This window comes from Microchirus variegatus (genome assembly GCF_963457635.1).
Source record: "Microchirus variegatus genome assembly, chromosome: 9".
NCBI lineage: Eukaryota > Metazoa > Chordata > Actinopteri > Pleuronectiformes > Soleidae > Microchirus > Microchirus variegatus.
In genome coordinates, this window is record NC_139810.1 from 5,178,260 (window position 1) to 5,239,416 (window position 61,157).

Here is a 61,157-nt window from a genome sequence, read left to right on the forward strand (position 1 = left end):
TCGCTGGTTTCTGGTTAATAAAGTCACCATTATTTTCTGGAAATGCTTTGTCACTTTTACATGAAGAGAAACCTTCCTCGGCACACCTCTTAGGTGATGAATTGAATTGTTTTTATTTGTGATGATTGTCAGCAGTGAGGAATGTGCTGCTTTGAACGTGCCGCACACTCACAAAACCACCATGACCTCGTAAAAGAACGCTACTGTTCACTCTGATCATAACAAAGTGCTGCTGCAGTGTTTCAGCCACCACTCCCACAAAGACACTGCGCTCTCTCTCTGCTGTTTTTAATGAGACGTTACGCAACCACAAATGGACGAATGACGATCTAAATTGAATGGACTTTGACGTTTTCCTCGTTTCCTTTTTATTCTGCTTATTCATGTAGCAGAGATGATGTTGAAAATTGCTGAGTTCTCAGTCTCAAATAGAGCAAGATTTCCATTTCTAACAGTCATGAAAGTAAGGAATGAATTTGTCAAAATATCGATATTTGCCCTGGCAAAAAGATTATTGTACTACACGAAGAAGGACAATAATATTTTCACCCAACCTTAGCATACGCTAGGGCTGCAGCTATCGAATATTTTGTAATCGAGTATTCTACCAATTATTCTTTGATTAATTGAGGACACAAAATTATTATTATTTTGTTTTTAATTTTGAATATTTTTATCCGATTAATCAAGGAATAAAACATTCGATAGCTGCAGCCTTAGTAAGCTACATTAAATCAGCTAACGTCAATGTTAGCACATTAGCATGTGCCTGAAGTGTTAGCAACTGGATGCTTTGGGCTCAAATGCTGAACCATTGAAGATGTGCTGTTGTGGTACGCCAGTTTTAGTTTGCAGCGGTTACACTGCACCTTGAAATCCAGATGTGTGGTGTGCGTCTGCCAAAATAGTCCGTGTGGAACAATAATCCCTTTTTATAATCGAGTTACTCTAATTTTTCGAGTAGTCGTTACAGCCCTAGTGTACACTATGCATTTATCAGAGCACAATCCTGCTAAATAATGACGTTTTGTTATACAACCTCTAGTTCAGTGGGACGTTTGACAGTTTAATACGCTCCGTCACAGCTGTGTAAAGGAAATGGTTGTACCCCCTCTGCTCTGCAGGGAGGTCAGAGATCACGGTCTGCCAGGTGTTCAGTGTCAACAGTGTGAATGTGAATATGCAGAATATAGAGGCAAGGGACCAGATTTGGGGACCACAAGTCTTCTGATTTGCATCTCTACTTTGTAATCTCTAGTTTCAATAGAGATTACTTTATTAAATACTTGCAAGTTGTGGAATAATGAGTCGTCGATGTCGCTTCTGCTCGCCAGACTGCAAATGCTCAAAGGAACATTTAAGTTTACACAGGAAGATCCCATAATATAGGGCTGTTACCCTCAGAGTTTAGTAGTTGATTGGTTCTGAGATTGACAGGTCTGGCATTTGAATCCATATTTGTTAAAAAAACATCCAGTGGCTAACGCTTCCGGCACACACTAACGTAAACATTGATGTTAGCTGATTTAATGTAGCTTACTATGGCTGCAGCTATCAGACCTTTTTGTCATCGAGTATTCAAGCGATTATTCCTCGATTAATCAGATTCAAAAAAAGAAATAATAATAATTTTGTGTTTCGCATCCTCGATTAATCGAAAAATAATTGGTTGAGTACTCGATTGGTAAGACTTGTCATTTGCATCCATTTAAGTTTGAAAGTAAAAACAAAGTTCTCTGTGTAGCTGGCAGTGTGTGTCGTAAAAAGTTGTATAACCTATCCACGTTTGTGTGTACATACTGAGGAATGAGAGGCATGTTTGTAAAGCGTGTGCCTCAGGTCAGAAAGTTCAGAACGTGTACACACACACACACATGCAGGTACGACAAGCTGCTCCCTTTAAAAAGCTGCAGATGACAAACAGAAAGTCACACATTCGAGTTACGAAAGAGTTTGAGTTTTGCACCCACGGGGCTCAAGCTGGGGCCTCGAAACACAGTGAAATCAAATATTTAGATAAAGGAAAACATGGTCCATGTCTTCTGGTCCAAAGCTCAACCTTTAACAACCTCTGTCAACCCCTGAACCTGAAAACAGGGTCAGCTCTTTACTGGACACTTGTATGTATATATAATCTATATATATATAGGAGTGGTGGTGATGTAAACCCTCTCCATGTCTCAGCACACCATGAGGACAAAACACCAGTCTATTTATGCACACACTTTACCCTATGGTAAGCTGATGGGACAGAAACTGAGCCAGTCCATGTTGTATACACTGAGAAACAGCCACTGCCTCTGTCCACTAACGGATATTTACTTTACTCTTGCAGAAAAGCAAAGACACCAGAGTATATTCTCAAGCTGAAATCTTTCGGTGTGATGCGGAAATACACTCTATAAATTGTAAATGTGGTAAACGTCAACCTCAGTCGAGGTACAGGAGTTTCCTCCTGATGTTGACTTCCGCACTCATTGCTACGTCACAATGAGACATTCCTGGAATTGTTGTCTCGCGGAGCTCCGCTTTGTCCCTAAAAAAACATGAGAGTGCAGGTGAGGGCAATAGTATCCTGAAGAGTGGAAGTCAGTGAAGTGTTCTCTTCTTGTCTGCACAGTGCAGCACAGAGTTCTACACAAACTTCCAGCCTCAGAGGATTTACATTATATATATGACGGCAATGTGCCGGCTCGAGTCGGCCAATGATGGCTTTTCCAAATGCTAACTGCTGTTAGCTGCCGTTAGCCTCAGTGACGCTGACGTTTAAATTTGCATTTAAAGAGGCAGGCACTCAAAAGAGAGCGTTCTGAACAGCTGTTCTGGGTGATTGAACTGCTGTGGTGCTTCATCCTTAAGGTATTTGTACTAAAGCATGTTCATTAGGACACCAGGGAACTAGGTTAACTTGGAGAAATAGGCTATAATATGTCTACTTGACTAAATGTGTACACACACACGATTCCATTAATGTGCTTTCACAGCAACTTTGGCACTGTGTGGGATGATGATTTTAGAGTTTGAATCACGGCTCACTCAGCATCTCCAGTGTGCGTGCCTGGTGCCTCCCACTGCTAAGCCGACCCATTTGTGTCTGTCCCGTGTGCCGTGAGGTTACGCAACCCATGAAGAGACTGAACAAACTGCTGCCAGCACAAGCTGTGGCATGTCAGGCTATTATTAGAGCACATCTGCACACAGTGAAGTTCACGGAGGCGTCCGGGGGTCCTGGTGTCGTTTTACTGCAGGAAGCGGAGAAATGTTGTTACGCTGTGACTCAGCCACCCTCTGCACTGTTTTATTTTGATGCGTGACATGCGTCCTCGCTCACAGCCGGGTCAAATTAAAGTTCTGTGGATGCTGATGTTCAGCTGTGAGGACATTGATATGTGATATTTCGACTAGCTGTCTACCTTGCGGCAGTAATCACAGATCTGGTTCTGCGAGTTCAGTTCCCAGTAGTTATTCTCTACATTAACCAGGGTTCCCACCCATGCCTGAAATAAACATGGGTTTAGTCATGTTTAGTGCTTGAATTTTGTGCAAGTTATGTTTATTTAGGTAAATGTCTCCCTTGTTTGTTATGACACCGCCAGCATTGAGTCCTAATGACTAGCGGCGTTGTGGATGCTGTCCACAGTACCACAGTAAAATTGGATGCCAGGGTTGCCCTCCCGTCTTAAGCTGTGTCGGTACATTCGGTCCTTGAATTTGAGGTTATTGGTCCTGGAAAGTCCTTGAAAAGTCCTATTTAATTTGATGTCAATCAATGTGTGGGAACCCTGATTGACGTTTCAAAGAATCCTTACAAAAAGACTATGAAAGCCTGGAACCGGGTTCAAGCAGCAATGAAATGAATGACCGAACTTTATTATTTTAGTGTATATACTCAAAAGTTTGGGGTCACTTAGAAATGTCCTTATTTTTAGAAAGAAAAGCCCTTTTTTTCAATGAATATAGCATTAAATGAATCATAAATGCACAGCTAAAAAATCATTATTTCTAATCTTGTCAATGTCTTAACTATATTTTCTATTCATTTTGCAACTCTTTCGATGAATAAAAGTGTGAATTTTAATGGAAAACACAAACAAAATTGTATTGGTGACCCCAAACTTTTGAACGGTAGTGTATATTTGAACATAATGTGCAGTTAAGCACCAATGAAGAAGAGGATGCAAGGCATAAGAAGGGGGCAGTAATGCGACAGTAACTGCTGTAAAAGACCAAATTCACATTGAATCGTATATAAAAGGTAGTTTTTGTTGTCGTTTCCTTGCTGACATGTTCTTACTCTGTGTCTCTGCAGCTTTGTTTACTACATGGACCTGGACTCTGATGGAAAAAGGGCCTCTAACAACAAACTGAACTGTGAACGATCCACAGTGTTTTTTGGGGGGAATTGACATGTGGACTGATGTGTGAGTGTGAACCCAGCACCGTCCACCTCTGATCACCGTGGAGCTTCAACTGGAGGAGAATTTCAGCGTTTGTGAGACTTTGATTAATATTTTTATTTTTTTAGAAGAGACCTGCTCTTACCGGACACTCTTACTGGCACAGGGTCACACGACTGGATTGTGTCAGTGTTTCTGAAGTCAAAGCGTGAGCTCACCAACACTTTAGCGGTGATGGTGGGAACAGCAGACGACACTTCACTGCTCCATCACAACCTTGTGCCTTAAAACATGACTCGCACACCAGTGCGAATGGAAGCACAGATAATAAGACGCCCCTGAAGAGTTTGAAACTGCTTTTCCTGCAGGTTTGTGTTAGCAGAGACAAGCAATTGACCAACAGACTCTTTGGTTTTTCAGTGATGTCACACTTTTTAAGTAATACCCCCCGCAGTGATGCAATCGTGTCAGGTTAGAATGTGACTTTCCATGTCAAGAAAATGTTACGAGGACGTTTCACGACACCAGGCAGAGGCAGAACTAATGTGAATCATGTTTATTTAGCGTGTAAGCATCACGATACACCCAGTTTTATTGTTTCTGTTGAATCCAAAGAGAGTATCTGATGGGTCTGTCTGTCTGTCATCACATTACTTTTTTGACTTGAGTTCATGCGACGTGATTTTTATTAGGATGCCAAAAAGTGTTGCAACTTGCGACCGATCGCCCCGATCGTCGCTAACTCTCTCTCACTCTAAATATTTAAAAACGTGACCCGCGAAGAGACACCGACACCGCTGTCTTTGTAAGCGCGCTGGAAAAGGCATCATTCCCTAACCGTGTTACTTTGACTCACGTGTAAATCACAGCGACTGCAAAGAGTCCTGAACGCAAGAAAGTATGTCACGTGATGTGGAACACACAGAATTTCTTCATGCGTGGTGATGATACAGTTTTGCAATGAATGTTTTATTTTTTTTATTAGTTACTCTAAGGGATTGGATGATTGTGGCATATGAGAACTACCTATAGAAAGAGTTGTAAGCTTTCTGTTTGTTGTGATATTATGAATAACGGGGTGTCCTTGTGGGAACAGTGTGACACCGGAGCAGTACTGAGCCGCCTTTGCCTGTATCTTTGCTGAGTATCTGGTTCAAGGACGCTCGCAGGAAATTTGAAGATTTACCAGCTGGAAATAATCCCTGAAAGCAGTCACGGGAAACCCATCCTTACTGCCCACCCTCCTCCCTCCTTCCTCCCCGTCTTTACGGAAGTGCTTCAGACTCTTTGCATTGGCATGTTCCTGGAACACATTGGAACAGTGATATTGAAGCAACGACGGCAAGAAGATGACGCTTAAATGCACAGAATAATAAAGGGTCAAGCGGTAACGGGTTGTGACTATCCACCTTGCTACTGGACAATACCAGCTGTCAGTCACACGGCTGCGTCGGTTTTACTTTAAATGGAAAACACAATTTTCCAAAATCCACAGTTTCTTCTATTGAAGGAGACATGAAACTTGCAATCGAGGCCATTAACTCCTCAGGGAAATGTTTCCCATAGTTCTTGAGTTCTTCTCGCAAAACCAGGTGAGTCGCCCCCTGGCGGCCGCTCAATATACTAATTCCTTGTTGGCTTCGGGAGGAAACAGGAAGTCATTGTTTCAGTTGGTAGTTAAAAGAGGCGGGCCCTGAAATGAGACACAGCTACACATGTACACATACAGTACACACTTACATATATAGATATATATACAGTATATATATATATATATATATAGTGTTCAGTCCCCAGCACAGATGAGGGGAATGACCAAACCTTTAGGTTTCACAGTCTTGTGTAGCATCTGGGTCATGGTAGTAGTAGAACTTGAGGCGTTGAATAGTGTGGTCCTACCTCATCCTCAGCACCGTGACAGTCTCAGTGTAACTTTGTCTTACTTTGACTTGAGTAGGATAGACATTTTTGTTGATATTTTATTTCATTTATGTACCTCAGACTCTTCAAACCTGAACCAGCCTCTGACTTACTTGACTCTGTATGTGTGCTTATGCTAACCTAGCGACGTGGGAAACATCCAGATTTTTACCCCTTTTTACGCGCAGCGCCTGTTAACATTTGTTTCGCGCTCTTCCCGCTCTGTCGCTGACGGTATTACACAGCTGTTTACGACCCGGCGAACAAACTACAATTATGCTGTGTGTGTTCAACAGCTGCAGCTTCCATTTTGGTTGTGATACGGTCGTTGCTGGAGGGCAAATTTCAGTCTGCTTCAGACAAATTAGTGACATAGATCTAATGATCATGTATTATTACACGACCGTTCAAAAGTTTGGGGTTACTTAGAAATGTCAATTTTTGAAGGAACATTAATATAACATTAAATGAATCAGAAATACACTCTATACATTGTTAATGTGGTAAACGACTATTCTAGCTGAAAACGTCTGGTTTTTAATGGAATATGTACATAGGTGTATAGAGGCCCATTTCCAGTGTTCTAATGGTACATTGTGTTTGCTAATCATGTTAGAAGGCTATTGGATGATTAGAAAACCCTTGTGCAATTATGCTAGCACAGCTGAAAACTTTTTTTTGTCAATGTTTTGACTATATTTTCTATTCATTTTGCAACTCTTTTGATGAATAAAAGTGTGACTTTTAATGGAAAACACAAAAGAATTGCATAGGTGACCCCAAACTTTTGAACGGTAGTGTATATACACGAAGCAGTGCAAGAAAACCATATGTAGCTTCCTCGTAAGTTACCGCTCACTCCCTTGCAGGTTTTAATAGTGTGGGTTTTTAGTGTGGAATAGTCGGTGTATGGGAGCTGCAGTTTTTGAAATCTAAAACGGTCGCTACTGTTTTGTGTGTCACCTCCGTGACCTCATTTTCGTGGTCTCTTTAAGCCTCGACGCTAACGTGGCTAGATGACTGTACATCTCCATAGTCATCACTTCTTCTCACTTGTTGTCCACTCACTGTACTTTTTCACGTGAGCCGCTCATTTTGCTCGTCACTCGTACTTATTCCACTTGAAAAAACACTTTTACACTATGCAAACTGTTTCACTGCAAGCAAGCACTGTAAAGAGCCAAGCCCCTCTGCGACAGTCCTGTGATGACCTTTTTCTAGTGTACATTTTCCAGTGTTCCGTTTCTTCTGAAATGTTGTTGTGCTGCTTTTTTTTTGATAAGACGCCGACAGCAGCCGGTAGGTGTTCTGGAGAGGCATTAAACAATCATGTTTTTGTTCTTGTAAATATGTTTGACAAAATTTTCTTGGAATAAACGATCAAAAATATTAACAGTCTCTGTTACTCTCTCTCTCTCTGTGTGTGTGTGTGAGTGAGAAAATATGAAGCGTAACACCCGTCCAGGAAATTGTTTCTTTACAAAAAAAGCTGCAGGCAGTAATCATCATCCACAGTCTGGATGAGCAAGTGCAGTACTTCCAAATAAGCAACATTCCAAAAAAAGCAATCCAAATCCTAGCCCTTAACCAGTTCCTCAAAAATTAGGTTCTGCCTCATTAGGACCAGGTTTGGATCTCTATGAAGACTACTGGGCCTGATAAGGTCAGTGTTAAAAAATAAAAAAATTGAAGTAATTTAATAGTTCATGGATGGTAAGATATGGTGGCCCCAGAGTGCCAAACACAGGATTGAGAAAAAAACATTAAGAAAATGCAAAAAAAAAATATGAAGAAAACGCTACACATTAAGAAAACGCTCAAAACGTTAAGAAGAAAACACTACACATTAAGAAATTGCTAAAAAATATTAAGAAAACACTAAAAACATGAAGAAAAAAACACTACACATTAAGAAAACACTAAAAACATTAAGAAAGTGCTAAAAACATTAAGAAGAAAACGCTACACATTAAGAAAACACTAAAAACATTAAGAAAATGCTAAAAACATGAAGAAAAAAACACCACACATTAAGAAAACACTAAAAACATAGAATAAAACACTACAACATTAAGAAAACGCGAAACCATTGAAACACAACAAAATTAAAAAAGTGCCAAAACATTAGCAGAACAACTCTTAAGCAGTTTGCTAGCTGCTAGCTAAAAAGTTCCCTATGAGCTGAAAGGGCACGTATCGTAGATTAGTGACATACTTCATTCAATAAATTCAAACGCTGTCCCTTTTATTCTGGGACAAAAGCAGTAGTCGAGCTACAAACTTAAGAAAATGACAAAAAATTAGCAAAACAGCTAATGTTTCTGTGCTTCCCTAATTATTTAGCATTTTTGTAAGAATCTTCTATGTTAGTTAGTGTTAGTGTTTGGCACTCCAGGGCCACCATAGTAAGAAAACAGCTAGCTGCTAGCTAAAAATTGCCCTGTGAGCTGAAATCGTAGATTAGCATAAATCTATGCCACGCTGTCGTGGAGCTACATACACAGCTCCACTTAACTGTGCACAGAACATTTATGGACCTCATTGTCCAGTTATAGTGATGGATTGTAACTGTGGTCATGGTGATGCTTTTTTTCTCTCTCCACCATCTTTGTCTCACCACTGTTGACTTAGGCACAGGCCCCAAATGGAAGAAGCCGTTTTTTTTTCCCACCGTTGTGGCTAATCCTCTGTGCCGTCACTGGTTCAGTGGGCAGTGACTTTTGTTTTATCAGCACAGAAACACTGAGCTGTGATCACACACCCAAACAACAGCCCACACACTGAACACCGGCGTGGCTGAGGAGATGTGCATCGCTGTTGACGTTCAATGATTCTGTACGAGATGCTCACTCTGGTCCGTGTGTCACACACAGATAACTGCGATCTTCGTACACACTGTTCCCTCCATCGCTGAGTTCAGTTATTGTTTTTGTTTGTTCAGATCTATCTACGTAAAGTTGACGAGTTTCAAAACTAGGCGTCACCTGCACCCAGACAATGTTAGCCACTGACGCAAACGAGCTAAAGCTAGCAACTGAAACCATTAACTCCTCAGAAATCAATTTTGTGAATGAAATAGGAAATAGGTTCATTTTCCCATAAGCTACAAGAAATCTGTTTTTTAATGGAATATGTACGTGTGTGTAGTATAGTGTTTTCTTCTTCATGTTTTTAGCGTTTTCTTCTTCATGTTTTTGGCGTTTTCTTCTTCATGTTTTGTGGCGTTTTGTGGCGTTTTCTTCTTTATGTTTTTAGCGTTTTCTTTTTCATGTTTTTAGCGTTTTCTTCTTCATGTTTTTTAGCGTTTTCTTCTTCATATTTTTTAGCATTTTCTTCTTCATGTTTTTAGCGTTTTCTTTTTCATGTTTTTAGCGTATTCTTCTTTATATTTTGAGCGTTTTCTTAATGTTTTTAGGGTTTTCTTCTTCGTGTTTTCAGCGTTTTCTTAAATTTTTTTGCGTTTTCTTTTTCATGTTTTTAGCGTTTTCTTCTTCATGTTTTTAGCGTTTTTTTTATGTTTTTAGCGTTTTTTGTATTTTAGCGTTTTCTTAATGTTTATAACGTTTTCTTAATGTGTAGTGTTTTCTTCTTAAGATTTTTAGCCTTTTCTTAATGTTTTTTCTCAAATGTTGTCATATCTTACCATCCATGAACTATTAAAATACTGAATTTATACTTAATTATAATTTATATAATTAATAGGGTGACCTTTAATGGAAAACACAAAAAAATTATATAGGTGATCCCAAACTTTTGAACGGTAGTGTATGTATACAAAAAAATGAACATGCCAGTGTAACCAAGCGTTTTTGAGTAACCATGGTGTCAAAAATCGCAAAAACACAGCAAAGAATTTACAGAATTTACAGTTTACAGTTTTCAGCTCTAAACCAAACATTGAATCTGTATCAACAACCGTTTTTTATTTTCTAAAATAGGACAACTTTAAAACACGTTGTTTTTTCTTTTAGGTTCAATACACACAAATATGTTGTAGTCGTGTTATTAGCTCCTCCCTCAGAACAATTCATCCTGTTCATGTTTCGTTAAAGGCGCCATATGTAAGAATGTCGCAAAAAACGGTTTTCTAGACTCGAATTCAAAATAATGATTAGGTTTCGTTTTGTCCGCCATTGTAGCGCAGACGTAACTGGCAGCCTGTGGTTGCTCGGCACCTGAGACTCTACCGAAGTGCAATGATTGGTAGACGGTGGTAGGTGGCACCACATGCCAAAACATGATTTGCAGTCTGCAAAAAAATGTTTTTAATGCAAATATGTTGGCTGTACTGTTGTTGTTGGTGAGTTCAGTATGTCAGTGTTTCCCAACCCTGTTCCTCAGGGAACACTGCCCTGCCATGTTTTAGATGTTGCCCTGCACCAAAAACACCTGATTCAGATGAAACATTACATTTTTGAAAAACGTTTTTTAACAAAAGTTTAAACATTAAATTAAAAAATAAATTTGACAAAAGTTGAAACATTAATAAAAAAAAGACAAAAGTTTAAACATTATTATTTTTTTTTTTTATAAATTGACAAAAGTTGAAACATTAATTTAAAAAAAGACAAAAGTTGAAACAAATTTTTTAAAAAGACAAAAGTTGAAACATAAAATTTTTGGGAAAAAATTGAACATTTTAAAAACATTTTTGTTGTTTTTAAAATAAAATATATTTGTATATATACATAAAATCTTGGATGTTTTTTTTTTTTTAAACAGAAGTTGAAACATGAAATTATTTGGGGAAAAAAGGGCAACATCTAAAACATGGCAGGGCAGTGTTCCCTGAGGACCAGGGTTGGGAAACACTGCAGTTTGTTATATGAACATTATTCCTGAGTCTCTGTGACATATTAGGAGGATTTTATGGCCAGTTGATTTAGATTTATTACATAATGCACCTTTAACAATAACGACTAAGTCACATTTTACATGGATACATACATCCAGATACCTGTTAATTAACAAGTCGGGATTAAAGACGAAATACAACCCAGTGACACTTCCTTACACAATGGGCCACACACATGCAGACGACATGTCAGTGGTCTGTGTTCATTATGTTCACATGGGTACACAGTGTTCTAGGGGGGAAGAGGAGGAGGAGGAGGAGCAGGGAGGTGGGGGAAGGAAGGACGGGAGGGAGGGAGGCAGCGGCAGATTATTGTCTGTGAAATGGAGCTAAAAGGAGGAGGGTGATGGGTGATGGGTGATGGGGGGGGGGGAACCTGCTAGAAACAGCTGCGACACGAGCGCTAAGCAGCCAATAAACGAGACAAGAGGCTCTGAATCCCTCAGTCGATTGGACACTTCTTATTTAGAGAGCGCGGCGTCTAAAATCCACCGTGTGAGTGGGGGTCGTGGGGGTTAAAAGGGTTCCACTTTGTCCCCGTAATGTTTGTGAAACGACACGGGATAAATCAACCGCGTCCCATTTAGTTTAAAAGGCACGATAGTCTGTGGTTCGCTTATCTGTAAACCACAGAAAACCATCATGACTTGACTTATTTATGAAGACAGTTTTGGTCGCAATAAATAACCTGTTAGTTTTAGGCACACAAATCTGAATTTAAACACTTGGTAACACTTTAGATTAGGGAACACATATTCACCATTACACTGATAAAAGACATATTAACACTTGTGTAGGAAAAATCTTAATTCATGTCGTAATAGAGGTAGAATAAGGTTAAGTAGAATAAGGTGTTAATACGAGCTTAATGATTACTAATAAAGGGCTAGTATGCTACTTACATATGTTAGTAACCACCTTGTTACACTGTAAAAAAAAATAGTTGAGAAAACTAACGATTTCAAGGCAACTTACTGCAATCTGCAATAAAAAAAAAAAGTTCCATCAACTAATTATACATATTATAATTTTCTTAGACAAACTTGTATGTTACAGTTGTGCCAACTCAAACTTCTGTTTTCAAATAGTTTGGCTAACTAATCTTGTTAAGATAATTTAAAAATCAAACATTTTTTGATTGAATTTTAAAACTCAAGATCTTTTGTTGGGCTGTAAACTCAAAAATTGATTGCAGTAAGTTGCCTTGAAATTTAGAGTTTTCTCAACTTTGTTGAAAACGTTTTTACAGTGTAACTAGGTGCATATCTAAGTCGCATACTAGCCCTTTATTAGTAATCATTAAGCACGTATTAACACCTTATTCTACATAACCTTATTCTACCTCTATTACGACATGAATTTTTCCTACATAAGGTGTTAATACATGCTTAATATTTTCTTTAATATTTAAAGTGTTACCAAATAATTAATTAAATAAGTAAAACACTGCAATAGAGGATTAAAACCACGGACTGTATATATAAAAATCCACAGACTCTTATTTTGAAGTACTGAAATTCCCAGACGTCGCCTCTTGGACATTTACGAGCAGTCATTAACCCTGGTGTCCACTCCTATGTGCCGTGTTTTACCATCAATTTTCCGCTAAATGGGGGAAACATAATTCATAAAAGTGACATGGTTGTTCTATTGAAGAACACCTGAAACCAGCCGTCCAGACCATCAACCCATCACCAGAATATTTACAAACGTAAATCAACTTAGAAACAGAAGCTCATTTCCCTGAAGACTTTGATTTAAACTAAAGTTCTTTTTGTCGCCCCCTGGTGGCTGAATTTAACATAGTGTCTTGAGTTTTTTTTTTTATATAGCGACAATAAAGATGATTACCATTTCCTGTCATGTTGGTAGCGTTTAACTCTTCACAGCCTGTGCTTAATGAACCATTTATGCAATATTTAGTTTAGGTTTTGGACGACATTAGATTTTATCGGTTTCTATTTTTTTTACGATAGATCCACATCGGACCCATACACACCTGAAACTCCTCATCACACCGAACACGTATGCTTAAACTGTGCTTCTCTGCTTTGTTTTGTGGATGTGTCATTTTGTTCTAACTATTGGTGAGAATTTTGCCTCAAATACTTAGGTTCAAGGTTTTGCCATTTTATTTTTTTTGCCATTTGTGCTTAAACAGACAGTCCAGGCACATTGGACATCTTGTGTGGGTTTTAAGAAACAGGAACACAAACTTAGGTATAAATATTAATATAAATATAGAGCACAATATATACAGAGTATTACATTTAAAAAAAAGAAAAAATAATGTAAAAGAAGATGTAGAAATGTAAAAAAGAATAACAAATATACAGCACTTTTATGAGAGAGAGATAGAGAGAGAGAATTGCAGTATTGCACTGGGATGTATTGCACATTTATCAGGGAGAAGATTGAAATTGCACCAAATATTGCACATTGTTAAGGTGAAATTGCACTGAATATTTGACATTGTTAAGGTGAAATTGCACCAAATATTTGACATTGTTAAGGTGAAATTGCACCAAATATTGCACATTGTTAAGGTGAAATTGCACCGAATATTTGACATTGTTAAGGTGAAATTGCAACGAATATTGCACTTTGTTAAGGTGAAATTGCACCGAATATTGCACATTGTTAAGGTGAAATTGCACCGAATATTTGACATTGTTAAGGTGAAATTGCAACGAATATTGCACTTTGTTAAGGTGAAATTGCACCGAATATTGCACATTGTTAAGGTGAAATTGCACCGAATATTTGACATTGTTAAGGTGAAATTGCAACGAATATTGCACTTTGTTAAGGTGAAATTGCACCGAATATTGCACATTGTTATGGTGAAATTGCACCGAATATTTGACATTGTTAAGGTGAAATTGCACCGAATATTTGACATTGTTAAGGTGAAATTGCACCGAATATTGCACATTGTTATGGTGAAATTGCACCGAATATTGCACATTGTTAAGGTGAAATTGCAACGAATATTGCACTTTGTTATGGTGAAATTGCACCGAATATTTGACATTGTTAAGGTGAAATTGCACCGAATATTTGACATTGTTAAGGTGAAATTGCACCGAATATTGCACATTGTTATGGTGAAATTGCACCGAATATTGCACATTGTTAAGGTGAAATTGCAACGAATATTGCACTTTGTTAAGGTGAAATTGCACTGAATATTTGACATTGTTAAGGTGAAATTGCACCGAATATTTGACATTGTTAAGGTGAAATTGCACTGAATATTTGACATTGTTAAGGTGAAATTGCACCGAATATTGCACTTTGTTAAGGTGAAATTGCACCGAATATTTGACATTGTTAAGGTGAAATTGCACCGAATATTTGACATTGTTAAGGTGAAATTGCAACGAATATTGCACTTTGTTAAGGTGAAATTGCACTGAATATTTGACATTGTTAAGGTGAAATTGCACCGAATATTTGACATTGTTAAGGTGAAATTGCACTGAATATTTGACATTATTAAGGTGAAATTGCACCAAATATTGCACTTTGTTAAGGTGAAATTGCACCGAATATTTGACATTGTTAAGGTGAAATTGCACTGAATATTTGACATTGTTAAGGTGAAATTGCACCGAATATTGCACTTTGTTAAGGTGAAATTGCACCAAATATTTGACATTGTTAAGGTGAAATTGCACCAAATATTTGACATTGTTAAGGTGAAATTGCACCGAATATTGCACTTTGTTAAGGTGTAATTGCACCGAATATTGCACTTTGTTAAGGTGAAATTGCACCGAATATTGCACTTTGTTAAGGTGAAATTGCACCGAATATTTGACATTGTTAAGGTGAAATTGCACCGAATATTGCACTTTGTTAAGGTGTAATTGCACCGAATATTGCACATTGTTAAGGTAAAATTGCACCGAATATTTGACATTGTTAAGGTGAAATTGCACCAAATATTTGACATTGTTAAGGTGAAATTGCACCAAATGTTTGACATTGTTAAGGTGAAATTGCACCGAATATTGCACTTTGTTAAGGTGAAATTGCACCGAATATTGCACATTGTTAAGGTGTTAATGTTGATTTAGACGTGTATGAAACAAACGGCCTGAAAATAACGTTCATAAAACAACAACAGCAACAAGGGAAGAACACAATGTACAAAATGAAGCTTTTCTGTTTTCTGTGGTTTGCAGTTTCTGTCTCACAGACCAGGCTGTGTGGTCTTACCAGATAATAAGAGAGGACAGTATGTCTCTCTGCAGAGGAAGCAATTTCACAATGTGTGTGTGTGTGTAACGTGGACCTGTCTATACCACATAAGACCAGGTTTGTCTCAGTCAAATCCAATTCCAGTGCACAAAGACATCGATGTGTGAGTTCCTCTCACTGAAAGGTTTTTCAGGAGCAGTTTTTCATGACGGTTTAGGGACGAACTCCAGCCTGAGGTAACTGTACAGTATGTTTCTGTGTTTTTAGGCCGGCTGCCAAAGAACAACATGTTCCTGAATGTATAGAACAAGGGAGGGGCTCAGCCCTCATGCACTTCACTGGTGTCAGTGTTTAAGAGGCCAGCAAACACTCCCTCCTCCCTCATGACATGGGTTAATGTATGCTGACTGCTGCAGCAACTGCTCTCTCTCTCTCACACACACTCACTGTATTCACCAGGCTGTGACACAGCTCTCTACATATGTTGTATGTCTGTCCAAGAAAGTGAAAACACTACAATTTAAAGGAGAGTTCTCAGCCTGGAAATGTGACATTTGTACTTTTTTCCCCACTTTATTTAACATTTTCAAACAAAATGTTTGCAGTGCATACAAGTGCACAACATACACACACACACATTGTCAAAGGGAGGAGGAAGATGGTGATAATGCATATATGTAAACAGAGTTGCGGCCACGTCTATAAGTAAGTAAACACAAACAGACACCAGATAGTGGCTGCTACAGTGAGTTACATGGAGATTTGACTTGTCCACAATCACTGAGAAGTCTCCAAACAACAATAATTCATTAAAGAAGTACAAAAGAATTCAATATAACAGGCTAATGGACCGTGGAACAGGCTATATATATTCAGACTTTAATTGTATATATATATATATTCAGACTTTCTCTATATATATTCAGACTTTAATTATATATATATATATATATATATATATAGTCAGACTTTCTCTCTCTATATATTCAGACTTTCTTTTTATATAGTCAGACTTTCTTTTTATATATTCAGACTTTCTTTTTATATAGTTAGACTTTCTTTATATATAGTCAGACTTTCTCTCTATATAGTCAGACTTTCATTATATATATATATATATATATATATATATTCAGACTTTCTTTATATATAGTCAGACTTTCTTTGTATATATTCAGACTTTCTTTTTATATAGTTAGACTTTCTTTATATATAGTCAGACTTTCTCTATATATATTCAGACTTTAATTATATATATATATATATTCAGACTTTCTCTATATATATTCAGACTTTCTTTATATATAGTCAGACTTTCTTTCTATATATATTCAGACTTTCTGTTTATATAGTCAGACTTTCTTTGTATATATTCAGACTTTCTTTTTATATAGTTAGACTTTCTTTATATATAGTCAGACTTTCTCTATATATATTCAGACTTTAATTATATATATATATATATTCAGACTTTCTCTATATATATTCAGACTTTCTTTATATATAGTCAGACTTTCTCTCTATATATTCAGACTTTCATTATATATATATATATATATATATATATATTCAGACTTTCTTTATATATAGTCAGACTTTCTCTATATATATTCAGACTTTCATTATATATATATATTCAGACTTTCTTTATATATAGTCAGACTTTCTCTCTATATATTCAGACTTTCATTATATATATATATATATATATTCAGACTTTCTATATATATAGTCAGACTTTCAGTATATATATTCAAACTTTCATTATGTATATATTCAGACTTTCTTTATATATATTCAGACTTTCCTTTTATCTATTCAGACTTTATATATAGTCGTACTTTCTCTATATATTCAGACTTTCTTTTATATAGGCTTTATATATATATATATAAAGCCTATATAAAAGCCTATATTTCTTTTATATAGGCTTTATATATATATATATATATATATATATGGTTTTAAAACATCATCCTTTAGTTCATCATCCCATGCGTGGCTGAAAATAGTCTCATAATCGAATAATCTGACCCAGCAGTTTCCGTCCATTAGCTCCTGTACTTTCAGACGTATGTTATTTAATATGTGAGACTTTGTAACTTGTTTCTTTCTCGCTCTGGAAATAAATAATGCTCTCAATGCGCTAATGGATTTCATCTTTCTCCCCCCCTTTCTGTGGGCTCATAAAAGAAGTATTGATCTGGGTTGATGCCTTTTATGCGTTTTTTTTTTTTTTTTTTTTTTTAAACAAAGCGCCGTGTTCTCTAATGGCAACATCAAAGTATTTCAAAGTATGTTTTTATGACTCATTTGGTGAAAGGAGGCAAGGACGTCTTGTGTGTTTTTGTCAGCGTGGAGTGAAGATCGGGTTATTGGCTCTGACATGAGTGGGAAAAAACAAGCTTGTTCACGCACAGATCTCTGATCAGCTTTATAATTAAAAAACAAACAAAAAAACAACTCATAGACAAACAGAAGTGTTGAACTGAAGGTTTCTGGCAGAAGACTCCTTTTGTAGCTTTTGTGGGATTCTATCCAGTTTTGTCATAACCAAAAAGCTGTACAATAAAGCCGTAGAGTGTATATTTTAGATATAAGCAAATGTCTGGGACATTCAAACCACGGTCAAATGATTTCACACAATGATGATGAGGCTGTCGGCACGTTTTCTTATTCACATGGTTCTGTCGTTTGCAGTGATCTGGGGTTTACTAGCCCAACAGTTATTAGCACAACCCAGTTCAGTCCAGAGTCTGTGCTCCAGTCATGGAGGAAGAACTGAACAAATCCTTTTTAATTAAAGGTGCATTATGTAATAAATCTAAAGCAACTGGCCATAAAATCCTCCTAATATGTCACAGAGACTCAGGAATAATGTTCATATAACAAACTGAACTCACCAACAACAACAGTACAGACAAAATATTAGCATTAAAAGAAATCTTTTGCAGACTGCAAATCATGATTATGTTTTGAAATCATGTGGCACCACCTACCGCCGTCTACCAATCATTGCAGTCAGTAGAGTCTCAGCTGTCGATCAACCACCGTTTGCCAGTTACGTCTGAAACCTAAAAGACCTCAGTATTTTGAATTTGAGTGTAGTAACCGTTTTTTGGCACCATTCTTACATCTTTAACGCCTTTAACCGATTCTAATTATTCGGAAGAAAACTCCTTTAAAAGTCACTCATTTGCGTGTTTGTGCGTCGCGTATAAGAACATATTCACGGCAGTTTCATGCAGCCGTGCTGAGATGACTCCGCCCACGTTGAGGAGGAGGAGGTGCTTGGACTGACAAATGTGTTTATCTTGTAAATTCACAATGACACAACCTTTTAACCGCTGACATAACACGAGGCTCAACTGTTAAAATCTACATCGACACTAACGTTGGGCTCACCTATACAATTTTGTTTGTGTTTTCCATTAAAAGTCACACTTTTATTCATCAAAAGAGTTGCAAAATGAATAGAAAATATAGTCGAGACATTGACAAGATTAGAAATAATGATTTTTATTCCAAATAATCATTTTGCCCTTTGGTCAAAGAACCAACAAAACTGTTTTCAGCTGTGCTAACATCATTGCACAAGGGTTTTCAAGGGTTTTCTAATCATCCAATAGTCTTCTAACGCCATTAGCAAACACAATGTACCATTAGAAGACTGGGAATGGGCCTCTATACACCTATGTACATATTCCATTAAAAACCAGATGTGTATAGAGTGTATTTATGATTAATTTAATGGTATATTCATTGAAAAAAAGGGCTTTTCCTTAAAAAATAAGGACATTTCTAAGTGACACCAAACATTTGATCGGTACACGGTGTACACTTTTATTTTATTTTACCAGGAAGTCCCTTGAGATTAAATCTCTTCTTCGAGGCTGACCTGCATGTGCCAAGAGGCGATGGTGTCAGTTTGTACGGAAAGTAATCTAAGAATGATCAAACAGACGAGGCGATCACATCCACTGACAGACAAACACGGGGCTTTTTACGTCGTCACATTTCGGTCTATATCGTGAAAAAAGCAAAAATGTGAAACTATTCCTTTAAAGGTCGTGAGGCTCATCATCCCAGACAAACAAGCTGCGGAAAGCTGCTGTGTGTGTCAGACGGGCTGACCCACTTCTTCTGTGGTGCTGCCCTGTGTCAGGACAGGCACGTGGACACACACACACACACACACACACACACACACACACACACACACACACACACACACACACACACACACACACACACACACACACACACACACACAGATAAAACAGTACGTTCTGTTCAGAGATGAATATCACTTCGTTGCAGGTGCATAAACTGTGAACGGAGGACTCATCAGTTCATCACTCTCTTTCAGTCGTTCATCTTTCGTTAAATGTACGTCATACAGAAAAGCTGTATATAAAAACAGACCATAAACTCTTCTTCAAGTATCCAGGAAATGACTTTGGTAGAAGTTGAAGTCCCTTTTTAATATAATATTAACTTAAAGGTGCATTATGTAATAAATCTAAAGCAACTGGTCATAAATCCTCCTAATATGTCACAGAGACTCAGGAATAATGTTCATATAACAAACTGAACTCACCAACAACAACAGTACAGACAAAATATTCACAGTAAAAAAAAATATTGTATAAATAAATAAATAAATAATATATATTGCAGACTGCAAATCATGTTTATGTTTTGAAATCATGTTTTGACATGTGGCGCCACCTACCGCCGTCTACCAATCACTGCAGTCAGTAGAGTCTCAGCTGCCGAGCAACCACGGGTTGCCAGTTACGTTAAAAAAACGAAACCTAAAAGACCTCGGTATTTTGAATTTGAATGTAGGAACCGTTTTTGGCCACATTCTTACATATGGCACCTTTAAGTAAAAGTCTTTAAGTAGATGGTTGGGGGTTCAATTCCTGACTTTGCTAGTCTATTATGTGTCCTTGAGCAAAGACACTTCACGCAATTATCGGAGCGAGTCCGTGATATTCACGTTTTTTTTCTGCGCGCATCTCTACCTAACCAGCGTGTTAGCGGCTAGCTACTAGCCTGCTACTATGTGTTTCTTCATTGTGTTAGCCTAGCCCGGTTAGCTACGCAGGTTAGCTTCTGTCTCTCGGTCATTTCAAAAATGCAGCCTTTCTTTGTTCGTAAGCTAACTGCTACACAAAAGAAAGTAATAAGTTTTAGCCGCGCTTTTTCCTTAACATGCTCAGTTAACATTTCATGGATGACGTATAATAATCTTTTTGAAGTTTAAATCGATTCTCAGTGGCAAATGTTATCGTGAACAGTGGTGGAATTTACTGTAAATACGCACAGTTGAAAATTTAAATAATAATAATTCTTCTTCTTCTTCTGATTTTATTTGGTAGTAACACAGAGAGTTATATTATTATTATATAAATAACAAAGTAAAGCAGAGATGCAGTATGTGAATTGTGTAAGTTAAGTAACAGAAACAAAGTATTTGTACTATATTAATACAGACCATAATACCAACTCTTCTTCTTCTTCTGATTTTATTTGGTAGTAACGAGTAACAAAGACAGTTAGAGGAAAATGTAGTCGAGTAAAAGTAAACGTTAGTACAGTAACAAAGTATTTGTACTTCATTACGTTACAACACCGTATGAAAGGCTTCATCTAAGGCCTCATCAGATGAAGACAAAAGTTGCTGAGTCATGCTGCACAGTCTGACCTGCTTCTCGTCTCACTCAGGTCACGTTTCTGTCTGCTCTTGTATTTGTCTCACAAGATGTACACAGGTGTAATATGACTGTGGCTAATCCTAATCCGCAGGCCTTTAATCTGCTGTGAGAACAAGCCGTGGACGCAATCTCGGCCTCAACACAGCCCAATCTGACTTGGCTTGCTCCACTGAGGATGACACAGCAGGAAAAAACTAAATCAGATTACACCGTGTGTGTGTGTGTGTGTGTGGGTCATCCACGTGTAGATTATCATTCAGCCGACTCACTTGTGTTGATGTTATTCTGACCTGGATAAAGAGGAAAGGCTGAAAATGGGGGGGGGGGGGGGGGGAGTAAGAGCCAGATTCAAGGCTCTGTCGGACAAAAGGAGAACAAACAACAACACAGAACAAGCCTCGAGCAGATAACGAAGAACAAATACACCGTCGCAGAGGAGGGGAAATTAAACAGAGTAAAACAAGACCAGGAAACGGGAGCGAAAACAACAAAGTAAAACCACAGAGAAAACAAACGCTCACACAAGGACATAAAGAACAAGACATGGAAACAAAAGGCAGACGCAGAACAAATAAACCCCCCAAAACACAGGAGTCTAAACATCAAATCATACATGGAATAATGAATAATAATAACTTAGAATAATAAAAGTCCAGATTATTAAAACAAAAAACACAACTCATGAGAGAAAATCCTTCAATAGTTGAAGAGCAGAATTAAACATGTAACGTTTCAAAGCTAAAGCACATTATTTAACCCTAAATGATGTGTTTTAACCCTATTATCTACTATAATACTAGTATTAATACATTAATACTATATTAATGTATTTTCTGATTTTTAAATTCCAGATTTTGTGAGTAAACTGATATTTTTATTTTAAAAATCAAACAAAAAAATACAAAAAGTGGATTATTTTATCGTATTTTTTTTCTAAGGTGGGGGTTATCCGAGCCGGGGAGTTTCAAAAATGGGCACATGATCCATTATTTATTTATTTATTTATTTATTTATTTATTTATTTATTTATTTTAATGAATGCCATCATTAACTTCAGTCAACACCATTTACAACAACATATATTAATATTTCAAATATTCCTGTGGAAACCTGACATTTTGAAGGGATTTCAACACCAAGGAATAATAATAATAATAATAATAATTCTAATAATAAAGGAGTCAATGGCACAAACAATGCCAAAGGAACACAGGTGACCTCATTTTGTGCACAGTGTATTAAAGAATATCATGAAATATCAAAAGCCTTCTCAAAATACACAGCGTTGCCAAATTCTGAGCAATTTGCATCAATGCAGCCGAAGAAAATTACGTATACAGCCACGGTTCTCTTGGTATAAATAAGTTTGAAAATACCAGGTGATAGAAGTGATAGAAGAGCCTGAAATGAGGGAGAAACAAAAGAAACTGAGACAAAACTGAGGGAACGTCACCAAATAACGCAAGAAACCTAACAAGAAAAAAAAAAAAGCAGTGAAGTAAAAAAAAAAGACAAAACACGAGATGAACAACAACAACAATGTAATGAAAATATCATTAAAAAACATAAATATCGAGAGAAAACACTTTAGATAATAATTCCATTTCGTTTGCCCACAGGCAGGGACCATATTAATGAAAACAGGTGCAGATGTAACAGCTCAATAATTTAGTACGGCCCCTCGAAAGGGTGATTATAAAACCCGAAATGGCCCTTTACGGGAAGAAGAGTTTTACAACACAACACATTTGTTTACCTGGGAATTTACCAGGTAATTACGGGAGCGTTGTAAACCTATGCATATGCTGTATATGTGTTTTATATATGATTCAGTTTATTAATGAAAGTACATGAGATTAAATATTATCTGTATTTATGTTGATGTCATGTTTGTGTGTGTGTGTGTGTGTCTCAGAACATTATGTCCCAGTTTTCAGGCTCCAGGCTGTGAAGCTTCAGCAGAGCAGTGCTGCCCCCTGTCTGTCAGCACAGGAAGGACCGCAGCACTGTCAGGAGTGCTGGTTCTTTGTTATTTTGTTGTTGTTTATGACTTGTTCGCTGTTGATTATCGACTTAATTATTGTCTCCATGACACTACTTTTTTTTCTGATTTTTAAAAACTATCATCTGAGAAGATCCACCTGTAGGTGGTGCTGTTTCCCCCTCACCACACACACACTCAACAAGACTTTTCTTCTCGAAGTCATGCAGTCCACGTCTACGTCTACATATGAGTCATCACACATTTCATGTTATTATCAGTTGATGACGATGAAGTGAAGAAAATGTTGTACTCAAAACAACGCTTTTTTTTTAGACTTCAGACATTTTTAGCCTCGTGTCTCTGCTGATGTGTGTGGTTAATGAGGGAGAGTCAGCGTCTCTGCTGCTCCCACGAACTCCATCACCCAAATGTCTTTCAGGGTGAGGAGGACGACTGGTGGTAATCCCAGGATACTTCACGTCACGATACGATACGATACAACAGGCATTGTGACCCAATCATATTAGGGACACATCGCGATATCTGTCGAAGTGATGAAAACAACGCTATAAAAGAATACGATCTGCTGCAGAGGTCTTAAACATGCGGCCCATGGGCCACATGCGGCTCCCACACTCAGTTTATATGCAGCCCGCCAATTAATATCATTTATTCATTTATCATTTATCATTTATCAAGTTATAATAAGTTATTTCTGCATGTTTTCATAATGATTTTGCATCATAAGTACATTTATAATGTTATAATGTGTAACTATTTATTGTTCCATAGCAAAACAAAGAATTTTATTTAGAAATGTTATATGTATATGTATATGTATATGTGTATATATATGTATATGTATATGTATATGTATATGTGTATATATATGTATATATATACACATATATATATGTGTATATATATACATATATATATATGTGTATATATATACATATATATATGTATATATACATAATGTGTATTTTTGTTCAGTTACAAAATACACACATTATACCGGAACACGTTAAATATCCAAATAAACCAATACCAATAACAATCAAAGGTTGAAAAATTCCAATCCATAACAAACTGTGTATAACAAAGGAAAATAAAAATGTAAACAACAACAACAACAACAAAAAGATGTATAGAGTAAAGTTTTAAGTAAACAAATAAGAAAAGGTTTTAAGCTAATTGGATTAGATTTAAAAAATATAAATAAATGAACTGAGACAAGCTATTTAAAGCTCAGTGCAGGGACAGTCTGCCCTCTAGTGGACAAAGATTACCAAACAAACGTGGAGTGTAAAAGCTCCACTCAGTCACTAACATCAAACTTTAATATGACAGGTTTTTAAATAATACAGCCAAGGCAGAGACGAGGAGGAAGTTTAATAAGCTGAATATCAATAATTTAATGTTTGTTTGTTTTAAATACCACAATATTTGAACAACAAGTTTTCCATTGTGATCTATTTGAATAACTTGTTGTGTAAAAACTGTTAAAAATAACATGTTTTACATATATATATATATATATATTTATATATTTATATATTTATATATTTATATTTATATTTATATATATATATATATATATATATATATATATATATATATATATATTAATATATACATAGATATTCATATCTAATATATATTTTTCAAAAATATGGATTTTCAAATACATTTTCAATGATCAAGTCGCAGGAGGACTTGAGGGGAGAACGGGAGACCTGGGCCAGGTTTTAGAAGAATAAACTAATTTTCTTCTACATATTTCAAGGAAACTGGTGCAGTCGCCCCCTGGTGGCCACTCACAATAACACAGGTTTCATACACTTCCACATTGGCTTCAAAATAGGTAAAAAAAAAATGTGGAATATAATCTATAGTTTCAGGCTTTTTATTGAGATACAAGCAAAGAGACTGCGGTTACAGATAACGTCGGCTCTTCTCGACACAACGCCACATGATGTAGTGCTGAAATTATAATGTTGTTTCTGCGGAGCGTTAAATAATCACTCAAAACGCGCAAATAGCACAGAACAGACGCCGTATTCTGATGAATAGGACTCCATTATCCGTATTGTCGTCGTTAGGAAACACAAACACAACAGATGCAGCGTGGACCGGAAACTCTTTACGCTCTATCATCATTGGTGATAAAGCTATCATTTACTTTCATGCAAAATAATGTACATTTATATATAACTGTATAAATGAATGGAATTGGTAGCTTATCATTCTTACACTTGAACCTGAAACACAGCAAATACGGACCGTGCGGACTTTATTTATGTGTTCTCGAGCAGGGCGTTGGATTGTAAAAGTGTGTTTTATAGATGTGTATAAATTGGACAGCGCTGCGTCGTCCTGCTCTAATCCTTCATGCGTCGGCCTTTTATCTCGGCGTCAAATAAAAACAGTGTTTTATATTCATCTGGAGAGACGGTGAGCCTGTTTGATTTAAGACGAGGCTAATCGCTGCAGGACTCTGCGTCGTTCCCTGAGCCAAGAGATAAAAAAAGCAAATGTATGTTTTTTGATCTTCTGATCAGATTTACTGATTTCACTGTTCAGGTATAAATTTGAAGTGTTCCCCCCCCCGACTGCACGTGTCAGATCTGTCCTGTAGGGGATGTCTGCAGTGACAGTGTGGCGTTCAAACATTTCTGAGCTTTCCTCGTGGGATGTAGAAAAGTCCGTTCACTCTGTGTGTGATATCACATGGACGGGGAGGATGAAGTCTTCCCGCTCCGACCCTGAGCTGTTCAGCGGGATTAAGGCCAAACAGATCGATGGGAGAATCGGGAACAAACCGAAAGCACGCGGTCACGTGCACGACCACGCGACTCCAGGTTTTACTGCACTGCAGAAACAAAACTGGCCACTGAGCTAAAATGGAAAAAAATACGTCACTTCATTTGGTGAACTTGAGTTCTTGAGCAACGACGATGGCTGTGAAGGTCCTGCAGAATCTGCTCTGATGATACTTTTTTCTTTTTCTTTCATTTAAAGGTGCATTATGTAATAAATCTAAAGCAACTGGCCATAAAATCCTCCTAATATGTCACAGACTCAGGAATAATGTTCATATAACAAACTGAACTCACCAACAACAACAGTACAGACAAAATATTTGCATTAAAAAAAATATTTTGCAGACTGCAAATCATGTTTATGTTTTGAAATCATGTTTTGGCATGTGGCGCCACCTACCGCCGTCAACCAATCATTGCAGTCAGTAGAGTCTCAGCTGCCGAGCAACCACGGGTTGCCAGTTACGTCAGAAAACGAAAATTTTTAAACATTGTTAAAACACAATGTTTTGATAATGAGTAGCAGTGCATCCACCGTTCCAGAGGGGGGAGCTGCGCTTCTGTGTGCTAATTACGTCACTTCCAGGTATTGGCCAATCACAACACACTCTGTCTTCTCTCTGGTGAGATTTCAGTCTGAAACAGCACGGCTGACGAGAGCTTCAGTCAGGAGAGATTTCTATCGGCTTGTTTGCAGCAACTAGGAGGTTTTTGACCATAAAGTTAATGTATGTAAATAAACCTCCATAACTCACATATATGTGCCATAGGACCACTCTATCCAGCTTTAAATGAATCATAAATACACTCTATACATTGTTAATGTGGTAAACGACTATTCTAGCTGCAAACGTCTGGTTTTTAATGGAATATGTACATAGGTGTATAGAGGCCCATTTCCAGTGTTCTAATGGTACATTGTGTTTGCTAATCACGTTAGAAGACTATTGGATGATTAGAAAACCCTTGTGCAATGATGTTAGCACAGCTGAAAACAGTTTTGCTGGTTCTTTGACGAAAGGGCAAAATTATTATTTTGAATAAAAATCATTATTTCTAATCTTGTCAATGTCTTGACTATGTTTTCTATTCATTTTGCAACTCTTTGGATGAATAAAAGTCTGACTTTTAATGGAAAACACTGTATAGGTGACCCCTAACTTTTGAACGGTAGTGCTCTTGTAAGAACTGTGACGAGGACCAAGCTAAAGGTGTTTGCTGTGCCGCCGGCGTCTTTCCACTTTTATCAGTACATCCAGAGTTATTTAGATGAATTGCTCTCAGAGAAAAGGACCTCCCTGACATGTTTGTTCCAGCGTGTCACATCCTGACGCCGCCGTAATGATGATCAACACCAAAGGCTTTCTTCTCGCCACATTTTCACGATGAATGTGTGCGTGTTTTCAGCGCAGACCCGGTCTGTGCCGGCCTAATGAGTTCGTCACATCTCACAGACGAGGGCACCTTTGCTAATTAACTCGAGCCAGCGTCCTCCGTCCTTGAGAGCACCGAGCTGTTAATTCGCCGCAGTCTTATCAGCCTCTCTACGCTGGACATGAGAGGGACATTTAAAATGTGACTCATTTTTAACACGGCAGCAACAACAAAGAACGACAACGCTCGGTGTGGGGAAATAAGCTCAGCTCAGGGAACAAAGAAAGATGATGGATCCGATCGTGATTAAGAGGACGCTGGATACATTTAAGTGAATGAAGTCGGTGATTAAAGCTGCTTTGCCTGAAATGATTGTTTGTTGTGAAGTGGTGGCTATATCTAATCTGGATTACTGAGGGGGGGAAATGAGTCATTCTTTGCAAAGTTTGTGAAGATGCCGCGAGGACATATACTTCTGGTTATTAAAGGTCCAGTGTGTAACTTTCAGGACGGCGTATCAGCATAACTTGAATGCACCATCCATCAGTATGTTTGTGTGTGTGTATAATCACTAGTGCTGGACATGTTAATGTATGCTAACGGCGTTAACGTTAACGCTCATTAACGCATGACGCGTTTCCATGACGACTGACTGGAAAAAGACGTGCGTGACGTCATGTTTATATTCCATGGCACCGTTTAACAGTTAGCTCCGTTAGCTCAGTTAGCACTGTTAGCTCCGTTAGCGCCGTTAGCTCCGTTAGCTCTGTTAGCGCCGTTAGCGCCGTTAGCTCCTTTCATGTCGTTAACACGCCCAGGGGTGCAGTTTGTGAACAGTCAGGGCAGGCAAATGCTTGGGGCCCCGAGCCGATAGGGGGCCCCCCCCCGACACTCGGAGCCTGAGGGCTGTTTTTACTGAAATGTGCAGTGAGCAGCCGCCTCCCCGCCCCCCTTAAACAACAATGGGCGATTTGCAATGACATCTCAGTAGGAAACCTCCCTAAAGGGGCCCCACCTCACTTTAACCTGTGTGAAGTTATCGTTCTGCAAGTTGGAAAATGAGGAGGATTATTTACAGTGTAATGCATATCTTTATTTACTCAGTTTATATATGTTTTTTTCATATTATTTACAGTATTTTATTGATCTATATATTTATATTGTTTTATAATGTGGGTTTTCTTTTTTCTTTTTTTTACTAAGTTTATATCGTTTTTTAAAAGCTATTTACAGTATTTTATTGTTATTTACATTTATAGTTTCACATACTTTTTAAGTACAAGGTTTTTCCATGTTATTTCATTCATTTTTGGAAAAAAAATAATAATTTTGAACTCATACATTTTCGTTAGTGTGTGATAATTTGTAACATAATGGTGATGAACACTGGTTGGAAGGAAGGGCCCACTGGGAATTTTTGCTTAGGGCCCCTACAGACTCTAGAATCACCTCTGAGCAGTCTGCAGTGGTCTGTTTATTACACGAAAAGAGCAGCTCTGTTTTTAAAGTTTAGCGTTACTTTAGAGACTCATTTTAACAATCGGGAGTCACGTAAACATGACGTCATGTGCGTTAGACTATATTTTCTATTCATTTTGCAACTCTTTTGATGAATTAAAATGTGACTTTTAATGGAAAACAGAAAAATTGTATAGGTGAGCCCAAACTTTTGAACGGTAGTGTAGATGGCAAAACAACAAGGTCTAAAACAATATATAATATATATATATATATATATATATATAAATGTGTGAAGAGGGTTTTAACAAATGACATAAACAAGTAATATAGAGAAATTATAGACTCAAACTTCTTGTGGTGAGAATTCAGATTGAAACTGAAGTTTGTGACACTCAGTAAACGGCACCAACGTAGGTTTTTTGTCACTTCAATAAAAAAATAACACACTTAAACATCCTCATCTTCAACTCCTGTTTAATTACGTCCAAATCCTTTCGTCCCCTTCAGCTGCAACATTTTCACCTCCTCCAGACACGATAGTCACTGTGATCATTAGCGTAAAGGAAAGTCATTTGTCCTGCGGCTCCTCAGGGGGAACACGGGGTTCCATCTGTTTGAAGGGACTTTAATGATCTGGACTGGGAAGAGTCATTAGTTGGCGTTTGTAGTATCACCATGAGACGCTGGTGAATAATTATATTTAACTTGGGACGAGTGGAATTTAATATGGGGAAATATAACTAAATGTTTTAAAAGAAGAGAAGAGGTTGCTATTGAAGAAAAGTTAAGAAACATCACTGTGTTTTTTTAATTAAATAACTTTTTGTTGCAGAATTGAAGACGGTACATCATCGTTATAATGCATGAGAGAAAAAGATGGTTTCCCTTATTTCATATTAGTCTTTTTGCATCATAACATCAGAGTTACAGAGGATATGAAGTACTTTTCTTTCTACATTGGAATACAACGTTATCCAATCCAATCCAACTTTATTTATAAAGATAAATACAAACAAACAATATAAGAATAAAATACTGTAGAAAATGTAAAAACAACACAAATAATACACAATAAAACTATTAAAAAAAAGATAAAACCAGAGTCTAATACTGGGTTGAAATCCAAAAAGTAAAAAATTAAATGGTTTATATTTATATAGTGCTTTTCTGATCTTGATAACCGCTCAAAGCAGCTTTACACTACAGTTTTACTATTCACACATTCACTCATTCACACAGTGCATTAACACGGGGTCGTACCTATGTTCCCTGGGTCCTATGTTCCCCGTTTTTCCCAAAAAAGGTCCACTTTGTATGTGACAGGGGAACATAGGACCCTTTTTTTTGAAAAAGGGTAGGGTTAGGATTAGGTTTAGAGAAAGGGTCCTATGTTCCCCGGTCACATACAAATCGGGGAACATAGGACCCGGGGAACATAGATACGGTCCCCATTATCACTGTGTGAATGACGAAACATGCTACTACATGTCTGAAAGGCTAAATTTGTCCATCTGTGCTACGCTCTTAGAAATAAAAGTGCTACGTAGAACCATATAAGGTTCTTCGGCTTGTCCTCATAGGAGAACCCTTTTTGGATCCAGGTAGAACCTTTTTATAAAGGTTCCACCGAGAACCCTTTTAAAACCCTTTATTCAGGAAAGGGGTTTTAAAGGGTTCTCTGGATCAAAATGGTTCTTACTGGAACCATTAGTGTTACCAAGAACCCTTGAAAAACCCCTTTATTCAGGAAAGGGTTTTTCAGAAGCAAATGGTTCCAGGTAGAACCTCAGCCCTTGTAGAAGAACCCTTTTGGAAAACCTTATTTCTACGAGTGTACTTCATTAGCATACAATACAGCGGCCTCTGTTTTTAAGATGATTAAAGGTGCCGTGTCATTTTTAATTAAGTAACATTTTTTTGTTGCAGAACTGAAGACGTTACATCGTCGTTATAATGCATGAGAGAAAAAGATGGTTTCCTATATTTCATATTAGTCATCCTGTGGGTTAGAGTGTTGGGAAACACATGCATCTATTAAACGGCTGGAAAACAATTGATGAGAACCCTCACGTCCACAGCACAACTTTATTAACAATAATGAAGTGTGCATGATTCAATTACCCAATATATGTATTGGTCACCTGCATTCACAGTTTGACCCCATTTATAGCAGCGTGAACCCCGACTGACCTGCACAATCCATAAAGTGTCCGTCCTTCTCAACCCTGCAGGACCACAAGCTAATAAAACACTCACACTGTGTGTGTGTGTGTGTGTGTGCGTGCGTGCGTGTGTGTCAATCAATACGAGATAGAAAGAGAGGAAGATCTAAAATAAAATCAGCTGCGGAAAACGTCATTCGTTCCAGCTCCGCAGACTGTGTTGTTTAAATTTACGACGAGCTGACCCGGAACATGGATTTAATTTAAACTCACCATATATCTAAAAACAGTCCAGACGTCGGTTTCCTCCTCTCTCATATACTGACGTTTACCATCGACTGTGTGCCTCAACAACAACAACAACAACAACTACAACTACAAACTGAGAGCTGTTGACGGAGACGAAACTGTTGTTTTTGAAGCTAAAACAATGTCTGTTATGTATATGTTGACAAATGAGTTCACGCGATTAAGTCACACTGGTAGCGCTAAGCACAAAAAATTTGCCTTTTAAAAGCAACACATCACCTAATCATTGATTTAAAAAAAGCGATTTAATTAAATTTTATGATGTCATCATTTTTTTTTTAACATGAAAAACAAACAAACAGAAAATTATTTGCAAAGTATTTTTTTTTTTCTTTACAGCCTGGGCTATGTCAATGACTATCACAATTTTGCCTTTTCACAAAAGTGATTGTGAGATACTGAAAATGTACACAAAAACAATCCTGTGTGCCAGTTCCAACTGCTGCTGTTTCCTTTACCATACAGCTCCAATTAAAGCCCAATTTATACTCATACTCAATTTATACAGAGAGCTTGTCGCAGAGCCTCTGCATTGTCTCTGACTGCACAAAATATTTTTTAAGTGTCCGTCACTCTGTCAAGGGACAACGGAGACGGCAAGAGCTGTGATTGGTCCTCAGGACAGGCCGAGCTAACGCTGCTCTGTGCCGGCTCACAGTGAGCACCGAGTGTCCACAGAGGCGGAGCTGATCACCGCCGACAACGTCTCTGCCAAACTATAAATACGTCATATCTTAATACACAAACCACATGTTTAGTCTCTAAATGGCTAATTTCTCACCTCAAATCATCTTAAAACTGCGTGCCGTGACACAGAAAAGTGAGAAACGGCCACTGTTTCAACAACAGTCTTTCTCTCTCGGACGCCATTGCTCACTGTAGCCAAAAGCACAACAACCATGGCGTGAAATTGCAGCGTGTATCCGTCCACGACGCAGAAGTTTGAAGGCTCGAGGCCCTGATAGAGTGATAAATGTAGTCCTCCTGCACAGTGTCCTAATAAATAGGTATAAACAGTGTTTCCTTCAAAATAAAAGTGTTCCTAATAATAAACCGTATTATGTTAGAGTATTTATTGTGTACGGAATTGATCACAAAGGTCTGCCAAATTGTATTTTACACACTCAGCAATCAGTGAGAGTGAATTTTACTTCTGCATTTAATCCTCATTACACACCAGCAGTGAAAACACACACAAAAATGTATTTATTCATACATTCGCAATAAGCTTTAATCTAATCTGTTGGTATGGATGTGTGGTGGAGGGTTGTTCCTTGATTGTGTTGTTTAATCCTGTGAGGCACTTTGATTTGCATAGCTTTGTATGAAAAGGCGCTGAATAAATGAAGTCTGATTGATTGAGAGAGTCTGATGGAGGACAGTATCGACTCTTAAAGCCTCCGTTTTTTTTTTTTACTGCCACTGCATTTCAGCTCAGACGGAAGCGACACTTGAAAATAACGCCTGTGTTCTTTACCGTGCGATTGGAAGCGCTCAGTGGGCTGAGACCAGCGTCTGTCATAAATACTGACCCACAGGCTCTCAGGGCCTGGGCAAGTTAGTGTTGTGTGTGTGTGTGTGTGTGTGTGTGTGTGTGTGTGTGTGTGTGTGTGTGTGTGTGTGTGTGTGTGTGTGTGTGTGTGTGTGTGTGTGTGTGTGTGTGTGTGTGTGTGTGTGTGTGTGTGTACTGGTATTCCTTATGTCGTGGGGACCTTAATCTGTTTGTAACACAAATACATTACGGGGACAAAAATCAATGTTTTGACAATATTTTAAGGTGAAGATTTTGATTTTAAGTTAGGCTGAGGTGAGGTTGAGGTTAAGATTCATTAATGTAAGTCAATGCAACGTCCTCTGAAGTCATGGAAACCAAGTGTGTGTGTGTGTGTGTGTGTGTTCACTGTGCGTTTAAAGGACACCTAATGTGGTTTTTCCACGAATGACGCGGTTGACGACAACGATGCGCGCAAACAATGACACCAGTTATGTAAATCCGTCAAGTGTCCTGTTGACATTTGAACAATTCAAGCTTTAACGTGTCCTTTAATCAGTGAATGAATGAGGATCGGAGAGAGTCGCGGTCACTCGTGACGTCTTGTTTTATTCCTATTATTTTTGTAATGTTACAGCTTGACCCTCACCTACTTACCCCAGATTTATTTATTTATTATTTATATAAATTATATTTTTTTTTTAAATATGATCATATATATATACATATTTATGTATATATATATGTATGTATATGTATATGTATATGTATATGTATATGTATATGTATATGTATATGTATATATATATGTATATGCATATATATATATGTATGTATATATATATATATATATATATATATATATATATATATATATATATATATATATATGTTCATAGAAGCAACAGGAGGTCAACAGGAGGTGGACAACAGCCTGGATTTATAATTATATTATCACTGGCTCTGTTTCATACACATTAAACTGTCATATAAATATACTGTTTGTCACTATAGACTGGAAAATATGACGGTAATAATACGATAATCTCTCTTCCTCACAAACATAAACAAACACACACCAACACACTTCTTAGGAAACTGCGTTGACTCCCATTGATTTGGACAGCATAAATCAAGTGTAATGTCTAACCCTATATACTTCACCACATTTCAGACAACTTCATCCAGTTCCTCAGAAATTAGCTTCTGCCTCATCAGGACCAGGTCTTGGTCTCCACACAGTAAACATTGCAGAGTCAATTTGACACCAGACCAGATTATGGATCAAATCCACTAAGGATTAGTGTTAAATTTAAATATTTTTGTATAAACCTAACACTTAAAAAAGTTAAATGCACCCTGAGAATCAAACACACTCTGAAATTGTTTAGAAATAAACTATATTATATATATATAACAGTTAGACATAGATAAAATCCATTGCCTAACCTTAATCCTTAACCCAATTCTAACCTTAAACCCTTAAAACAACTTTAAATTTGGTCCCCACAATGGCGTACATGTTATGTGGTCCTCACAAAGACACACACACACAAGAAAGAACACACGCAGACTCCAAAGTCATTGTAAGGCTCATAGCACCACCTGCTGGACACATCAAGCAATTACCATGTGTCCATCATCACACCATGTTTCCTGACTCCTGTACTGTACATCAACATATATTTAATTAAGATACCAAACTCTTTGAAAGGTTTTATAATTATTATGTTTTTAATACTTTTACTTATAATATTCTAGTCCATTTTATATCAGAAAATTATACTTTTGATACTCCAGTACAGTAAATGTCATCTACTTTACTTTTACTTCAGTAATATTATTAAAAAGTGACTCTACTCATAATCGTAATCGAGTGATACTGTGTTTTATCCACTAGATGGCACCATTACGCCTTTGATGCGTCTTCTTCTGCTTTGATTCAAAGGAGAAAAAGGACAGCGCTGTTGTGGTGTTTTGCTGTCCGCCTGTTAGCAGCAGAATGACCGGCGCTGCTCTCCACCTCTGGCTCTTTACTTCGTGATGGAGGAGGAAAACTCGCCCGGTCTCGTCGTCGCTGCCGGGCAGGACGGTACGGCGACTCCCGAGGATGTGGAACCCCCGGTGTTGCTGCTCGGAGCGGCGGTGACAGCCGCCATGCACCCGCTAATCTACGTCAAGCTGCTCATACAGGTAGTAGCCGATGTAGCTAACGAAGTGGCTAACGCTAGCTACAGGGGGTTTAGCTGTGTTTATGTGTGGATTTATGTCTTTGTGAGGACCGAACTACACATACAACCGTAGGAAATTAGGACATTTTGTGAGGAAATGAGGACATTTAAGCTGGTCTTCACTCTCTGTTCGTGTATTAGTGTCTCAATCAGGTTTATGTTCAGGTTAGGTTAAGGGTAAGGTATTTGTTTTGATGTTTTTTGGTGGTTTTTTTTTAGATTGTGTGAAGGTAAATATTTGTGCCACACTATACTCATAAAATGTAGGACACGAGGATGGTTTTTTGAGGAAATAAGGACATTTTTCTGCACTCTTCCATACCTATTTACTATTTTATCGTATTCTGCTGCTGTATTTATCGATATACTCTATATCTATCTATATTTATATATGTTTAAAGGTGCCATATGTAAGAATGTGGCCAAAAATGGTTAATACACTCAAATTCAAAATACCGAGGTCTTTAAGGTTTCGTTTTCTCCGCCATTGTAGCTCTGACGTAATTGGCAACCCGTGGTTGCTCGGTAGCTGAGACTCTACTGACTGCAATGATTGGTAGACGGCAGTAGGTGGCGCCACATGCCAAAACATTATTTCAAAACATAAACATGATTTGCAGTCCGCAAAATATTTTTGTTAATGCAATTATTTTTTTTTGGCTGTACTGTTGTTGTTGGTGAGTTCAGTTTGTTATATGAACATTATTCCTGAGTCTGCAGAATTGCATTGTAATTTAATTCAGGGTACACATGTTGTACTGAATGACAATAAAGTCTGTCTAAGTGTACTTTAAAAAGACCACCGATATTTGGAACCAATGTTAATTAACAGTGAAGATGAAAATCAAAACGCCATTTAAATGCCTTTAATGTTTATGAAAACTTAAAACTGTTTACATTAAATTTTTTATTATAAATGAAGAAATAAACGTAAACTGCCTGCTTACAAGCTGCAGAACAAGAAGAAATAACAGCAGCACGGCCCTTATTTATTATTATTTTTTGGACGTTTTCTGTGGTAACATTTGGTAGATTATTATCAGTAGTAAGAGACTGCACATTATTGTCAGCTGAAGAGGAAAAGTCCCAGAGGAAGAGAAGGAAGCAGAGCCACGGAAGCTCACTTCATTAACGAACATTGGCCAAGGTTAAATGTATTTATAGTCTCTCTCTCTCTCTCTCTCTCTCTCTCTATATATATATATATATATATATATATATATATATATATATATATAAAATCTAAGTATATATAGTCTAAAAGTCAATATTTTCATTAAAAAGTCAATAATTTCAATTACAATCATTATCCTGCGGTTTTAATCTGTCTTTGTTGTTGTCCAGGTGGGACATGAACCTCTTCCTCCAGTTGTGGGCACGACCATGTTTGGTCGTAAAGTCTTGTACTTGCCCGGCTTCTTCGCCTATGGTGAGTGCTGTGTGCGATTTATTCCCTCGTCTTTTAAATGAAATTCCTCTGGACGCGGGTTTAAGAGTCACTGACGGGAGATCGGCTTGTGTTTTCAGCACAGTACATTATCAAGGTGGACGGAAAGATGGGAATCTTCCGCGGACTCTCGCCTCGTATCGTGTCCAGCGCCGTCTCCACCGTGGTCAGGAGCAGAGTCAAGAAGGTAAGCGAGTACGCGTCATGATGGTGCTCTCTTTGCTCACACTAACGATTCTTTTCATCATAGATGTATCATTTTCTCGAATAAGTGATGAGTTGTTTGGTCCACAAAATGTCGAAAATGTCGAAAAATGTCGATTCAGCGTTTCCTAAACCTTCTCAAATGTTTTGTTTTGTCCACAATGTTAATGGCATCAAACTTAACGGCGTTAAGAAGATGCGCGACGTAATTTTTTACGTGAGAGTCCAGGCACCGTTTACCAGTTAGCTCCGTTAGCTGCGCGAGCTCCTTTAGCGCTGTTAGCTTGCCTTATTTAACGAAAAGAGCAGCGCTACAAATAACCAGCGTACCTGTGTACTGCGTATGTGCGTCTCTGTTTTTAAAGTTTAGCGTTACTTTAGAGACTCATTTTAACTCATTTTAGAGTCAAGTAAACATGACGTCACGCAAAGCGTCTTTTTCCGGTCAGTCGTCATGGAAACGCGTCATGCATTAACGTTGACACCGTTAACCATTGTTAATGTGTGAATGTGCCCAGCACTAGAAATAAATCACTTTAAATTATTTCTTTGTTATAAGGAGCAAAGTAATCAGAAAAATATGCTGAAAAATAACAAAAATGTTGTAACTATTTTAGAAAAAATTCTAAATTTCGATCAAAATCATTGCCTATTAATTCACTAATTAATGATTGATCAATTGTTGCAGCTCTAATTTTTTAAACTTGACTAATGTTGAAAGGTCACTCAAACTTCATTTTTTTGCAATCCAAAATTTAATTTCTAGTGACCTGCATTTAATGTTTAGTTTCCACAATATTTTTAATAACAACACCAATTTTGAGTTTTCTACATTTAATGTCTTCACTTCGGTGCAATTATATTCTGTATTATTAAGTTACTGTTTAGTGGAGTGCAGCATTTTCTCTTAGAGTTTCTTATCAATAAACAGTTGTATATATCTTTTATCAGATGGAGGAAAAAAGAGAAAAGAAAATTGGCTAAAATATGGAACAAACAAAATCAGCATTGGCCACAGAAATCGTTATTCATGAAGTGATGTAGTGAGGAAGAGAGGAAGTGCAGACATTTAATGTCAAACTTGTCATTAACAGTCAAACTTATTTATCCAGCAGGTGGCGCTTTTGTCCAACGTAGAAAAGAAAGACGAGCCTCAATCTTCACTCAGGAAAGTGGTTAAAGAGGTGAGAGGTCAGCTGCTGCCGACCCGACATGTTATTTCTGACTAACACTGTAAACCTTTCATTTATTTTATTGTGTTTTATTATCTCTGCAGACCACACATGAGATGATCGTCCAGTGTGTGACCAGAGTTGCCATTCACCCTTTTCATGGTACGTTCAATGTGTGTTGTATTTCTGTGTTTCAGGCCACTTCACCCAAAAAATATATATATTTAAAAAAAAATCATATCTATGTATATGTGTGTATATATATATGTGTATATGTGTGTGTGTGTGTATATATATATATATATAGTATGCATATACATGTGTATATATGTATGTGTGTATATACGTACGTACGTACATACATACACATATATATATACATATATACATATGTACATATGATGTATGTATGTATGTACGTACGTATGTATATATATATGTGTGTATGTACATATTTATATGTATATATGTGTGTATATATATATAAATATATATATATATATACATGTAAATATATATAGAAATTTCCATTGCCAACATTCACGTGAATGTGAGGAATGACATGTTTTAAAAACCAATGATGGATTAAAACTCAAAAAAACTGTTGTTAGTCGACCTGTTTCAACAGGAAACACGAGTGTGTGTCTTGTGTTGACTGTTTCCTGCTCAAGCCGGCGCTACAGTGACACCTTGTGGTTGTTTTCCTCTCGCAGTCATGTCGGTGCGGTGTATGGCTCAGTTTGTTGGCAGAGAGGTCAAGTACAGGTAAGACACAGTTAGAGCTGGAACAATGAACCGATGACTAAATTAATCGTCAACTATTTTCATAATCGAGTAGCTTTCTGAAGTTGTAATGATTTCTTTGTCATGTGGAGCAAAACAACCCCCCAGAAAAAAATAATACATTGAAGACGCTGAAGACGATGTCTTCACATGTTAATGGATCTTTTTTTGTCTCATTTTCAGTGGATTGTTCACTTGTCTTAGAAGCATTTTGAAGGAGGAAGGATTCACAGGATTCTTTACGTGAGTTTTACGATGATGTCGCACTTGATTTAGTCAAATCCCTCCTTCCAGTCTGACCTGTGTGTGTGTGTGTGTGCGTGTGTGTGTGTGTGCAGTGGTCTCATTCCCCACGTGCTTGGAGAAGTCCTCTTCCTGTGGTGTTGTAACCTGATGGCTCACTTTATTAACACCTACGCAGTGGACGACAGCGTAAGTTCCTTCCCCTTCACAGACACACTCCACGTTTTTAATGAGCATTTCAGACATTTTTGGGCATAAAAACTACACTAACGGCAGTTAACGTATGACGACTGACCAGAAAAAAGCTCCGTTAGCTCCTTTAGCGCCTACAGCCGAACTGGAGCGGTCAGTTTATTCAAGTTTAGCGTTCCTTTCGGGAATCATTTTAGCAATCAGTCACGTAAACATGACGTCATGCATGTCTTTTTCCAGTCAGTCGCCCGGAAAACACGTCATGCGTTAACGTTGACGCCGTTTTAATTGAATTAAACATTGGAATGAAAGCTACTGTTTTTTAAAGCTGCTCCTAAGGACTCGCAGTTACATGAAATTAACTGCGTTAAAATCCGCACACTCACCTGTTCCGTCTCTGTGTTTCAGTTCAGTCAGGCTCCAGCCGTGAGAAGCTACTCTAAGTTTGTGATGGGTGTAAGTTCAGCGTTCACACCGTTTTCTGAATATTTCCCCTCGCGTAGCCGTCGTTTTTTTTAAATGCGGTATTGTTCTTTATTTCTTCGTAGATTGCCGTGACTGTGCTGACGTCTCCGTTCATGTTGGTGGCTGATGTCATGGCCATCAACAACTGTGGGTGAGTTCCATCTTTCCATCAAAGTCAGTCATCGGGACCATTTGGAGATCGGTCGTGTAGTACTGCCCACACTCAACATACATGATGTTTGTGGTAGAAGTGAGAGATATTTAGTGTTCCTGAGTCAGTGTAGTAGAAGGAGAAATGTGCAAGTTGTGTACACTACCGTTCAAAAGTTTGGGCTCACTTAGAAATGTCCTTATTTTTTAAGGAAAAGCACTTTTTTTCACTGAATATAAGATTAAATGAATCATAAATACACTCTATACATTGTTAATGTGGTAAACGACTATTCTAGCAACAAACATCTGGTTTTTAATGGAATATGTACATAGGTGTATAGAGGCCCATTTCCAGTGTTCTAATGGTACATTGTGTTTGCTAATGGTGTTAGAAGACTATTGGATGATTAGAAAACCCTTGAAAACCCTTGTGCAATGATGTTAACACAGCTGAAAACTGTTTTGCTGGTTCTTTGACGAAAGGGCAAAAATGATTATTTGGAATAGAAAATCATTATTTCTAATCTTGTCAATGTATTGACTATATTTTCTATTCATTTTGCAACTCTTTTGATGAATAAAAGTGTGACTTTTAATGGAAAACACAGCAATACTTGTATAGGCGACCGAAATCGAATTTATCCAGTGCTCATACAACATTCTTTTATTAGTTTCAGTGAAAAGTCCACACTGTCCTCGGCTTGGACTGCTTTGTGAAATGTTCTCAATTACGAGGAACATGAAGCTCAGCAGCGACGTCATCCAACATCCCAGAAAGTGCCCAGTAACATCTCAGAAAACCTCTTAACCAGTCACACAATAACATGACGACTGTTTGTGCTCTGTGTGGTCAGTCTGGCTGCAGGTCTTCCTCCTCACTCTCCTATCTTCAAGTCCTGGATGCACTGCTGGAATCACCTGAGGCACAAGGTAAACTCGGGACACGAAAACACACGACGACGACGGCGGCTTTTGAATATTAGATGTGATCAGTTCCAGTTCATTATATTACTCTCTCTCTCTCTCTCCTTTGTCAGGGTCAAATCTTTAGAGGATCCAGCTTCTTTTTCCGCCGGGTGCCTGTGACCTCCCTGCCAATTGTCAAAGACTGACATCACCATCATCATCGTCGTCGTCGTCATTGCCGCCCCCTGCTAGGATGTTGGTACCACTGCTCAAGCGGCAAACACCTGGCCTGTGATTCAGGTGGAGCATGAGCTGCAGAGACTTTTTGAACTTTTACTAAAGTTAATCATCTCCATGGCAACAACTGCTGAGGCTCATGAGTACTGCATTCTTAAAGTAAAAGAGAAATCATTATGTATGTGTTACAATACATATACAGGAGTGGAAGCAGTGTTAATTTTCATATACAGATACAGAGATAAGTTAAAAATCACCTGTGTCAAATGGTTGAAACTCCCATTAAAGGGATAGTTGTTGTTTTTCTATGACACACAGGCCTTCTTTACACCTGCCATTAAAATGTGTTTTCTGTGATCAGATTGCAATCAGATTGCAAACTTATTTATTCTTTGTTACACTGACTTCGTGTTGAATTGACACTGGTATGTAAGACACCACATACACACAGTGTGTTCCTGGTGTTTTGTGCTTTGACTGTTTTTCCCCCTCTCCTGCACAGAATCATGTTGTAAATGTTTTCCACGCATTAATTTTTTCCCCCTGCTGTGACTAAAATAAAACCATTCCTTCTCTTCAGTGTTCACCTCACACTCAGAGTCTGTTGCTTATTTATTTATTTACTGGAAAATGTATTTTCTTATTATTTATTTACTACTAAATTACTAAATTTTGGACGACAAAGTATAGTATGTCCTTTTTGGTCAAATTTTGGACAACATGGTTAAGTATGTCATTTTTGTCAAATACTGGATGACATTATACTATGTAATTTTTTTTTTTTCAAATTCTGTAGGATAAAGTTTTTCCAAAATAGTATGTCGTTTCTTGTCCAGATTTTGTATGTAGTATGACATTGAGGTTGATGACATAGTATAGTATGATGTTTTTGTAAAATTTTGGACCAAATTTTTTTTCCAAAAAATGGTACGATTTTGGATGAAATAGTGTAGTATGACATTGAGGTCAACGACATAGTATAGTATGACATTGTGGTCACATTTTGGACTAAAAATAAATTTCAAAATAATTGTCACCACATTTTTACCACAAAAAATTGTCACATTTTGGACGACATGGTGTAATATGACGTACTACATAGTAAAGTATGACATTTTTGTCTCATTTGGACCAAAAAAATGTTTTTAAAAAAATTGTCACATTTTGGACAACAGTATAGTATGACGTTTTTGTCAAGTTTGAGACCAAAAAAATGGTTTTCAAAAAAATTGTCACATTTTGGACGACATAGTATAGTATGATGTGTTTGTCAAATTTTGGACCAAATCTTTTTTTCCAAAAATTGTCACATTGTGGATGACATAGTGTAGTATGAGGTACTACATAGTATAGTATGACATTTTTGTCAAATTTTGGACCAAATTCTTTTTTTCCAAAAATTGTCACATTGTGGACGACATAGTGTAGTATGAGGTACTACATAGTATAGTATGACGTTTTTGTCAAGTTTTGGACCAAAAAAATGTTTTCAAAGAAATTTTCACATTTTGGACGACATAGTATAGTATGACGTTTTTGTCAAATTTTGGACCAAATTTTTTTTTCCAAAAAATGGTCACATTGTGGACGACATAGTGTACTATGACGTACTACATAGTATAGTATGACGTTTTAGTCAAGTTTTGGACCAAAAAACTGGTTTTCAAAAACATTGTCAGATTTTGGACGACATAGTATAGTATGTCGTTTTTGTCAAATTTTGGACCAAATTATTTTTTTCAAAAAATGGTCATGTTGTGGACGACAGTGTAGTATGACGTACTACATAGTATAGTATGACGTTTATGTCTCATTTGGACCAAAAAAAGTTTTTCAAAAAATTGTCAGATTTTGGACAACATAGTATAATATGACGTTTTTGTCAAATTTTGGACCAAATTTTTTTTTTCAAAAAATGGTCACATTGTGGACGACATAGTGTACTATGACGTACTACATAGTATAGTATGTCGTTTTTGTCAAATTTTGGACCAAATTATTTTTTTCAAAAAATGGTCATGTTGTGGACGACATAGTGTAGTATGACGTACTACATAGTATAGTATGACGTTTATGTCTCATTTGGACCAAAAAAAAGTTTTTCAAAAAAATTGTCAGATTTTGGACGACATAGTATAGTATGTCGTTTTTGTCAAATTTTGAACCAAATCTTTTTTTCCAAAAATGGTCACATTGTGGACGACATAGTGTAGTATGAGGTACTACATAGTATAGTATGACGTTTTTGTCAAGTTTTGGACCAAAAAAAAGTTTTTCAAAAAAATTGTCAGATTTTGGACGACATAGTATAGTATGTTGTTTTTGTCAAATTTTGAACCAAATAATTTTTTCAAAAAATTGTCACATTTTGGAAGACATAGTGTAGTATGACGTACCACATAGTATAGTATGACGTTTTTGTCAAGTTTGAGACCAAAAAAATGTTTTTCAAAAAAATTGTCAGATTTTGGACGACATAGTATAGTATGACGTTTTTGTCAAATTTTGGACCAAATTCTTTTTTTCCAAAAAATGGTCACATTGTGGACGACAGTGTACTATGACGTACTACATAGTATAGTATGACGTTTTTGTCACGTTTTGGAGCAAAAAAATGGTTTTCAAAAACATTGTCAGATTTTGGACGACATAGTATAGTATGTCGTTTTTGTCAAATTTTGGACCAAATTTTTTTTTCAAAAAATGGTCACATTGTGGACGACAGTGTAGTATGACGTACTACCTAGTATAGTATGACGTTTTTGTCAAGTTTTGACCAAAAAAAAGTTTTTCAAAAAAATTGTCAGATTTTGGACAACATAGTATAGTATGTCGTTTTTGTCAAATTTTGGACCAAATTCTTTTTTTCAAAAAATGGTTACATTGTGGACGACATAGTGTACTATGACGTACTACATAGAATAGTATGACGTTTTTGTCAAGTTTTGGACCAAATAATTTTTTTTTTAAATGGTCACGTTGTGGACGACATAGTGTAGTATGACGTACTACATAGTATAGTATGACGTTTTTGTCTCATTTGGACCAAAAAATGATTTTCAAAAAAATTGTCAGATTTTGGACGACATAGTATAGTATGTCGTTTTTGTCAAATTTTGGACCAAATTTTTTTTTCAAAAAATGGTCACATTGTGGACGACAGGGTAGTATGACGTACTACATAGTATAGTATGACGTTTTTGTCAAGTTTTGGACCAAATAATTTTTTTTAAAAATGGTCACGTTGTGGACGACATAGTGTAGTATGACGTACTACATAGTATAGTATGACGTTTTTGTCTCATTTGGACCAAAAAAAAGTTTTTCAAAAAATTGTCCGATTTTGGACGACATAGTATAGTATGACGTACTACATAGTATAGTATGACGTTTTTGTCTCATTTGGACCAAAAAAAAGTTTTTCAAAAAAATTGGCCGATTTTGGACGACATAGTATAGTATGACGTTTTTGTCAAATTTTGGACCAAATAATTTTTTTTAAAAATGGTCACGTTGTGGACGACATAGTGTAGTATGACGTACTACATAGTATAGTATGACGTTTTTGTCTCATTTGGACCAAAAAAAAGTTTTTCAAAAAATTGTCCGATTTTGGACGACATAGTATAGTAATGACGTACCACATAGTATATAGTATGTTGTTTTTGTCAAGTTTTGGACCAAATAATTTTTTCAAAAAATTGTCACATTTTGGAAGACAGTGTAGTATGACGTACCACATAGTATAGTATGACGTTTTTGTCAAGTTTTGGACCAAAAAAATGTTTTTCAAAAAAATTGTCAGATTTTGGACAACATAGTATAGTATGTCGTTTTTGTCAAATTTTGGACCAAATTCTTTTTTTCAAAAAATGGTTACATTGTGGACGACATAGTGTAGTATGACGTACTACATAGTATAGTATGACGTTTTTGTCAAGTTTTGGACCAAAAAAAAGTTTTTCAAAAAAATTGTCAGATTTTGGACGACATAGTATAGTATGTCGTTTTTGTCAAATTTTGGACCAAATAATTTTTTTAAAAAATGGTCACGTTGTGGACGACAAAGTGTAGTATGACGTACTACATAGTATAGTATGACGTTTTTGTCTCATTTGGACCAAAAAAAAGTTTTTCAAAAAAATTGTCCGATTTTGGACGACATAGTATAGTATGACGTACCACATAGTATAGTATGTCGTTTTTGTCAAATTTTGGACCAAATTCTTTTTTTCAAAAAATGGTTACATTGTGGACGACATAGTGTAGTATGACGTACTACATAGTATAGTATGACGTTTTTGTCAAGTTTTGGACCAAAAAAAAGTTTTTCAAAAAAATTGTCAGATTTTGGACGACATAGTATAGAATGTCGTTTTTGTCAAATTTTGGACCAAATAATTTTTTTAAAAAATGGTCACGTTGTGGACGACAAAGTGTAGTATGACGTACTACATAGTATAGTATGACGTTTTTGTCTCATTTGGACCAAAAAAAAGTTTTTCAAAAAAATTGTCCGATTTTGGACGACATAGTATAGTATGACGTACCACATAGTATAGTATGTTGTTTTGTCAAGTTTTGGACCAAATAATTTTTTCAAAAAATTGTCACATTTTGGAAGACATAGTGTAGTATGACGTACCACATAGTATAGTATGACGTTTTTGTCAAGTTTGAGACCAAAAAAATGGCTTTCAAAAAAATTGTCAGATTTTGTACGACATAGTATAGTATGTTGTTTTTGTCAAATTTTGGACCAAATTTTTTTTTTTTTAAATGGTCACATTGTGGACGACATAGTATAGTATGACGTTTTTGTCATGTTTTGGACCAAAAAAATGTTTTTCAAAAACATTGTCAGATTTTGGACGACATAGTATAGTATGTCGTTTTTGTCAAATTTTGGACCAAATTTTTTTTTCAAAAAATGGTTACATTGTGGACGACATAGTGTACTATGACGTACTACATAGTATAGTATGACGTTTTTGTAAAGTTTTGGACCAAAAAAAAGTTTTTCAAAAAAATGGTACGATTTTGGACGAAATAGTGTAGTATGACATTGAGGTCAACGACATAGTATAGTATGACAATGTGGTCACATTTTGGACTACAATATAAATTTCAAAAAAATTGTCAGATTTTGGACGACATAGTATAGTATGACGTTTTTGTCAAGTTTTGGACCAAAAAAATGTTTTTCAAAAACATTGTCAGGTTTTGGACAACAAAGTATCGTATGTCGTTTTTGTCAAATTTTGGACCACATTTTTTACTTCAAAAAATTGTCACATTTTGGACGACATAGTGTAATAGGACGTACTACATAGTATAGTATGACGTTTTTGTCAAGTTTTGGACCAAATATTTTTGTTTTTGTAAAATTTTGGACCAAATTATTTTTTTCAAAAAATGGTTACATTGTGGACGACATAGTGTACTATGACGTACTACATAGTATAGTATGACGTTTTTGTCTCATTTGGACCAAAAAAAATATTTTCAAAAATTTGTCCGATTTTGGACGACAAAGTATAGTATGACGTACCACATAGTATAGTATGTTGTTTTTGTCAAGTTTTGGACCAAATCATTTTTTCAAAAAATTGACACATTTTGGAAGACAGTGTAGTATGACGTACCACATAGTATAGTATGACGTTTTTGTCAAGTTTGAGACCAAAAAAATGTTTTTCACAAAAATTGTCAGATTTTGGACGATATAGTATAGTATGTTGTTTTTGTCAAATTTTGGACCAATTTTTTTTTTCAAAAAATGGTCACATTTTGGAAGATATAGCGTAATATGACGTACTACATAGTATCATATGACGTTTTTGTCTCATTTGGACCAAAAAAATGGTTTTCAAAAAAATTGTCAGATTTTGGACGACATAGTGTAGTATGACCTTTTTGTCAAATTTTGAAGGACATAGTTTTTTGGACCAAATTTTGGACCAAAAAAAGGTTTTACCAAAAAAAGGTTTTACAAACATGAAACTCCATGAATCAAAACTGTATTTAAAGATTTATAAAAGCCTGTGTCCATGTCTCGAGGTGTCAGACGTCTCAGTCGTTTACTCTTTTACTATTTTTGAGCCCCATTAGAATTTTTGTTGCAGTACCATCAGTGGCCACCATGACAAAATTGTTTTGTGTAATAAAGCGAATTGGTTGATTGATTTCCACGTGAGCATCTCTTCAGCGGCTTGAAAATAAAGACACGACAACACACTTAAGTGCAGAGTAATTCATTGTCAAATAGCAGAAAACAAAAACAGCCACACGCCACAGAGAGAACAGTGGTTTAAATAATGTACACCCACCTTCCCAGCCCCAAAACCACACTCACACAACACACTCACCTCGGCATCGCTTCGTAGAAACAACATGCATCATTTTATTTTATCCTGATCCGTGATCACATCCTCACACCCCACAATCTGACATTTCACTCACTCGTTCACTCACACACTCACTGCGACATCATCAATGAAACCACACCCACGCGCTCTATTGCTTTTGAGCCGACTCTACTGTTTGGTGAAAGCGTATATAAAAAAAAAGCTTCACTGTGCTTTACTAACTATGTTCCAAACTGCTGAGCTTTTTTTTTTTTTTAATCTACACACTGACCAACCTCCACCTGAACCTGAAGACGACGAGAAGAAAAACCTTCACACTGAGGCATATACGGACGCCCTTTCCTGTCGCAAGTACCGGGGGAAATTATGAAATGTTAGGCATGAAAATCTAAATTTAAAAACTATTCAAACTCTGAAAAGTTCAAAACTAACACAAATCTATTTTATATTTGTCAGAAAAAAAGTCACATTTTGGACGACATAGTATAGTATGACGTTTTTGTCAAATGTTGGACCAAAGTTTTGTTTTCAAAAAAATTGTCAAATTTTGGACAAAAATTTTGTTTTTAAAAAAAATTGTCAAATTTTGGACCTTTTTTTTTTTTAAATAAAGTTGTCAAATTTTGGACAACATAGTATAGTATGACGTTTGTCAAATTTTGGATGATATAATATAGTATGACGTTTTTATCAAATTTTGGACCAAAATTTAGTTTTTCAAAAAAATTGGCAAATTTTTGGACGACATACTATAGCATGACGTTTTTGTCAAAATTTGAATAAGAAACTATTCAGAGTGGAAAAACTATAATATCAATAAAACTAACTCAAATCTATTTTATATTTGTCAGACATGTATATTAAAAAAACATGACAAAAATTTCCCCATGTCAACCTTTTCATACTTTCCCCCTGTAAACAGGAAAAATAATTCCTTTGTTACACCTCAGGGTAAAGATGGAAAAAAATAAGATAATCCAGACTACAGTCACACAAACAGCATTCTAGAATAAATGTGGCAAAAAAAAAACAACAACAAAGTTTTGTCCATGACTCGACAGTAAAACTCAATAAAACTTCATTTACATTCATTTTAAATGACAGCATTTTGGATATTGTGTTCACTGTTTACTGATTTAGCCCCGTGTGCTCCCACGTTCATCTGAGACAAGAAAAATGACAAAAAAACTGAACTTCTGCGCTAAAACACGTCAAAGTAGGAGGGCCTTTTTCCGCACCAGACACAAAATGAATGTGTGTTTAGAATATGTCTTACTCAATCTGGAAATAAAAACATGTGCATAGCTGTTTAACTGTTTTCAATCTGTCTTACAAAACCCTGTTCTTAAGCTAACGCTCCTTTTTTTTTTTTTTTTTAAGCATCAGCTGTCCTCACTTTAAAATGCACGAGACTGGACATAATAGCTGTGTCCACCTCTTCTGTCCTATCTCTTCTGCAGTAAAATTGACATCATATTTTTTTTTATGCTAGCGTCGCAGCAGATGAAGATATACATTTTCATCAGTGTGCAAAAATAAATAAAACATTTAAAAAATGAATGATAGATGTCAAGGAGGCCGTTACATACGCGTCTATTTTCAGACTACATCTGTATCTTCCCCATGTTTATCTGGTTATTTAATGATAATTTTAGTGCTGGGCACGTTAGCGCGTAAACGGCGGTTAACGGCGTTAATGCACGGTGCGTTTCCATGACGACTGACCGGAAAAAAGACGCGTGTGACGTCATGTTTACGTGCTGCGGCACTCGAGTCCAGGCACCGTTTACCAGTTAGCTCCGTTAGCTCCTTTAGCGCCGTTAGCGCGCCTACAGTCTAACTGGAGCGGTCTGTTTATGAAACGAAAAGAGCAGCGCTACAAATAACCAGCGTACTGCGTATGTGTGCCTCTGTTTTTAAAAGTTAGCGTTAATTTAGACACTCATTTTAATGACCGTGAGTCACGTAAACATGACGTCGTTAGCGTGCCCAGCACTAATTTATTTGTTTAACCAAGTTGTGCTTATAAATGTCACCTCTACGTTATTTGGTGCCCTTTGTTTGTGTCGCCATTGATGCGCAAAGGCCTGAATAAAAACATTTTAAAAAATGGACCAAAACTCAAAGTCTTGTGGACGCAGCAGCTGGAGCTAACGGTGGGATTTTTGAGGGTTAAGACTTAGATTTAGGTATTTAAAGAAATTCAAATCATAAAAAGGAGGATAAAGGAATTGGTCCCCGAGACACTGGCAGGGTTACGTTAAAACAACGGGTTAGGGTTAGCTGGCGCCTGTGTGTGTGTGTTCTTGTATTTGTTGCCTCTTTAGGACTTTTGCCCGGCATAAACACTGACCTCGTCAGGACCAGTAGTCCTCATGGAGACCAAAATCTGGTCCTAATGAGGCAGAACCTCATTTGTGAGGAACTGAGGAGCTGAGATTTGACTTTGACTTCGGGCTAATGCTTTGTTTGGGCTTGTGAAGTGAACGCAGTGTTTGGGGGGGGGGGGGGGGTCTCCATTTGCAGGATCAGTAACTATTTTCAACACAAAGTCCCAGTTTTCCTTGAGTTAATCACAGACCACAAGCTCTGGTGCCTGTGTTCTGCTTTTAACAGCAGCCGTGAGAGCTGTGTCGGTGTTGCATGTTTGATCGATTATAGAGACATTAGAGGAGAACTTCAGTTATGATGCGCCGGCGTCCGGTTAAAGCCGCGCGCGAACGCGCCTTTCTTTTCTTTTCCAAATCCAAACACAAAACGAAGAAGCTGCAGCAGCAGCGTGCGTCAGATCAAACATCGCAGAAGGTGCAGAAGCCAAGTGAACATAGTGTAAAAATAGTATCTTGTGTCACCATTCTCGTATTCATACCACTATTTCAGAGTATGGTTCCATTAAGGGACACGTGGAAGTTACAGGAGAAAAAGGTCTTTGGTTGTGTCGTCTCAAAGAGCCCCGCAGCCTCACACTGAGCTCTTTCAGAACGTGACAAGACAAAAAAATATGTGGACAGAATCCCTGAAGAGCAGCTGATTCACTTCAAGTGACCACTGATAACAATGTTTGAGTTAAAACGGGAGCAGTGAATGGAGAGGATGTCCCGGTTCAGGTCCAACAGACTTGGTGCTGGTTTTTGTTTAAAAAAGAGGGAATGTAGATGATGCTGGTATCTGGAGTGAAGACATCCCACTACATCCACTGGTGAGAAAGGCGAGTGGAGAGAATCACAATCACTTTTAATCCCACAGGTGTGTTTTCAGGTAGAAGCAGGAAGTAGAGCAGTACCTCGGAAGCATCAGAGAAAAGACTAAGACCTGCAGGAAATGAAGGCAGCAGTTCCTATGGTGGAAAGCAACAGATGTAACTGAGCCCCTTTTATTATTTGCAACGTCCTGTGTGACGAGGAAGTTCTCGCCAGTCAGGTACCACAGAGAACACGCGGTGTTCTCCTCTCAGTTCTTCAGACAGCAAAGGGTTCGGACGACTTAATCGGGGTTCCATGATGGTGTTGGACAACAGCCAGGGTTGCTCATCTCTTGCCTGACTTCATGTAGGACGGTATCGCTCCTCGCGCGGTCAGGCCTTCGAAGCGTTTGTACGTGTAGTTGATGAAGACCCAGTCCTTGTTCTTCAGGTCGACCTCCGTCTGGTTGGACACCGGGGCGACTGGAGGAGGAAAAGGAGGAAGAGAGTGTTTGAGGCAAGAAACATGAAATGTGTGTGAAGCGGGTAAAAGAGGTGAAGTTACCTGAAGTTGGCGTGAGAATGTCTGAATCAGGGAACTCGTCAAAGTGGGAGGTGTCGTCGATGCTTTTGATCTCGATGGGAATGGCAGCAGGTCTCTCCCTGAAACACAGAGAAACATCAAAGTGAAATACTGCTGTTGTTGTTTCCAACAATGAAGACAACAGGTTCCCCAGCCCTCCACTGGGGGGCCCAGGTTAACGGCAAAAATATGCGTGTGACGTCATATTTACATGCAGTGGCACCAGATTACCAGTTAGCTCCGTTAGCTCCTTTAGCGCGCCTACAGGCGAACTGGAGCGGTCCGTTTATGAAACGAAAAGAGCAGCGCTACAAATAACCAGCGTACCTGTGTACTGCGTATGTGTGCCTCTGTTTTTAAAGTTTAGCGTTCCTTTAGAGACTCATTTTAACAATCGGGAGTCACGTAAACGTGATGAAGTCACGCGCGCCTTTTTCCAGTAGTCGTCATGGAAACGCGCCATGCGTAAACGGCGCCAATGTTAGATTAAAAGTTTATCAATTTAAAACAACCTTGTGAGAATACGGGTGTGCTGGGTTCGGGTTAAAGCTGAATTAATGGGTTTTGAATAACAAAAAAATCAAAAAAAAAATTTGGTTCTCAGGAAACAAAAAAACAGGCTAATTGGACTCTTCAGATGTGTCTATGGGGGTGCAATGTCTTTTATAGACACAAAGACATGAAAAGATGAAAACCTCAACTTTTTTGCAACACAATGAGAGCTTTTAACCCGTTGTTTGATTATCAGACCAAAGAAGTAGGTCAAACTGGTCTTTGTTGACACTCAAATGAACCTCACTGGTCCCTGAACCTGTTGGTAAAATGGGACTTCGGAAAAAAGCAAATTGTGGTGCTGATAATCCATCATCTTTGTATGGATTATTTTTCTTTTAATTAGTGCTTGGCACATTAATGCGTGAACGCCGGTCATGCGTTAACGCATGACGCGTTTCCAGCAACCACAATTGTGCAAAAGTATCGCGTCCACCATTCAGTGTGAACAAACGATGTGACCAAGGAAAGATCCCACGCCGACTGATGCGTGTTCACATGACAACAGTCCTTACCTGATATGGTCGTAGTCCACGCCCTCAAAGAAAGGATTGGACTTGATATCCTCGACACCCGTAGCCCCGATCCTGTGCTCCTCCTCACAGCAGAACCTGCTCGCGAACACACAGAAACACAAAAGCTTAATACAAAGCACTTGGGATGTAAGTTTCAGCTTCAGGTTCAAAGCACGGCGTCTGTGAACCGGTACCTGAGGATGAGGTCTTTGGCCTTCTCCGATATGGGAACTTCTGGAGGAAATGTGAGCGTCTCTCGCCAGTTCATCACTTTCCTGTATGTCTCCTGCGGCGTCTCTGAGCAGAACGGAGGGTAACCTGCAGATCACAAAGACCAGCCGTCACTTCTAACACATCTGTCCTGGTGACTGGATTTCACAGAGGCTGCGTATGTATGTGTGTCTGTGTGTCTTTACCTATCAGCATCTCGTACATGATGACACCCAGACTCCACCAGTCGCAGAGCTTGTTGTATCCATTTTGCATAAAGACCTCTGGCGCGATGTAGTCTGGGGTTCCCACTGTCGAGAAAGCCTGGCAGGGGAAAAAAAAAAGCAGAACGTGATTAAGGATTTGATTTTTTAAAGTACTATAAATGTGTATATTCCATACACAGTTTTCACATCGCAGCACCAATGATTGAAATATGACTAAAAGGGTGTTGTAGTGCGTATTCAGACGTACCAGCTGCCTCCTGTTCCTCTTCCAGGTCTCTGCTTTCCTCTTGGAGTTCATGTTCTGGAAGGCTGTGGAGAGATATTAACACTGATTAGTCTGTGACCTCGTGATGCACTTAACAGCTGAATATCTTATAAAAGGTCGCATCTACACTACTGTTCAAAAGTTTGGGGTCACCTATACAATTATTTGTGTTTTTTCATTAAAAGTCACACTTTTATTCATCAAAAGAGTTGCAAAATGAATAGAAAATATAGTCAAGACATTGACAAGATTAGAAAAAAAAAAGTTATATTCAAAATAATAATTTTACTCTTTTGTCAAAGAACCAGCAAAACTGTTTTCAGCGGTGCTAACGTCATTGCACAAGAGTTTTCTAATTATCCAATAGCCTTCTAACACAATTAGCAAACACAATGTACCATTAGAACACTGGAAATGGGCCTCTATACACCTATGTGCTTATATGTACCTAAGTGCCTTTCCTTCAAAAATAGGGACATTTCTAAGTGAGCCCAAACTTTTGAACGGTAGTGTAGACTATAACATGAATAAAAAAAAAAAGAGGCTTTACTGACTTTGTTTACTGAGGTCACTGGGCAGGCTGTGGTTCAGGTTTTTGTAGAACTCGGTGCGGTGAGCTCTCTTCAGCCCGGTGCACAGACCAAAGTCGGACAGCTTCACATGACCCTGGAAACAACAAACAAACCATTATATAGCATACTGAAATTATTATATTGACATTTAAGCTCATAAGGTATTAAACAAGTTCAAGCTAAAGTGTTCAGACAGAATTACAACCAATAGTTGCTTTTTTTTCATGGCGTTTTTTTTAGCACAGCATGGAATCAATGGCTGTGGCAACTCACCCTGGAGTCCAGCAGCAGGTTGTCTGGTTTGATGTCTCTGTGGATGAAGCCCAGCTGGTGGATGGAATCAATGGCGAGCACCGTCTCTGCTATGTAGAACTGAGTGGCTTCTTCTGTAAGCGTGTCCTTCTTCATCAGCAGTGTCATCATGTCTCCTGCGGCACACGTCACCATCACAGTCGGTCAGAAGAGATCGACTCAAAATGTTTGTTAAAGTTTGTCTGTCCATGTCTGCACAAACTCATACGTGGACGTATACATACACTACCGCTCAAAAGTTTGGGGTCACTTAAAAATTTTAAAATTATTTTTGAAGGAAAAATACTTTTTTTTCAAAGAATATAACATTAAATGAATCATAAATACACCCTATACATTTGTTAATATGGTAAACGACTATTCTAGCTGCAAAAGTCTGGTTTTTAATGGAATATGTACATAGGTGTATAGAGGCCCATTTCCACTGTTCTAGAGCTGCAACTAACGATTATTTTGGTAATCGATTAATCTGTCGATTATTTTCTCGATTAATCGATGAATCGTTTGGTCATAAAATGTCAGAAAATTTTAAAAAACATTGATCAGTGTTTGTCAAAGCTGGAAATGACGATGTTCTCAAAAGTCTTGTTTTGTCCACAAACCAAAATGATTCACTTTTAATGATTTCTTTGTTATGTGGAGCAAAGAAACCAAGAAAATATTCACTTTTAAGAAGCTAAAACAACCAGAAATCTTGTTTTAATCATGAAAAAAAGCTTCAAACCAATTATCGAGTTTCAAAATAGTTGGCGATTAATTTAGTAATTGATTAATGGTTTCAGCACTACAGTGTTCTAATGGTACATTGTGTTTGCTAATGGCGTTAGAAGGCTATTGGATGATTGGACACTCTTGAAAACCCTTGTGCAATGATGTTAGCATTTAGCACTTTTATTGGAAATCACAGAAAATTGTTTAGGTGACCCCAAACCTTTGAACGGTAGTGTATTTCAGTGTAGTGTGCTTCAATTGCAAATGCTAAAGCTAAGACAATACGTTGGAATGGAATGTGTGGAACTTCAGAGGGTCGTACCTCCAGGCAGGAACTCCATGATGAGGTAAAGGTTCATCTTGTCCTGGAAGCTGTAGAACATTTTGACCACCCACAGACTGTCTGCCTCCACCAGAATATCCCGCTCAGCTCGGATATGACCAACCTAACATGCAAACACACAGATATTCACGGGTTTGAACGTGGCCGACACAAGCGACGGCGGCAGCAGCAGCAGCAGCACAACAGCAGTGCGTCTACTTATGTAGCTTCACCTGTTCTTTCTCCAGCATGTCAGCTTTGCGGAGGATCTTCATTGCATAGACGTGACCCGTGTCTTTCTTCTGCACGAGACGAACCTGGAGGCAAACACAGAAAAGTCAAACCACACCGACACAGAATGATGTTTCTGCCCATCGGTGACTTACACTGTGTTTTACATAGAGGTCTGTGCACTTATCTAGGCTTTTCTTTCATTGACATGCACAATTCCAGTTAATAATGTCCAATAAGAAGTGAGTTTGACCTTTGATGGCAGTGTCATAATGTAAAATACATCCATGTTAAGATCAAGTACAGTTTAAAACAAACTCATTATAACACTACGTTCTGCTGAGTTCAAAGGTATTTACCTCTCCAAAAGCTCCTCGCCCGATCACCTTCAGGGACTCAAAGTCATCCAGACCCAGTCGAGTTCTTTTCAGACGCAGGAACTCTGTCTCTTTTCTGGCATGCTGAGAGCGTCGGATACGTTTCTGTCAAGCAAAAAAAAACCCACCACTTTTAAATACACACTTGCTACCAAACAGCGCTAAACTTCACCATGTCAAAGTTAGAGAAGTAAAACACCTTTCATTTTTAATCCCAAAAAGGTATTTTTGTTTTTGCTGTAAAGAAAGAAAGTACAAACCATTGACACTAATCCAGATTTAACTAAATCAATGCAATAAATCTGTTTTTAATATTTCTTATCATCTTTCAGGTCGTTATTTTTCTCTGACAAATGGATGGATGGTTGGATACGTGAATGATAATAACTACTTGCTACAAATAGCTACATTGATTTGAGCATAACCATTCTGACACTGTTTAGTAAACAACATGCACTTCTGAAGACCATCATTATACTGCCACAAAGCATTCTGGGAAACTCCACAGACAGTCCATTTCACACTCACCTCTTCATCAGCCAAACCCTCCTGGTCCATCACTTTTTCCAGCTTCTGCTGTCTGAAAAGACATGTCTGAGGTGAGTCCAGTGCATCCGTGTATAAAACTTAAAATTAATTTTCTTTTTTGCCAGAAGGTTGTGCTATGACTAGAATATAAAGTATATATTTTCGCAGGTCATAACCACAGGTTATAAGCAGAGAAATTTACCACAAATTTCCTATTAATAATGCTTTAGCCTGGACTTTCAAATGACCAGTGCATACCCAGTGCTATTGGACGCCGTCTCTCACTGAAAACATACCTGCCAGCAGGGACACTAGAAAAACCAGATTTTAGATATGTAAGATATGTCTTAACTGCTTCATGTCACCATTTTCAGACTGTAAACTGATTACTCTTCCTGCACCCAATTGATTTTAGCTCACAGAGGTCCTCTCTGTGGTTTTGGTATTGTTTCTTTGTAAACTACATACACTTACACGACAACCAAAGTCACACAAACTTCAGTTTCCATTTAGAAAAGGGCGTTGAATGATAAGATAATGTTGAGCTAGCTGATGTGTGGCTGTTTCCTTGTGTCTCACGCTAGTTTCCCCCAATCACAGTCATTGTTGACTATGTGTCAGACTGCGAGTACCTCATGGAAAAAAACAAAAACAGAACTGTCTATCTATGTTCATCATCACACATCATTGTGCAGCGCTGTAAAAGGTCAGTGTATAGCAGTTACCTCATCTCTCTCTCCTCATGCTGGGCGATGAGGTTGCTGTAGAAGTTCTCCAGGGTCACTTTGGCCATAGTGACCCGCTCCTTCGTGTGGTTACTCATAGAGGAGCACGAGCTCTGGCCCGTCATTGCCATGCTTTACCTGGAAATACGCAAAGACAACAAAGTAGGTCAGCAAACATACCCCCCCTGTATGGTAACATCACAGGAAATGCATGTCCATTCAGATCAGACTGCTGCCATGTACGGTGAACAAAAACACATCCACTGTACCACAGAGAGGTTGACAGAATAACTGTAGGAAGCAGCTTGTCTATTAAGTTCAGAAAAAAGAAGAAGTAAAGCTGCTGGCTCTGTTGTCTAAGCACAGCAATAACATTGTGACAGGGCCGTTATGAAGAAGTAATGATGAAATCAGACTTATGCAAGCAATGACAGCCCAGCTCAGCTCATATCAGTGTTTCAAAACAGACTGCAGTCAGTCCACTCACATGTATTAGTGCTGTGTGCACACTCAGTACACTCAATGGAACAGTGCATGGATTTCTCACAGTATGAGGTGGCCTCAAATTAACATGGTTATTGAAAACTGAACATGTTTGTAAATGGGACCAATGTTTCTCAGAGGAAGTAGGAGTCCTGCGATGGATTAGTTGAAATCAAATCCTTTTTTTTTGCTTTCGGCTTCTCCCTCTCTAGGGGTCACCACAGCGGATGCCCTTCCTGACGCAATCCACCCATTTATCCGGGCTTGGAGCCAGCACTGGGAGTACACTGGATGCAGTCCCATGGCTGGGGTCAATTTAGAGCGTCCAATCAACAATTAGGAGAGGTACCTTGCTCAGGGGTACCCCAGCCCTTGAACCAACAAGCCAAGTACCCTTTCCACTTAGCGATTGGCTGCCAGTAGTTAAATAAAAAATGAAAAACTTGATATAATAAGCCATAGCTGCTACAAACTATGAAAATCAGTGTGATATAATCAATATGATGTAAAAATATGTTAACAGTCTGATAATATGTTCAATGCTCAATTATTTTTCACATTATTGATCTCCGTTTGTTTGTTTGTCTGTTAGCAACATAATTCACAAAATCACAGACGGATTTGGATGAAAATTTCAGAAAATGTCCGAAATGGGACCCGAAACAAATGATTAAATTTTGGGCGTGATCCGTAGATGCTATCACTGGTTACAACATTCTCTGTCTGACCCAGGCGCGCCAGCAGGGTGTATTTTGTCGTCAGTGAGCTGCCTTGGTCGGAGGTCTCCACTCTCCGAGTGCTTTTCTAGTTTCAAGGACTGTGTCAGTCAACCATTGATTTATTTATCACACAACAGTTTCATAATAAGCCAAAAATATTTTTTAAACTACAAATCCAACAAACAGGTGTCTATTTCTGTGTTCATGTTTCACTTTAAACTCTTGCTCAAGATGACGCAGTGAGCAGACGGCATTAAGAATGGATGTTAACACCTGGCATTAAAGTCCATCCCAGACACATCTCCTGTCATCACATGTAATTGGATCGCTCATTCGCGATGTATGCAAATAACCCGCCAACGTCATTTCTCCTCACGAGAACAAAAATTCTGTTTTACAGAGTTTAACACAGACGTGCGAGTAAATCGCACACATTAGAAATCATGTGATCAGTAACAAATACTGAGGCAATGGCTACAAATAAAATCAATGTACAGGCCCTGGGCAGTGTAATATATGTTAAACATGGTAAACATGCATTGGGTCATAGGACAGCAGTCGCTCCTGTGTCCTGAGGACCAACTACATGCAAAAGAATGTGACCAAACGCGTCCCAAACCCTCCCCTGAACTCTGCATTTGCGTGCATTAAGAAGACCTGAACTGAGGGCTGTCCATTTGCATTGGACGGATTTTAATACCAGGTCTGGAAAAGGTCAACTTCTGTGGGAAACACTGATTTTATATTCAAATACACAGTCAGCAGACATCAGCGCAGCGAGACGGACTAAAACGGCACGATTTGTTCTTAGAGAAATGACGCATGTGTATATTTTACATGTAAAATGAGGAAGTTAGGTCTTATTACAGGAGATGTGTGTGGAGATACAGTACTGTGCAGAAAGTCTTAGGGCCACCTTTAGATATGATGCTTTCGCAATGCTAGGATGACCACACGGTATAATAATTTCTCAATCATTTTATTAATGCACACTCAGAAAAATACAGGAAATGTGTATGCAGATTTAAAATAAAATTTTCCAGAAAAAGAAAAACAGCTTCTAGAGCTTCAAGTGTCATGTATTTAGTGTGATCTACCCTTATACTTACACAACCCTCTAAGTCTACACAATTATCTGAGTTAAACTCACTGACAGCTTGCTAGCATATAAGACCAAAACAAAGCTGGTGATAACATTTTGCACAGTAGTACACACTCACACACACACACACACACACACACACACACACACACACACACACACACACACACACACACACACACACACACACACTTCTTCAAAATCAACACAACACAAAAACTTCAGTATATATACCGAAAGCTGAAACAATTAACCGATTACTAAATTAATCTGTAATTTTCTATTCTGATAATCAATCATCATTTCCAGGTTTGATCAACATTTTCTGACATTTGCATACAGACCAAACCATAGCTGACTTTATCAAGAAAATAATCAATAGATTATGAAAATAATCAATACTTGCAGCCCTAAATGTATCAGCACAATGTTTGTGCATTACACACTTTGACATCCAAAAACTTATTGTTAGGAGTGTTTTTCTGTTTATTAAGAACTATATAAAATGTTGGTTTCTATACATTTAATATCACCAAAGCCCTCTTTACTCCAATACAATACCTCCAATAAGTTGTTGAGCACAATAACATAATAATTCAGCGTTCAGAAATGATCTTGTACATGCCTTGGTTGCGATGATAGAATGTTTGAGTTTCTGTTTCCTCTATAATCTCAGAATAGTCTAGGCAGGGTTTTTCCTTCTTCAAGAAACTGCTGCTTATTGCACATTTTCCTCATTTTCAACCCCTTCCCTGTAAACCCTGGCGATGGGCATGCATGAGAATCACAGTATATCAGCCAGCTCCCGAAACAGTGTGTTTAAACCAACATTTATGCCACGTTCAAAGTGACTTAAACCACATTTCCTCCACATTCTGATGCCGACATTTGGTTAAGAAGCAGACCAACAACTGTACCTAATAAAGTGATCAGATAATGTACACTTCATGCGACGTGGCCCTGTGTTTGGTTAACAATACACATGGTTTAAAGCAGGTTAAGTATTGTGTACCCGTTGATAACAACAGCAGTTAGTTATGTCGGTTCTGTTCAACTGTAGTCAAACACAGACTGACTCACAACACGTAGCACTTACGAGTTGTTGGTTTCAGTAGCAACGTAGCCATTCATTAACTACAGAGCAAACGCGTCACCTCGCGTAAAGCTCACTTAACATATTGTGACGCAACGGTTGCTCAAGTGACGCTGTTATCGGCGAGTTTGAGTGGTTTCGGGAAACACGAAGCCTCAAAAACAGCAACTTTAACCAGCTAACATTAGTTAGCTTGCTAGTTAGCCATTAAAGTTCCTGAAGGCGTAAAGGCAGCAGGGGAAGTAGGAAACGGCACTGGATATCAATTTCAAATTAAAACCAAGCCTTATGATGGATAGAGCCGTTCCCCTGCCCACGCGTGTCGTAGAACTTTATTTTGAAATCCCTCGCCGGATATTCTTAAAATTTGTTTTTTACGGACTTGACGACCTGAAGTTACCCAAAGCAAACAGCGATGGGAAAGTTAGCTCGTTAACGTTAGCCACTTCTCTGCTAAAATACATCGAGTCGTCTGTTTTGAAGTACACACGTACACGCCAGGTCGCGTCAATGAGGCCATTTCTCGAGATTATGATCTAAAGAAAAGGCCAGACACGTTCTCTTTTAGCTCACTTGTTTTGTTTTTTCAGACTTGGTCTTTGTTCGCTTACCTAGGTCGAAGGTGCGGTATCTGCGGTCTTTTCCTCTGCGTCTCACTGTGCAGCGTGTCACCGTCAGTCCCAACTACACACGACCCCTGGTGGCCAGACCTGTAAATGCAGCAGGCGGAGCTATAACGTGACTTTTTCAGAATAAGCTTTTTTTCTGATTGACATTGTGAAGTTTATTATTCCAGCAAACAAAACATACTATCATCAAAGGTCTTTTTAAATAAAACGTACTTTTGAATGTAACACTTTACCCCACATCTGCATAGTGTGTGTGAAGTTTGGAGAGTAAATAAACCAGTCATCAATATACAACTTTGGTAATCAAATGTCCACAAGGGGGCGCTTTCTCTGCACCTATAAAATCATTCCAGGACCTGTTGATTTATGATCTTTTTAAGGCCGTAATAGGTCACTAAAATATGTATCCTTGTGTTTTTGTGACCCTTATAATGTTGGACGAACCAAACTTTCCATGGGAATTAACGGGGATTTTAGGGAATAAACTGGGAATTATCAAAATTGATGGTTGGCTTTTCATAGGGAGCTTGACTAAACAAAGTGAAGTAAGTTTTGATATTATGGGGAAATATTTCATGTTTAAATTGCAAATATCAAATGCATTCATCTAGGACAGTGGTAAGATACCCTATATTCCCAGTTAGTTCCCCCAAAGCTTCCAAAACTGAATATTTCCAAAATTCCCCAGCTTTACATCCCATGGAAATTTTC

General features: G+C 37.7%; 2 protein-coding genes across 2 annotated transcripts; one reads left to right on the top strand and one right to left on the bottom strand.

The window, feature by feature from the left end:
- The first annotated feature begins 34,667 nt into the window (after positions 1-34,667).
- LOC310931907 (mitochondrial carrier homolog 1-like) lies at positions 34,668-41,282 on the top strand. The gene is made up of 12 exons (XM_083895151.1): positions 34,668-34,901; positions 36,284-36,368; positions 36,467-36,573; positions 37,703-37,774; positions 37,867-37,924; positions 38,476-38,527; positions 38,729-38,788; positions 38,884-38,977; positions 39,389-39,436; positions 39,529-39,596; positions 40,453-40,528; positions 40,636-41,282. Exons 1-12 carry the CDS (start codon positions 34,752-34,754, stop codon positions 40,708-40,710), a joined length of 945 nt encoding a protein of 314 aa, XP_083751277.1. The 5' UTR covers positions 34,668-34,751; the 3' UTR covers positions 40,711-41,282.
- Positions 41,283-50,636: 9,354 nt separating this feature from the next.
- Positions 50,637-56,551, bottom strand: LOC310931905 (serine/threonine-protein kinase 38; the record flags this gene model as incomplete). Its single annotated transcript, XM_083895149.1, has 13 exons — positions 50,637-50,773; positions 50,856-50,953; positions 51,941-52,036; positions 52,135-52,258; positions 52,357-52,474; positions 52,625-52,686; positions 53,206-53,308; positions 53,488-53,642; positions 54,560-54,683; positions 54,793-54,876; positions 55,150-55,272; positions 55,696-55,747; positions 56,421-56,551. The coding sequence occupies 13 exons, from the start codon at positions 56,549-56,551 to the stop codon at positions 50,637-50,639; spliced, it is 1,407 nt and encodes a 468-aa protein (XP_083751275.1).
- Between the last annotated feature and the right edge of the window lie 4,606 nt (positions 56,552-61,157).

What these genes read in the sequence shown, in the direction of transcription:
- LOC310931907 (XM_083895151.1), top strand. Translation starts at nt 34,752, where the DNA reads ATGGAGGAGGAAAACTCGCCCGGTCTCGTCGTCGCTGCCGGGCAGGAC. An exon ending in CCTACGCAGTGGACGACAGC is followed by an intron (nt 38,978 to 39,388) that starts GTAAGTTCCTTC and finishes TCTGTGTTTCAG; the next exon opens with TTCAGTCAGGCTCCAGCCGT. An exon ending in GGAATCACCTGAGGCACAAG is followed by an intron (nt 40,529 to 40,635) that starts GTAAACTCGGGA and finishes CTCCTTTGTCAG; the next exon opens with GGTCAAATCTTTAGAGGATC.